The following is a 72,089-nucleotide window of genomic DNA, read 5'->3' on the forward strand; positions in this document are numbered from 1 at the left end:
CATATACACGGACAACCCCGCGTAATTATTCACACATAAAGCCCACAGCTTAACAATTTCACATTAGCACCTTAACCACTGGTACGCGGAATCGTGATTACACTTTAATTATGTAAAATTCATTGCTCTTTCTTTCCCTGGTAATGGCGCCAAAAACATGATGCCAAGACCATGGTTCACAACTCCGTGTAACTAACCAGCAAGTGCACTGGGTCGTCCAAGTAATACCTTACGTGAGTAAGGGTCGAATCCCACGGAGATTGTTGGTATGAAGCAAGCTATGGTCACCTTGCAAATCTCAGTTAGGCAGATATAAATTGATAATGGTGTTTTCGAATAATAATATAATAGAATAGGGATAGAAATACTTATGTAATTCATTGGTGAGAATTTCAGATAAGCGAATGGAGATGCTTTCGTTCCTCTGAACCTCTGCTTTCCTGCTATCTTCATCCAATCAGTCTTACTCCTTTCCATGGCTGGCTTTATGTGATACATCACCACTGTCAATGGCTACTTTCGGTCATCTCTCGGGAAAATGATCCAATGCCCTGTCACGGCACGGCTAATCGTCTGGAGGCATCACCCTTGTCAATGGCTTCATCTTATCCTCTCAGTGAAAATGGTCAACGCACCCTGTCACGGCACGGCTATTCATCTGTCGGTTCTCGATCATGCTGGAATAGGATTTACTATCCTTTTGCGTCTGTCACTAACGCCCTGCAATCGCGAGTTTGGAGCTCGTCACAGTCATTCATTCATTGAATCCTACTCGGAATACCACAGACAAGGTTTAGACTTTCCGGATTCTCTTGAATGCCGCCATCATTCTAGCTTACGCCACGAAGATTCTGATTAAGAGATCTAAGAGATACTCATTCAGTCGAAGGTAGAACGGAAGTGGTTGTCAGGCACGCGTTCATAGGGAATGATGATGATTGTCACGTTCATCACATTCAGATTGAAGTACGAATGAATATCTTAGAAGCGAAATAAGATGAATTGAATAGAAAACAGTAGTACTTTGCATTAATCTTTGAGGAACAGCAGAGCTCCACACCTTAATCTATGGAGTGTAGAAACTCTACCGTGAAAATACATAAGTGAAAGGTCCAGGCATGGCCGAGATGGCCAGCCCCCAAAACGTGATCAATAGATCAAAAGATAATCCAAAGATGTCTAATACAATAGTAAAAGGTCCTATTTATAATAAACTAGCTACTAGGGTTTACATGAGTAAGTAATTGATGCATAAATCCAATTCCGGGGCCCACTTGGTGTGTGCTTGGGCTGAGCTTTGAGTGTTACACGTGAAGAGGCCATTTGTGGAGTTGAACGCCATGTTTTGATCAATTTCTGGTGTTCAACTCTGGTTTTGGATCCTTTTCTGGCGCTAGACGCTAGATTTGGGCAGAAAGCTGGCGTTGAACGCCAGTTTACGTCGTCTATTCTTGGCCAAAGTATGGACTATTATATATTGCTGGAAAGCTCTAGAAGTCTACTTTCCAACGCAATTGGAAGCGTGCCATTTCGAGTTCTGTAACTCCAGAAAATCCACTTTGAGTGCAGAGAGGTCAGAATCCAACAGCATCAGCAGTCCTTCTTCAACCTCTGAATCTGATTTTTGCTCAAGTCCCTCAATTTCAGCCAGAAAATACCTGAAATCACAGAAAAACACACAAACTCATAGTAAAGTCCAGAAATGTGAATTTAACATAAAAACTAATGAAAACATCCCTAAAAGTAACTAGATCCTACTAAAAACATACTAAAAACAATGTCAAAAAGCGTATAAATTATCCGCTCATCACAACACCAAACTTAAATTGTTGTTTGTCCCCAAGCAACTGAAAATCAATTAGGATAAAAAGAAGAGAATATACTATAAATTCCATACTATCAATGAAACATAGCTTCAATCAAATGAGCGGGACTTATAGCTTTTTGCCTCTTGAATAGTTTTGGCATCTCACTTTATCCATTGAGGTTCAGAATGATTGGCATCTATAGGAACTCAGAGTTCAGATAGTGTTATTGATTCTCCTAGTTCAGTATGATGATTCTTGAACACAGCTTCTTTATGAGTCTTGGCCGTGGGCCTAAGCACTTTGTTTTCCAGTATTACCACCAGATACATAAATGCCACAGACACATAATTGGGTGAACCTTTTCAGATTGTGACTCAGCTTTGCTAAAGTCCCCAATTAGAGGTGTCCAGGGTTCTTAAGCACACTCTTTTTTGCTTAGAACCTTGACTTTAACCGTTCAGTCTCAAGTTTTCACTTGACACCTACACGCCACAAGCACATGGTTAGGGACAGCTTGGTTTAGCCGCTTAGACCAGGATTTTATTCAATTAGGCCCTCCTATCCACTGATGCTCAAAGCCTTGGGATCCTTTTTATTTGCCCTTGCCTTTTGGTTTTAAGGGTTATTGGCTTTTTCTGTTTGCTTTTTCTTCTTTTTTTTCTATATTTTTTTCGCCTATTTTTTTTTCTGCAAGCTTTGTTCTTTGCTGCTTTTTCTTGCTTCAAGAATCATTTTTATGATTTTTCAGATTATCAAATAACATGTCTCCTAGTCATCATTCTTTCAAGAGCCAACATATTTAACATTCTTAAACAACAACTTCAAAAGACATATGCACTGTTGAAGCATTCATTCAGAAAACAAGAAGTATTGTCACCACATCAATATAATTAAACTAAGTTCAAGGATAAATTCGAAACTCATGTACTTCTTGTTCTTTTGAATTAAAACATTTTTCATTTAAGAGAGGTGATGGATTCATAGGACATTCATAACTTTAAGACATAATTACTACTACTAATGATCATGTAATGAAGACACAAACATAGATAGGCATATAACATAGAAAACGAAAAAACAGAAGAAATAAGAACAAGGAATGAATCCACCTTAGTGATGGTGGCGTTTCCTTCTTGAGGAACCAATGATGTCCTTGAGCTCTTCTATGTCTCTTCCTTGTCTTTGTTGCTCCTCCCTCGTTGCTTTTTGATCTTCTCTTATTTCATGAAGCATGATGGAGTGCTCTTGATGTTCCACCCTTAGTTGTCCCATATTGGAACTCAATTCTCCTAGGGAGGTGTTGATTTGCTCCCAATAGTTTTGTGGAGGAAAGTGCATTTGAGGCATCTCCGGGATCTCATGGTGATGAGCTTCATACGCCTCTTGAGCTCCATGAGTGGGCTCTCTTGCTTGCTCCATCTTTTTCTTAGTGATGGGCTTGTCCTCTTTGATGAGGATATCTCCTTCTATGTCAATCCCAGCCGAATTGCATAGGTGGCAAATGAGGTGAGGAAAGGCTAACCTTGCCATGGTGGAGGACTTGTCAGCCACCTTGTAGAGTTCTTGAGGTATAATCTCATGAACTTCCACCTCTTCTCCAATCATGATGCTATGGATCATGATGGCCCGGTCTATAGTAACTTCAGACCGGTTGCTAGTGGGAATGATTGAGCATTGAATAAACTCCAACCATCCTCTAGCTACAGGCTTGAGGTCCAATCTTCTTAGTTGAACCGGCTTGCCTTTGGAGTCAACCTTCCATTGAGCTCCTTCTACACATATGTCCATAAGGACTTGGTCCAACCTTTGATTAAAGTTGACCCTTCTAGTGTAGGGGCGTTCATCTCCTTGCATCATGGGCAAGTTAAACGCCAACCTCACATTCTCCGGACTAAAATCTAAGTATTTCCCCCGAACCATTGTAACATAGTTCTTTGGATCCGGGTTCTTACTTTGATCATGGTTCTTGGTGATCCATGCATTGGCATAGAACTCTTGAACCATTAGGATGCCGACTTGTTGGATGGAATTTGTTAGAACTTCCCAACCTCTTCTTTGAATTTCATGTCGGATCTCCAGATACTCATTTCTTTTGAGTTTGAAAGGGACCTCGGGGATCACCTTCTTCTTGGCCACAACATCATAGAAGTGGTCTTGATGGGCTTTAGAGATGAACTTTTCCATCTCCCATGACTCGGATGTGGAAGCTTTTGTCTTCGCTTTCCCCTTTCTAGAGGATTCTCCGGTCTTAGGTGCCATCAATGGTAATGGAAAAACAAAAAGCTTATGCTTTTACCACACCAAACTTAGAATTTTGCTCGCCCTCGAGCAATAAAAGAAAGAATAGATGAAGAAGAAGAAGAAATGGAGGAGAGGGAGAGTGGGGAGTGTTTCGGCCAAGAAGGGTGTAGAGGGGTGTGTTGTGTGAATTTGATGAAGAATGGAGGGCTTTATATAGGGAAGGGGGGGAAGATTTCGGCCATATGGGTGGGTTTGGGTGGGAAATTGGTTTTGAATTTTTGAAGGTAGGTGGAGTTTATGAGGTAGGTTTATGGGAAAGAGTGGATGGATGTGAGTGGTGAAGAGGTGATGGGGAAGAGAGTTTGAGGTGATTGGTGGAGGGTTTTTTTTTTTTTGGGAAGAGTGTTTATGGGGTTGTGTGAAAGAAAGTGGTGAGAAGAAGTGAGTGGAGGTATGTGGGGATCCTGTGGGGTCCACAGATCCTGAGTGGATCCTGTGGGGTCTACAGATCCTGAGGTGTTCAAGGATTTACATCCCTGCACCCATTAGGCATGTAAAAATGCCTTTGCACACAACTCTGGGCGTTCAGCGCCAGGTTGGTGGCCATTTTGGGCGTTCAACGCCCATTTGTGTGCCATTTCTGGCGTTGAACGCTAGAACCATGCCTGTTCTGGCGTTCCGTGCCCAGAAGCTGCCTATTTTGGGCGTTCAGCGCCAGAACCATGCTCTGTTCTGGCGCTGAACGCCAGACAGATGCTCCTCCAGGGTGTGATTTTTCTTCTGCTGTTTTTGATTCCGTTTTCAATTTTTATCTTTATTTTGTGACTCCACATGATCATGAACCTACAAAGACATATAACTAAGAAAAATATAGTTAGATAAATAAAAATTGGGTTGCCTCCCAACAAGCGCTTCTTTAATGTCAATAGCTTGATAGTGGGCTCTCATGGAGCCTTACAGATGTGCAGAGCTTTGTTGAGACTCTCCAACACCAAACTTTGAGTTTGAATATGGGAGTTCAACACCAAACTTAGAGTTTGGTTGTGGCCTCCCAACACCAAACTTAGAGCTTGACTGTGAGGGCTCTGGTTGACTCTGCTTTGAGAAAAGCTTTTTCTGCTTCCTCTCCATAGTTGCAGAGGGAGATCCTTGAGTTTTAAACACAAGGGAGTTCTCATTCCATTGAAGGACTATTTTACCTCTGTCAACATCAATCACAGCTCTTGCTGTGGCCAGGAAAGGTCTTCCTAGGATGATGGATTCATCCTCTTCCTTTCCAGTATCCAGGACTATGAAATCAGCAGGGATGTAAAGGCCTTCAACATTTACTAACACGTCCTCTACTTGTCCATAAGCCTGTTTTCTTGAACTGTCTGCCATCTCTAATGAGATTTTAGCAGCTTGCACCCCATAGATTCTCAGTTTCTCTATTACAGAGAGGGGCATGAGGTTTATTCCTGAACCAAGGTCACATAGAGCCTTAAAGATCATGGTGCCTATGGTACAGGGTATTATGAACTTTCCAGGATCCTGTCTCTTCTGAGGCAATGTCAGTTGATCCAGATCGCTTAGTTCATTGATGAACAAGGGAGGTTCAACTTCCCAAGTATCAATGCCAAATAATTTGGCATTCAGCTTCATGATTGCACCAAGAAACTTGGCAGTTTGCTCTTCAGTAACATCCTCATTTTCTTCAGAAGAGGAATACTCATCAGAGCTCATGAAGGGCATAAGGAGGTTCAATGGAATCTCTATGGTCTCTAGATGAGCCTCAGAGTCCTTTTGTTCCTCAGAGGGAAGCTCCTTATTGATCACTGGACGTCCCAGGAGGTCTTCCTCCTTGGGATTCACGTCCTCCACTCCCCTTGTAGGTTCGGCCATGGTGCTTATGTCAATGGCCTTGCACTCTCCTTTTTGGGTTCTCTTCTGTATTGCTTGGGAGAGTACTGGGAGGGATTTCAGTGATCCTTTTACTCAGCTGGCCCACTTATGCTTCCAAATTTCTAATGGAAGATCTTGTTTTATTCATGAAACTTACAGTGGCCTTAGACAGATCAGAGACTAAGTTTGCCAGATTAGAAGTATTTTGTTCAGAGTTCTCTGTCTGTTGCTGAGTGGATGATGGAAAAGGCTTGCTGTTGCTAAACTTGTTTCTTCCACCATTATTAAAGCCTTGTTGAGGCTTTTGATCCTTCCATGAGAAATTTGGATGATTTCTCCATGATGAGTTATAGGTATTTCCATAAGGTTCACCTAAGTAATTCACCTCTGCTATTGCAGGGTTCTGAGGATCATAAGCTTCTTCTTCAAGAGAAGCCTCTTGAGTACTGTTGGATGCAGCTTGCATTCCATGCAGACTCTGAGAGATCATATTGACTTGCTGAGTCAATATTTTATTCTGAGCCAATATGGCATTCAGAGTATCAACTTCAAGAACTCCCTTCTTCATAGGCGTCCCATTACTCACAAGATTCCTTTCAGAAATGTACATGAACTGGTTATTAGCAACCATGTCAATGAGTTCTTGAGCTTCTGCAGGCATTTTCTTTAGGTGAATGGATCCACCTGTAGAAGTGTCCAGTGACATCTTTGATAGCTCAGATAAACCATCATAGAATATATCCAGGATGGTCCATTCTGAAAGCATGTCAGAAGGACACTTTTTGGTCAACTGTTTGTATCTTTCCCAAGCTTCATAGAGGGATTCACCTTCTTTCTGTCTGAAGGTTTGAACATCAGCTCTAAGCTTGCTCAGCTTTTGAGGAGGAAAGTACTTGGCTAAGAAAGCCGTGACCAGCTTATCCCAAGAGTTCAGGCTGTCTTTGGGTTGAGAATCCAACCATAATCTAGCTCTGTCTCTTACAGCAAAAGGGAAAAGCATGAGCCTGTATACTTCAGGATCTACTCCATTAGTCTTAACAGTATCACATATCTGCAAGAATTTAGTTAAGAACTGAAAAGGATCTTCAGATGGAAGTCCATGAAACTTGCAGTTCTGCTGCATCAGAGAAACTAATTGAGGTTTCAGCTCAAAGTTGTTTGCTCCAATGGCAGGAATGGAGATGCTTCTTCCATGTAAATTGGAATTAGGTGCAGTAAAGTCACCAAGCATCTTCCTTACATTATTATTATTTTCGGCTACCATCTCCTCTTCCTGTTCGAAAATTTCTGAAAGGTTATCTCTGGATTGTTGTATTTTAGCTTCTCTTAATTTTTTCTTCAGAGTCCTTTCAGGTTCTGGATCTGCTTCAACAAGAATATTCTTGTCCTTTCTCCTGCTCATATGACAAAGAAGAGGGCACAGAAAAATAATAATAATAATAGAGATCCTTTATACCACGGTAAAGGGATCCCTGTGTGAGTAGAAGAAGAGGGGGAGACAAAGAATGTAATATAATGGAAGAAACACAACTGTGAGGAGGGTTGAGATGTGAGATGAGATGTTAGTAGATGAATAAATAAATAGAATAAGATGAGAGAGAAGGAACTTTCGAAAATAATTTTTGAAAAAGAGTTAGTGATTTTTGAAAATAGTTTTTGAAAAATGTTAGTAATCTTCGAAAATTAAGATTTAAAAATTAAAATAATTAATAAATTAAAAAGAAATTTTGAAAAAGGGGGGAGATATTTTCGAAAATGAGAGAGAGAGAGAGTTAGTTAGGTAGTTTTGAAAAAGTTAAGAAACAAACAAAAAGTTAGTTAGTTAGTTGAAACAAATTTGAAAATCAATTTTGAAAAGATAAGAAGTTAGGAAGTTAGAGAAGATATTTTGAAATTAGATTTTTGAAAAAGATAAGATGAGAAGATATTTTTGAAAAGATATGATAGAAATTAGTTTTTGAAAAAGATTTGATTTTTTTAAAATCACAATTAATGACTTGATTCATAAGAAATCACAAGATATGATTCTAGAACTCAAAGTTTGAATCTTTCTTAACAAGCAAGTAACAAACTTGAAATTTTTGAATCAAAACATTAATTGTTATTGTTATTTTCGAAAATTTGGTATAAAAATAAGAAAAATATTTTTGAAAAATATTTTTGGAATTTTCGAAAATAACTAAGAATTTTGAAAAAGATTTGATTTTTGAAAAAGATTTTGAAAAAGATAAGATTTTCAAATTGAAAATTTGATTTGACTCATGAGAAACAATTTGATTTAAAAATTTTTGAAAAAGTCAATACAAATTTTCGAATTTGATGAGAGAAAAAGGGAAAGATATTTTTTTTTATTTTTTTAATTTTTATGATGAGAGAGAAAAACACTAAAAAGATGCAATGCATGAAATTTTTAGATCAAAACATGTGATGCATGCAAGAATGCTATGAATGTCAAGATGAACACCAAGAACACTATGAAGATCATGATGAACACCAAGAACATATTTTTGAAAAAATTTTTTATGCAAGGAAAACATGCAAGACACCAAACTTAGAATTCTTTAATGCTTAGACACTAAGAATTCAAAAATGCATATGAAAAATAATAAAAGACACAAAACAAAAAATCATCAAGATCAAACAAGAAGACTTACCAAGAACAACTTGAAGATCATGAAGAACACTATGAATGCATGAAATTTTCGAAAAATGCACGATGCATATGCAAGTGACACCAAACTTATAACATGACTCAAGACTCAAACAAGAAACACAAAAAATATTTTTGATTTTTATGATTTTCTAATTTTTTTTGGATTTTTTTTCGAAAATTATTTGTAAAAGAAAAAATAAGGATTCCAAAATTTTTAATATGAATTCCAGGAATCTTGCCATGTTAGTCTAAAGCTTCAGTCCAGGAATTAGACATGGCTCACTAGCCAGCCAAGCTTTCAATGAAAGCTCCAGTCCAAAACACTAGACATGGCCAATGACCAGCCAAGCTTCAGCATGTAATTCAGACATGACATGCCTGACATACCCTTCAGTCGTGTAACAGCTGAAGGTTGGAAACCTCAGTCCAAAAGAATTTAGACATGGCTTTACAGCCAGCCAGGCTTCACATGCTTCATGAAACACTAGAATTCATTCTTAAAAATTTTGAATAAATTTTTGAAAATATTTTTATTTTTTTTTTCGAAAACAAAAGAAAAATTTTTGAAAGATTTTTTTTTTGAAAAATTTTTGAAAACAAAACAAAAAGAAAATTACCTAATCTGAGCAACAGGATGAACCGTCAGTTGTCCATACTCGAACAATCCCCGGCAACGGCGCCAAAAACTTGGTACGCGGAATCGTGATTACACTTTAATTATGTAAAATTCATTGCTCTTTCTTTTCTCGGCAACGGCGCCAAAAACTTGGTACGCGAAATCGTGATTACACTTTAATTATGTAAAATTCATTGCTCTTTCTTTCCCTGGTAATGGCGCCAAAAACATGATGCCAAGACCATGGTTCACAACTCCGTGTAACTAACCAGCAAGTGCACTGGGTCGTCCAAGTAATACCTTACGTGAGTAAGGGTCGAATCCCACGGAGATTGTTGGTATGAAGCAAGCTATGGTCACCTTGCAAATCTCAGTTAGGCAGATATAAATTGATAATGGTGTTTTCGAATAATAATATAATAGAATAGGGATAGAAATACTTATGTAATTCATTGGTGAGAATTTCAGATAAGCGAATGGAGATGCTTTCGTTCCTCTGAACCTCTGCTTTCCTGCTATCTTCATCCAATCAGTCTTACTCCTTTCCATGGCTGGCTTTATGTGATACATCACCACTGTCAATGGCTACTTTCGGTCATCTCTCGGGAAAATGATCCAATGCCCTGTCACGGCACGGCTAATCGTCTGGAGGCATCACCCTTGTCAATGGCTTCATCTTATCCTCTCAGTGAAAATGGTCAACGCACCCTGTCACGGCACGGCTATTCATCTGTCGGTTCTCGATCATGCTGGAATAGGATTTACTATCCTTTTGCGTCTGTCACTAACGCCCTGCAATCGCGAGTTTGGAGCTCGTCACAGTCATTCATTCATTGAATCCTACTCGGAATACCACAGACAAGGTTTAGACTTTCCGGATTCTCTTGAATGCCGCCATCATTCTAGCTTACGCCACGAAGATTCTGATTAAGAGATCTAAGAGATACTCATTCAGTCGAAGGTAGAACGGATGTGGTTGTCAGGCACGCGTTCATAGGGAATGATGATGATTGTCATGTTCATCACATTCAGATTGAAGTACGAATGAATATCTTAGAAGCGAAATAAGATGAATTGAATAGAAAACAGTAGTACTTTGCATTAATCTTTGAGGAACAGCAGAGCTCCACACCTTAATCTATGGAGTGTAGAAACTCTACCGTGAAAATACATAAGTGAAAGGTCCAGGCATGGCCGAGATGGCCAGCCCCCAAAACGTGATCAATAGATCAAAAGATAACCCAAAGATGTCTAATACAATAGTAAAAGGTCCTATTTATAGTAAACTAGCTACTAGGGTTTACATGAGTAAGTAATTGATGTATAAATCCACTTCCGGGGCCCACTTGGTGTGTGCTTGGGCTGAGCTTTGAGTGTTACACGTGCAGAGGCCATTTGTGGAGTTGAACGCCATGTTTTGATCCATTTCTGGCATTCAACTCTAGTTTTGGATCCTTTTCTGGCGCTAGACGCCAGATTTGGGCAGAAAGCTAGCGTTGAACGCCAGATTACGTCGTCTATTATTGGCCAAAGTATGGACTATTATATATTTCTGGAAAGCCCTGGAAGTCTACTTTCCAACACAATTGGAAGCGCGCCATTTCGAGTTCTGTAGCTCCAGAGAATCCACTTTGAGTGCAGGGAGGTCAGAATCCAACAGCATCAGCAGTCCTTCTTCAACCTCTGAATCTGATTTTCGCTCAAGTCCCTCAATTTCAGCCAGAAAATATCTGAAATCACAGAAAAACACACAAACTCATAGTAAAGTCCAGAAATGTAAATTTAACATAAAAACTAATGAAAACATCCCTAAAAGTAACTAGATCCTACTAAAAGCATACTAAAAACAATGTCAAAAAGCGTATAAATTATCCGCTCATCAACCACTTATTTTTCGTCACCCTCTCGTGACCTTTTAATCATTTCATAAATCACATGTGTCGTGTTCTCTTTTCCCTTTCTTTCTTCTTCTTAACAAACCGAACTCAAATCATTTTTATTTAAAACCAACACCAACTTCAAAACCATTTCAGATTTAAACCTCTTTCAAAAGACTAAAAAGAATCATTTATTAAGTAAATATCACGGCAGAGTCTCGAGACTTTAGGGAGGACGACAATCAAACTCGTTCTTTAAAATTAATAAACTCCTTGAATCATAATTCCTTAAAATGTAGTTCTTTAATCAAACACAAAACATAAAGTCTTCTTTAATGAGTAAATATTCAATACATAATCTTTTCTAAACAAATCACATTCAAAACATAAAGTTTTTCCTTAATAAATCAAACCCAAACATAAATCTTTTCTTAATAAATCAAAAACCAAACAATAATGTAACACCCTAATTACCCTAATTACCCTAAGTCTTACCTCTAGCCATAAAGCAAAGGTTAATCAGAGGTTACGACAATCCTAAAGCTTATACATAAATATATAGATAGAGATCCTAAAGCTTATACTCAAAAGACTCCATAACAAGATAGAGATCCTCCGCTCTGTCACCACCAAAGCAACTCACCGAGGTGGGTGGCAACCTGCATATGAAAAATAACAACAGAATATGGTATGAGAACCGAAAGTTTTCAGTATGGTAACAGTGCCCAGTGATGTAAGATATAAGACTCCGGGATGCCAGAGGCAATCCTAGAACTTCATATCCATCACGAGATTCATCTTAAAGCATAACTAAAATATTAAAGCATAACTTAAAACCATAATGACAAAAGGGTAATCTAACTTAGGGGATTTTCTAATCTAACAGTTCTCCGCTGTCCCACAGCCTTCGCCAACCTATCCTCTATGCGATCCCATCGCCACCGCCTTCCAAACCTCCTCAATCCCAGTAGAATACACAATTAATACAATGCAAGTAAAACACAAGTATAGGTATATATGTCAAGTAATTCAATCAGAAAATTAGGCATGTTATACAATTAGGCAAGCAATACAAGTCGGCAAAGCAAGAAAACAGATAGAAGATGCACATTATGAATAACTGTCCTATAGGCTGTGATATCACATTGTCGGTTCAACTACCAACCCAACACATCTCCATGGAGATGTCGCCCTTCGGAATCATAATGGGAACCCCCGAGATATGGTGCTCGGAACACCGTCTAGGATTTTGTGCCTGCACACTCTAGTGATTCGAAGGGATGCGAGCAGGATATTGCCACGGACCTCACATCTCAACGCAAGCGGGACGAACCAAAATCCAAAGGGATGCGAGCAGGATATTGCCGCTACCTCGACAGGTGGGATCCAACCAAACCGTCCCTGCCAGGCGCATAGCGTCTCAACAATCTCAGTATAAAACAATGATTCAGTGGTTTTCAAAAATAATTTTTTTCAATATATCATGGATCCATCATTCCATTCCGAGTCCCAGACTCATCTCAACCACCATCAATTCAAAATTTCCACAATTCATAGTTAGTGATCATCAACACAATACTTCGCCTCCTCATTCAACCAAAACTATCCTCAGTACTCCAAAAACCTAAGTCTTTATTTTCTAAACTTTTTACAAGAAATATACCTAATTAAACTTACCTAAAGCATCCTCCATGTGTTGACACCTAAAAACAAGCTAAAAGATCTTAGATAAGTGCCACGGAAGTTTACAAGCTTGTCGGGAAGGTGAAACAGTTAAAAACAAGATTTTTATTGAAAAACAGGGCAGTGTGCGTACGCACAAGGGGGTGTGTGCACATGTCGAAGAGGATTTTCAAATGTGTGCGTACACATAGAGGTATACGTACGCACAGAAAGTAAAAATTTCAACTCTGTTCATCCGCACAAGATGTGCGAACGCCCTCAACAGAGTGCACCTTCCAACGTGTGTGTGCGCACATGGGTGTGCGTGCGCTCCCAGCAGCAGCCATATCCCCGTGTGTGCGTACGCACAAGGCTGTCCGTGCGCACAGTTTCAAAAATTCACAGGGTATGCGTGCGCACACAAATCAGAAATCACAAATTCTGCAGCATTCACAGAATTCAGATTTCAGACACCAACTTTCAACGGTCATATCTTTTTCTACAAAATTTGGATTTCCACAAAAAAATAAACCATTTTAAAGCTTTTTGAATTATCTTTAATTTGATATAAAAATCATTCAATTTTAAAAACCGTAGTTCAAGATATGATCCGTCGAATTTAGCCTAAAATCTATTTTTACCAAAAATTTCTAAACCTCAATTTTACGAAACTTTCAATACAAAATTGCTTATTCCACTTTCAAAAGAGTTCCAATGTACCTAAACTATATGCATATACTCTCAATTCATTCCTCAACCTATTAATATACAATTTTACCCACTTCCATCCAAAATTCCCCACTTTCAAGCCTCCAATTCTCAATTATTACAACTCAAAGCATCATTTTATTATTCTCCTTATTTATCAACATCAATACACTTCAAAAATTATTATCAATATCCAAATTCATCATTTTCAATCTGACATCATAAATTAACTTCAACATTCATCAAAATCATCACATATCAACATTCATTACCAACTAATTCAATCCTATCCTAAGGTCTACTAGCCTAAGTGTCCAGAAATATTATATATTACATAGAAAAATCGAAACCATACCTTGGCCGATTTTCAATATGTACAAAAATCCAAATTGCGTGCAATTCAAGCTTCCAACCACAACCAAGCTACCAATTCAACTCCAAGTTCCAAGTAAAAGCCAATAATCACAACTTCAAGCTATAAATACACATAATTCATAACCAATCAACCTAGGGTTTATCTTACTAAAAATTCACAAGGGTTCAAGACACTTTTACCTTGTCCAACAGTTTTGGAAGGAAAGTCTATAGTAATCAAGTGCTAGAGTGTACCTAAACACCCAAAATCACAAAATTTCACTCAATACAAAACCCAAAAACTCAAAATTCTTAGGGCAATAAACTGGGCAGAGCCTAGTAAAAAGCTTACCACAATACCTATCTAGAAGTGACGGTCTCGGTGAGAGCTTCACGTAGCCGCTAACGACACATAAATCGGAGCACCGTAGCTCCAGTTATGATCGAAAGAGTGATGAAGTGAATAGTAACTCTCCTCTCCCCTTTCACTCTTAACCTAGCAGCTGGAATTGGTGTTTATGAGAAGTGAATGTGCTGAATGGCCTTCACTTATAGGTATTTATATGTTGGACTTAGGCTCAGTTTGAGCTCGGTCCAACCCGTTAATATTTTTGGTCCGTTTGGCTCAATTTTGGGCCAAACTTTTAAAATTAGTGCTCGATTTTTAATTTTAATTATTTTCCTAACTTTTGCTACTGTTTTTACTGCTCTTACACAATACCAGACATATTTAGGGCGATACTGCCAATTAATTTACTAGTACGCATTTTTACGCAATTTTCTGAAGAAAATTACATTTTTCAACTTAGAAAAATCTACTGAGTCTGAATATCATATTTAAATTTTATAATTAATATTCTAAAATTTTGAACCTAATTCGGGCAATTAAATTATTATTATTATTTAACGTTAATTAATTGGTTAATTAATTCGCAGTTCTTACAAATATGATTTCTCAAGTCCAACCTTTTTCTAAATAAACAAAGTCTTAAGTTTAATAATAAAATTTCGATAGAATCTTCCCTAAAACTCGGACTTTGCCACCCTTTTCGGGTTCCAACCGAACCATTCTCAACCTCTTTTCAAACATTTTCAATAACTCAGACTAGTTACAATATCATAAATCATTTTTGATAAATCAATAAAACTCATTCCCAATATCTCAGATCGTTTCAAAGGCGAATTCATTTTCAATATCAAATTAACCTCAAACCAACAAAATTATTTTACATAGTATTTAATCAAACCAACTTTTCAACTCAATAATCAGAAACAGTCACAATTCAATCATCATCATAATAGCCTTAAATCAAGTACAAAAGTCAACTAAACATCTCCAATCAATCAATAAACCATTCAAACTAGCATTTATATTCATTTCAGGCAACTCAATTTAATTCATAAAACTTGCGAAATCATAAAAATATATTTTTCTTATTAATATCGACTTCAAACAATTCTTAGTAGTGAATTAAGTTTAAGAAATCACCCCTACCTCATTCACGATTTAATTACGTGACAAATTCCGTTTCCTCTTGGCCTATACCCTTAGCAGTCACAACTACAGCCCATTCCACCGTCGCAGCAACGGCGGCAACCCCAAACGCGACATGCAACAACCAGGAATCAATCCTTCATTACCAAAACCTCAGAATTTTCACCAAAAATATAACATAACGCATATACACTAGCTATGAGGGTTTTGAAACAGAAAGGCTTACTGTAACAAAGGGAAAACACAGAAACAGAGCGACAGTGGATCTCGGCAGTGGCAGCAGCATTTCCCGGCGACAGAGGCGTGGTGGCGTAGCTGGTTCCCCCTTCGAAGCCCCCCAACAGTGATGCGATGGATCTGACAATGATGGGATTCTCGGCGGCAGCAGGAGCTTCTGATGGCGATGACGTCTGGTTTACGAATGACAGCGACGACGAAGCGCCAACGGCGATGGCGACGGCTTCTTCCTCCCGCTCACGCTCCTCCTCTCTGCCTCGGACTCGATGGTGGCAACGTGCGGAAGGCAGCTTCCTCTCTTGCACGGTTTACTCAACTGCGTCCCCTTCTCTCCTCTTCGTCAGTGGAAGCGGCGGCAGCTTCGCAGTCTACAGCAGCGTCAACGGTGGTGGCGAGACCCACGGCGCCAGCGCTGTCTTGCTCTGCTTCTCTCTTCTCCCACAGCTCTGATTCTCCCTCTCTTCCCTTCTCAGCTCTCCGTCACTCTCTTTTTTCTTCCTCTAATTTCTCTTCTTTTCTTTTCCATTTTGTTTGTTGAAGTTGTATTGTATGTAGAGGTTGGCGGTGGTGAGTGAGTTATGAGGGAGGGTGAGCGTGGCTAATTGAAGAATGAACAGGTGGTAGGGGTTATACATGTAGGTGAATTGGGTAAAAGGGTTAGGGTTTCAATATGGGATTAGGGTTTTGTGTATGAAATTCGGGATTTTTGGTAATTTAGTAATTTTAATAAAATTAAAGAGTAATATAGTAACCGAAAACTAGTTCCAAATCCAATAATAATATCTATAAAATTATCATTTAATCATCAATTTACAAATTATTTTCAACTCAATACTCTAATTCAATATTTGGAGATAATCAAATTAATTTCTTTTAAATTATAAAATAGAGCTAAAAATCTAATTATTCAAATTAAAGTATAAAAATTTTTTATTATCATTCAATTACTAAAGCTTTAAATCATATATAAGAAATTGCTTAATTGATATATAAAATCTCTTAAAAATATAATCTCAATTATATATAATAAATTATAAATAAATTTCTTATTTAACTTTTAAAAATCTGAGGTCTTACCGCTACGAATAGGACCATCAATTTTTGTGTATGGTTCTGTTACTGAGAATTTACCACCATGAGCTGAAGTGTTTGTGTTCTTGGGTTGTTGTAGGTTATCAATTGCTGCCTCCAGATGAGCAAAACGGGCATCAGTTGCAGTCTTTTTTGGTTCAAAACATCAATTAAGCGAGAAAGCTCATTAGTTATTGTATCCACTTTTATATGTAGGCTTTTTTTTTGAAGTAAAGGAGCTCAACACAACAAAATAGAGCAAAAAGGGACAAATAACTAAACAGAAGACAAGAATCAATCTATAGTCATCTTCAGCATTGCCATCAACAACCATTTGGATCAACTCTACTCGACTCTTTGTAGCTTATAAGCGACCTATTGATAACTTCCACAACTCCTGTTTCTTGACTCCTGAAGATTCTGTCGTTCATTTCCATCCATATTTGCCAAACGATAGCAAAAAACCCAATTAGCCACCCAGAAGATTCCTCCTTCCTTACAGTTACTCATGTCCAGCTTTCAAAGTGTTGTTTAATTGTCCCTGGAACAACCCACAATCTACCATAGTCGAACAACCATGCACACCACACCTGTCAAGTAAACTGACAACGAAGAAACAAGTGGCGAAAGTCCTCAACATCTTTTTTACATAAAACACACACGCTATCATGCTAATCAATAATGCCTAACCTACGTAATCTCTCTTTAGCATTGACTCTACCAACTAGCACAAACTAGGTAAATAACTCAATACGTGGAGGTACTAAACCTCTCCAAATGGAACTAGTGAAACTATAACTCGTAATGTCCTCCAGAAGTATTTTTGCCTACAAAACCTACACAAAGGAGTTAGTAGAATAAACGCCTGATTTATCAAATTTCCACACCAGTTGGTCCTCTCTCTCAGTTATTAACTTGATTGCTTGTAGAACTTCATGAAGTTGGTTAACTAGTTCTAACTCGCATTGGAATAGTTCCCTTCTCCACTGAAAGTTTCATATACATTCTACCCCATCCCAAAATTCACAATCCCCTAAAACAGATCCGTTATGATTTGAAACCGAAAAAAGCCTTGGAAAAGTGTTCTTCAATACACTAGTTGGCAACCAATTGTCCTTCCAAAATCTGACTTGTCTACCGTTACCTACCTCCAAAGATAAACCCTTGATCATCTCCCTCACCTCCTACTCCTTGATCTGCAACTGACAAATATCTTATAGTATTAACTGTAGCACCCACTAGCAGAATAATTATAAAAACTTCTCAAATAGTTTTAACTTATAAGAATAAAGTATGTTAAACCAGTATCTTAACAACTACTAGGTGAGTACTAAGTAAACAAATTCAGCAACAAGAGTATATGACCAAATAGAAAGGGAAAAACAAGTAAGAATAGAAATGGGTATAACCAAGAATTTATGATCAAATAGAAAGGAAAAAACAGATAAGAAGCAAACGTACCATCGACTTCTAAGCCACACCTGAAACCGGCAAAGAAATTGGTGTTATTGCTAGAAGGGAAGAAGAAGAAGCATTCTCAAAATTAGGAATTAAGAGTCATACCAGTCATAATGTCAACATTGTGCCTTTCTTTGTCTTATAAGTTTCAATCACATAATCCCTCAATTGAGAATTGGCTCTCTTTTGTGTGTAGCTCTTTTCACTCTTCTCATTTTCATTACTTTGTGTCACATAGTCTGAATTTTCATCCCATTTCTCTTTTCCTTCACCTATATCTATGGGTAAAATGACTCCAATAGCCATTGGTATTGCAACATTAATCAAACAATAAAATAATCATAAAATACATATGTGGATACGAAAATTAGTTATTATATTATATATATATAAAAGATATTATTTATACTCACAAATATTTTGACAAATCTATCTATAAAATAAAAAACTCAAAATATATTCATAAAAAATAAATTCTAATTGATAAAACTTTTTTAAATTCTAAAAAATTATTTAAAATTTTCAAATTACTCCTTCAAATATAATGTAACTTAACTCCAAATTGTCAATTAGAACTATAATAATAATCCTACCTCATCCGATTCCAAATCTCCAAACCTTACTGCCACCAACTTATCGGCACCGGATTCAATGATTCCAAAACATTTGGACCATTAAATGGTCCCATAACAAAACATGTTTTTTAAGTTTTTTAATAACTGCTAAATAGTTTTTTTCTAATTTTAATTATAAATTAATTCCATATATTTTATTTAATTATAAAAACTATTTTTTATTTTATAAATTATTATTTTATCATTTATCTATTATGTTTATTAACAATTAAAAATAAAAACAATAACGAATTAGATCTTCCATTGATCGTAATAACTTTTTGGCAATCCTAATCGATTAAAAGTTTATCTTTGATCCGTTACATCCGTCGAGGGTTGTGAAATCGTGTTTCTTAGAAAATCAATCGATTGGATTAACAAAACAATCGATTGAATTTCAGGTTTCCCATAACTCAATCGATTGGACTTTAGGTTATCACAAAATAATCGATCGAAAGTTGCAAGGCAGTATGGTTTGCCCAAAAATCAATCGATTGGTCATATTACCCAATCGGTTGAACTCATCAAAGCAATCCGAGTTTAATTAATTTAATCCATTGGTTATGAGAATTCAATCGATTGGTTATGTTTTGAAGTTTGTACGTGACTAATGGCATATTCCAATTCAATCGATTGGTATGAGAATTCAATCGATTGAAATGTGACGTAAATAATTTTTATCTGCATCCAATCGATTAAAATTTGAAACGTGTTATATATTAATCGTGGTAACCATGCGTATTCAGCCTCCCTTCCCCTTTTAAACATAAGAACACCATTTTTGCTAGCCTCTCTTCTCTCTCTAAATCCAAAAAACTTCTCTCTTCTTCTTCTCCAATCTCACCAACATCCAATCTAAACTACATACATATTATTAATGATAAAGTTGAGCAAGAACTGCTTTCTGAAGCTGAGACTGCATGGACACAGCGTGAATGATCAATACAACATGTGCTTTTTCCGTCCATGAGACTCTTTCTAAAACCACCTGTCTCTATGGCTACAGATGGAACCTTTGTTCGGGTAATGTACATACTTTTTTTATTTAATAATTCAATAAATGATATCTATTGATCATCGTTAGCATTTACACCATGCAAATTTCATCCTCCATAGGTCACTACCGCAAGAAGTATTTCCTTTTTTCATTTTAAAGAGCCACATGATGATAATTTTTATTAACTGAACAACATATTTGTTTAGTGTTAATAATTTTGTTTTGTATTTTTAATGATAAATTCATATTTTAGAATTGAAAATATAACGTTATAATTGTTGTTGTGTGGCCTAATTTTCTTATCGGTTGAATGAGTCAATAATTAATTATTGATAGATGATATCTGTGATATGAAGAAACATACAATTTAATCTTAGAAAAGAAATTTGACTACTGCCATTATCTATTTCGTTTATTGATATTTTGTGTCTTTAAACTTTATGCAGGTAGCTTCATTGGAGGAACTGTACAAGATTTTTGAAAGATGCTAGGCAACCATATGAATTATTGCTCTCTGTGATATCCTCTTTAATATTGTGCTCTTGTGAATATGTAAATATAGTATTCAGGAGCTCGTTTCAAAGATTTTCTTGGTCTGGTGATTCTAAATCATGTTTCTTGTAAAGTACTTTCGAATGTAAAAAGCATTTTGAGAACAATTGAATTGGATGTGTTCTTGTGTATTACTTTCGTGTCATTGCAGCCAGCCATCCAAAAACGAACGATTTTGATATCCTGCTTTGTGGTCATTCTTCGAGCAGCCAATCCTAATGTTGGATAAATACTTTCGATTTTGTTATACAGCTAACGTTTACTATTGAATTTTGTTGATATATATAAGGATTGACCAAGGATTCCTTTATTTGAAGTAAGGAACTTTTTTAGAATGTAAAATGTAAATATAATATCCCATCACACACCGTGTAATGTACAAAAATCGATTGCCTTTGCTGAATGTGTCTCATATTAATATACTCAGATTTTTAGATTATTCCCAAATCCCGATCAGTAACTTACTTCTATCAAGTATCGTGGATCAACAACATAATAGGTTGTAATCTGAAAGTAATAAGACCAATCGATTGGGTAATAAGACCAATCGATTGATTTTTGGGCAAACCATACTCCCTTGCAACTTTCAATCGATTGTTTTGTGATAACCTGAAGTTCAATCGATTGATTTTTTAAGAAACACAATTTCACAACCCTCGACGAATGTAACGGATCGAAGATGAACTTTTAATCGATTGGGATTGCCAAAAAATTATTATGATCAATGAAATATCTAATTCGTTATTGTTTTTTTTATTGTTAATAAACATAATAGATGAATGATAAAATAATAATTTATAAAATAAAAAATAATTTTTATAATTAAATAAAATATATGAGATTAATTTATAATTAAAATAAAAAAAAACTATTTAACAATTATTAAAAAATTTAAAAAATATGTTTTATTATGAGATCATTTAATAATCCAAAGGTTCTGGACCATCTAATCGTTTGCCCAACTTATCCCACGCTTGAAGTTACCACAATTAGAGTTAGTTATGTTAAACTAAATTGTTAGAAATGGTAGTTTGAAAAATATAAGTGGTGTTTTAATATAGATTCGGTCATTTGGATAATTTTACCAACTAGAGTTTATTTTTTATATATGAATATAATATTTATTATTTCATTTTTTAAAAATAAATTTATTAATATTTTAAAACATTTATACATAAAAATAGTAGCTTATTCACTAATTTATTAAAGAAATTACTATCCCGTAATTAGTATACTTCAAGACGATATAGATGTAACTGTACAAAGTTGGACACTGAGTCATTGAATAATTATTCATTACAACTTTATCTTCGCCGTACAACTTTTGTATTTACGTCTACATGGAGTGATCAGCTATCACTAATTTCATAATACCACGTCAAAAATGTTTCATATTAAAATAGTAAAAAATATCAAAATTCTATACTAGATTTCGTATGCAATCAATTGAAATTGTAGGGTTCTCGTTATGTGTGGAGTATTTAAATTGCAACGCTTATATATAAATATAATATTTTTTAAATAAAATAATTTTTAACAAAAAAATATTTAATTTTTTAATAATTAAATAATAATTTAATCGTGCTGTCAAATATCTTTTTTTCCGAAGGGTTAGAAATAATTTGTCATTTTTTAATAAAAAATAATATGTTAAATTAGGGCCTTAGGGGTTAATTTGTATGCTGCAAAAAAAAAAAAAAAAATTAACTAAAGACAATCTGGTACGTTTATTCCACAATGAATATCGCCCAAGTTATATTAGCTTGAGGTTTAGTAAAATTCATTATGGCTCTTGTCTGTTTATCCATCATATAAAAGTGTTTAGGAAAGGAGGTAGGTTAGATTTTACGCAGAGTCAAGTAAAGTAAGTGTAATTTGCCTAATATTATTTGGTAAGAGACATTTTATCATGTAACATATATACCTGATGTACTTTTACTATGATAAAAGTTGGAAATGATTTTACTCTGATATTATTTATTAAGTCAAACACTTATAATTAAGCTAAAAATTATAGTAATCAGTAATAATATAATGCAACCTTATTTTCATATAGTTTATCAAAACTAAGCACAAGAATTGTACTAATATCAGTGAACATTGAAATAAATTTTTAAAAACTTTTAAATTGGATATCTTTGTTTCTAAAATTTTTTATTATTATAGAAGTTTTTGAGACAAATTAATCAGTTTGTAAGGGGATTAATTTGTTTTACAATAATTTTTTGTAATAAAAAATTTATTAAAAATTTATTTATTCAATATATATATATTAAAACTTTTATTAAAAGTAGTGACAGATGAACCAATGTGTTTTTCAATAAAAATAACTTTAAAAATTTATAAAATAATAAAAAATTATTGAAAATTAATATTTGATCTAAAATTTGTTAAAGGCTCATTTAAATATTTATTATATACATAATTAAAGACATTAAAAGGAAAGAATAATGGGATGCCCATAAAATATTAAAAGGCTAGTTAAATAGAACCAGTAAATTCAATAATAAAATTAAATAACACATCTTAAACTTTCTGCACAGCTAATCAAAATATCCAAATTTAATTTACTCATTTTTAGGAGTACTTGTAAAATATAACTTATCATAGGTGTTGAATTTTGTTTTCCAAATTTATTATTCACTTTTCTATATAAACATAGTATTCCTTTAAAGATGTAAAAAATGAACTTAAGAAACAATATTAAAAATATATTTATATTTCTAAGTTAAAATTTCAAAAAGAACTTATATACAAAAACATACTAAAAAGATAATAATAATAACTAATTTGGATTCGTCTAATAATTAAAAGATTTTTAATTAGTTTTAATGCAAACTTAACTTTTATCTTAGTTATTTTGGCAGAATTTTAAAAAATTTTAATGGGTATAAATTTTACTGTAAATCTAAAATATAATTATGTAATTATAGAAGTGGACTCAGTTGCTACAATAAGGTTTATTCTTTATGATGATATTAATTTGTATTTTTTTCAAGCTTTTATTTTGATAATTAAGAAGAGATATAATAGACTAATTAACTAAAAAATATAACATCAATTCTAATAAGCAAATTTTTGTGCAGATGAAATGACTAATTATAGTCATAATTTACTTTTTAACTGTCATGTATTATTTAATTTACTTTCTTGTTTTCTCTCTTTGTTTTCATACTGATTCTATCGATATCTCATTCTCAAAATTGTTGTCCTTTAGTTTATTTTTTCTTAGACTTTAAACCCGTTGTTAATAAAAAAAAAAATTATTAGTCTATTTAAACAAATATTGAGAATTCAAATCATGCATTGTAATTCATTAGCTAGTAACAAATTGTTAAATAAGACTCAAATTTTCGGCGAATTAATCTTTAGTCTGTCAAATTCAAAAATATCATGAAAAATAAATAAATAATACCTTATTACAATTTTCTTTACATAATTCTCACGCATTATTATTCCTATTTTAGAAGTGAATGATGATATATTAATTAACGTGCAAGTATAATATAAACAGAAAAAATCACAAAAACAAAACTAACGAAATTTTAAGCAAGACATGTTCAAAAACCTAATTATCAATTTTATTATTATTATTTTTAAGTTAGAAATTTATAAGTCCAACTAAAAAAAAGCACTGAAGCACTCTAATACAAAAGTGTGTTGGATAAGAATGACGGGGCAATATTCGGCGTATAATAATGTGCAATAAATTTTAATTTGTTGGGTTCGAGTAATGAGTAACGTAAGGACCCTGTTCCGAACTTATGACTTATGAGGCACTCGTTAAGGTATCGGACAACAAGAGTGTAACTAATATTACAAAGCTAACCATCAATCAAATCCAAAAATTAAAAATAAAAATAAATAAAAAGGGTGCAAAAAAATAAATAATTGGCAATAATCATCAGTCATGTTCCTGACAGACAGCTGAGGAATATCCCAATAGCAACTAGCAGATGCAGATGCAGATGCAGAGTTTGCAAACCATTTCTTCATTTCTTTGCAATTTTTGCATTTGCATCATTCTCTCTTTCTTTCTTTAACTGCATTGGAGAAAATTTTGAGAAAATTCCAATGCATCTATTGTATTTGCTTAAGCTCAAAACCTACCACTGACTTCTTCTACTTCACATCCCTTTTCTTCTTCTTCTTCTCAATTCTCATCCACCACCGCTGAAAGTTCAGATTTACACTCACATTTGCCATACCCAGAAAGCATTCGCTGTTTTTCATATAAAAAGTTTACTTTTTTGAGAACTGGGTAGATTTGGGTTCTTTGTTTTGTGTGTTACCCATAGTCAAAGATCTGAGGTTTTTGGGTTTGGTCTCTTTGTGTAAAAGGGGTGACTCATGTTAAGGGATTTCAGAGATCTGGGAGGATTTGTGGTTTTGACCTTGTGAATCTGAGTCCGTACAGATAGGTAAGAGTTAGAAAGACTATGTTTGAATGCTTGTATTACTTAGAATGCTTATGCTTATGTAATAATATCTACTAACACAAGTTGGTTTATGATGTAAGTGTTGAATATTCTATTTCCTTTTTTAGCCTAATTGTGTTGTTGTCAAGCATTATGATGCTTGCTCACATTGCTTTTTAGTTAAATGGTATCCATCAATTAAGATTCCAGGTCTATATATGCATGATGTTACCTATTAATTAACGAAAAAAAATTGAATGTTGATGCGATTTGTTTAATGTTTCTTTCTTATCCAAATTTTGTTTGTTTGTTTTGTTACTATATTGTAGGCATCAAGGCTTTTTCTAAGAAATGGGTTCTGATCTGAAAGTTGAATTGTCCAAGAAAACTCCAATTTTTGGTATTAAGGTTTGGGAAGTAATTGGAATTGCGGTTGGATTATTCATTATAGTGATCCTTTGTGTGCTCTCATTTTGCCTTAGTTCAAGGAAGAAGTCTAAAAAGGATAGAGATAACAAGGTTCCTGTTAGTCAAATACCCACCGTGTCGAAGGAAATCAAGGAGGTGAGGGTTGAGCAAGTGCCGGCGAATGGATTCGTCCCGCGAGATGGAATACTCCTCACTATTCATGATAAGTCCAGTGACAGAGAATCAGACAAAGTTATGGTTCACTTGGGTGTGGGGAAAATGAAGCATGGGGATAGTGGCAGCCACTCAGATTCATTTCATCACTTGGAGAAAGATGGATATGGATCACAGTCAGGGGAAGAAGGCAGCTCCGGCACGTTTAAAGCAGCATACAATCCGTCTTCTTCGTATCCTATTACAGCCCCTTCGCCTCTGTCTGGCCTTCCAGAATTCTCTCACTTGGGTTGGGGTCACTGGTTTACATTGAGGGATCTTGAACTTGCCACAAACCGGTTTTCGAAGGAGAATGTCCTTGGTGAAGGTGGCTATGGAGTTGTTTATAGGGGACAGTTGATAAATGGGACTTCAGTGGCAGTTAAGAGGATACTCAATAACATGTGAGTTCCATGACAATGTTGATGACTTCAAATCAACATTAATGTTTTTTCCCTCTTTTATTCATGATAGATTGATAGTTCTGCCAAACTTATTTTCCTTTTTCCTTTTTTGGTCAGTGGTCAAGCAGAGAAAGAATTTAGGGTTGAAGTTGAAGCTATTGGCCATGTTCGACATAAAAATTTAGTTCGTCTTTTGGGGTATTGCATTGAGGGGACTCACAGGTACCCCGGCTTGTTCAATTATAGTATAGTCTTAGAATTACATTAAAAGGACCATGATTACATTCAATTTTTTGAATTATACCTCTGGTTGGTATATTTTCAGGATATTAGTGTACGAGTATGTTAACAATGGAAACTTAGAGCAATGGCTTCATGGAGCAATGCGTCATCATGGATATCTTACCTGGGAAGCGCGTATCAAGATTCTTCTGGGCACGGCTAAAGCGTCAGTCATTGCATCTATGTTTCTTCAGGCTAAGTTTAGTTTTTGGTTTTCCTAGTCCTAATTTGTAGCAATATACTTGTTTTCAGGCTTGCTTATTTGCATGAAGCAATTGAACCGAAGGTTGTACACCGAGATATCAAGTCGAGCAACATATTAATTGATGACGACTTCAATGCCAAGGTTTCTGATTTTGGCCTGGCCAAGTTACTGGGTGCTGGGAAGAGTCATGTTACAACAAGAGTTATGGGAACCTTTGGGTCAGTATTGTGAGCTTTTTAGAGCAATGTCTTCTTCTTTTCTGTGCTTAACTTCTTATACTTTCAGAATAGGAACATTGAAACTTATACAATCCTCTTTCCATTTGATGCAAAAAATTGGCAGATATGTGGCTCCTGAATATGCAAATACTGGCCTTTTAAATGAGAAGAGTGATGTTTATAGTTTTGGTGTTGTGCTGCTCGAAGCAATTACCGGAAGAGATCCAGTCGACTATGGCCGTCCACCACAGGAAGTGAGTAAATTTTCTATTTATCATCACCATCTTTAAATTGTTTCCAACTCAGCATATGTTTTGTCACTTTATTCCAGCTAGTCAGCTACCTTATCATTTGGGAATGCATCATGTTGTATTGAAGCATTTCGGATGTACATGCTGTTTTGATGGTCTAATGCATGACCGATTTAGAAATATCTGTAGTTATTTTATATAACACCATCAAAGCAAGTCATTGGGATATTATGGTTCACTTTTCAGTAATTAACTACAAAAGCAAGAGAATTTAATATTCACTTAGTAACTTAAAGTACATGTATAACAATAACGTTCTCGGTCCTTGACAGCTCTAGTAATTGTGTATAGTTTTCTTTCCTTTTCCACATTCACTCCAATTGCTAGTACTACTAAGCATCCTTCCTCCGAAAGCAAAATTATGATTGTGCTCTTCCAAGCTTCCAATCCTGGCAAACACGGAGGCGGCACTTGTTTAAATATTGATGAATCATTTCCATATTTCTTATGCATTATTCTGTTTTTTTGGGTATCAGTACAAACATTGTTCCGGTGCTATTTGGTTAATGTTGAATGCATATGACTAGTGGTTCGATCTGGGAACAGGAGTCATGAGCCTGGATGGGGAAATTCATATCCTAATTCATTCATTCCTCTGTTATTATAATATTATTGTTATGTGTGTTCTTAGTTGCATGTTATTCATGCAAGTTCTGATCAATAGTTTTGACTGGTGGCATTTTACATACCATGAACCGCAATGTCCTCAGGTTAATCTGGTTGACTGGTTGAAGATGATGGTTGGAAACAGACGATCGGAAGAAGTAGTAGACCCGAACATTGAGGTGAAGCCATCAACCAGAGCTTTGAAACGGGCTCTCTTAACAGCTTTAAGATGTGTTGATCCAGATCATGTCAAAAGACCCAAGATGGGCCAAGTCGTACGAATGCTCGAGTCAGAGGAATACCCTTTACCCAGAGAGGTTTGCTTTTATCCATTTTTCTCAGGCTTCTATTTTCTTGCATGCATACTCAGTCACTAATTCTTCAAGTTTCGTTTTTCTGTAAAAGATTCTTTCTGTTTTTACACAAGCTTAACAAAATTTTGAATACAATCTGCGGATATGATTGTTTAATTATCTTGAAATTTTCGCTGTGAAAGGATCTTGTATCAATAAATTATTAGCATACTCCAGAACCGTGATGTTTGATCATACCACATACCATACTTAATGCTCGAAGCAAATTTATTGGCCCTTCTCATTACTTCTACCAGATTCCATGTTGATTCTGGTTTGGCCCTACTTCAAGTTCTCAGTTCCTAGTTGAACTCGTAAAAGGCCGCATGCACTTAAACGATGAGTGATTTTAGACTGACATTTGTTTTAATCATTTGTGTGGATCCTCAGGATCGAAGGCAGCGAAGAAATTGTGGAAATAACTCGGAAATCGAATCCCAGAAGGATCATTCGGACACAGACAGGAGCGAGATTCAGGGTTCTGTATCAGAGAGTGGAGGGTAACATTAAGACATGGCCACAAGAATGAGATTCTTTTTGAGGATCAATTGTATTGTATAAAGAAAAAGGTGGGGATGGGGATAAATTTTTTCAAAAAGAACTTTAGCCGCTTAGATTCTTGGATTTTGGTTCAGCAGGGGGTTAAGGTTTTTAAATGTTTTTTCCATTTTTTTCTTTTTTATGTGGTAGAGGGAATGAGGGATTAGATATCATTTGTGTATGAATGTCACGACTGAAGACCCAAAATATTGGGATGTGTACAGAATCTTAAGATTTGTTTTCATAAATCTGTAGACCTTGTCATTGGGGACAGTAAAAATAAGTTGTTTATGTGGTTTTTATCTTGAAGATTTAAATATGCTTAAATGGACAGGTTGCTATTCTGTTTCATGACCAGGTTTCGGTAGATTCGATACCTTAAACAATGAAGTTAGGCGTTAAGTATTTTATGAACCAAGGTTTTAACCAAGTCTCAGGCGCTTCTTCTCTTTCATGCACAGGCGGGCACTTCCTCCTCTTTCGGTTTTGTTGTCATAATCTTTTTTCTTTTGCATTTTTTGTTATTAATATTGTCGTCATCATTTTCTTTTTGCGTGCTTTTCATCATCTTTTTCTTTTGCGTGCTTTATTATTAGGTCAATGCTATGGTGTATTTGAAATTGTGCCTAACTTACTAAAAAAGGCAAATAGATAATATTTAATAAATTTTAAATATTTTACTTTTTGTTTTAAACATTTTACTTTTTACTTTTAAAAGTAAGTTAGGCAATTTAGACACCTAATAAAAGACACCATAAAACTCACCTTATTATTATTGTTGTCATCTTATTTTTTTGTGTGTTTTTTTTTATAACGTAGTTGTTATTGGTGCTGCTACCTGATTTATTTTTTTTTTCTTCCTCATCTTCCTTTATTAATCATTATTTTTGTCTTCATTTTTTTCTATAAATATTCAAAAAATTAGAGCAAAAAAATTTTAATGTAAATATTGGTCTACAACACATAAATTTTAGTATATAATACATAAATTTTTAAAGGATTACATATTTAAAATATTGACACCAAATCAATAAAATATACACAATACATAAATTTTAATGTATAACACAAAAATCTTAATACATAAGATAAAAAATTTAATGTGCAGCACACATTTTTTAAAAACTATATATTTAAAATATTGACTCATTTAACTAACAAAATACATTTGCAGCAAAATTTGTATGCTATATCAATAAATTTATATTATATGTAAAATTTTTTGTACTATATTTCAACAAAAATGTCTGCACTACAAAAAGCGCAGAAAAGGAGAAGTGTTGAAATAATATACACGTATTTTTTTTTGCTCGACTTACACCAACTTAATAAACTTGATTACAAAAATACTTGTACATGCAACTATACTCTACTTAAAACACTTATGTCTTTAAAAAGACAACTTGCCATTAATTTTTTGGCCTTTTTTTATGTATTAAGATACCATCTTAAATATTAATAAATATACTATTTAGATGGGTTAATACTCAAATTTGTCTCTGAAAAATCACGCGTTCTCCATTTTCGTCCCTAAATGATTTTTTTAATCAAATTAGTCCCTGAATGAATTTTTTTAAATCACGTTCATCCCTCCGTTAACCTCTTAATGCTGCCGTTAAGAATCTGCTGACCTGGAACTTGAGGTGGCAGCACAACCTACCAAACGACGTCGTTTTGCACTCTAAGAGTATGCAAGTTGTGAAATGCCACCGTTTTGAAAGTAGAGAGTGAAACGTTTTGCCCTTTGTCTCCTGAGGAAGTCCTCAGTTGTTCTTCTTCACTATCACCATGACTCTCTGTTTCTCTGACCCATAAACTACCATCACAAAGACGAAGAAGACCGTCCCGTTGTCCGCAACCATTAGAGTAGTTGTAGAGCATTGTTCGTGCCTCAGTTCTGGAGCTTGGTGGAAATCTTGAAGACAACGACACAACGTTGTTCCTGCGTTCGACGTGAGAGGTAAAGTTTTTGTATTTTGTAAAAAAAATTGGTAACACTATGTGAACCCTTAGTTTCCCCATTGTATAATTGAGTCATGGTGAAGAAGCTATTAGTGCATAGGATTTTGGGTTTCATCCCGGGATTTGGTTTATGATCGGTTATATAGGTAACAATGCCAAGACTCTGTTTTTGTGATTTCAAAAAACAATACCTGTTGTTTGTGTTAATGAAGTAATGGTTACCGGTTTAGTTGTTGTGTTGGTGATGAGTTAGTGATATGCATGTTCTATGTTAATTTTCGATATGGTTTGGAAGCATTAATAGTCTTAGATGGCTTGCTACATTAATTTTTTTCTTAATATTGTTGTTTGCTATTATGGAGATGGAGGCTCCTCCGATGACATTCGTATTTCATCATGGTGAAAATTTTAAAAAATGATGAGAAAGGAAGTAGAATCTACGAACCAAATAATACAGAAGTTTTGATTGGGGGTTGATGGGGATACTCTTGATGTGTTTTTGGTTAAAGGATACTATAAAGAACTGGGATACGCTGGGGGGACATATGTTGGTGGAAAGTTCCTTAGCTGTCGCTTGAGGGTGGGCTGAGAAAGTTGGAGACTGATAAAGATCTACTAAAAATGTGCAAGACTTGTAGAAGGAATCACAATATCATGAATATATTCTTTAAATATGGAGTTTCAGAGCCACACGTGGTGGAATGCATGAGTGAGGATGATGAAATGATTTTGCAAAAGAATGCCTCTTTATTGAAGTTGCCCCGCACACAGCCTGCAATGCAAGCTACCAAAATTGCATCCCAGGCCAGAAAGAGCCACTCACAATCATCGAAGACTAACACTCTCCTTCCACTTCCAAAAATAAAGCCAAAGTCAGTCCCACCTCTTCTTGACCCAATCCTCGTACCAAAAAAATGGACTATGTGCAGCCTAATACAAGGTCCTCCCAGCCCACACAGAATCCAATTGATAAGCCCAATTCTCAGCCCACCAAAAAGTACAGTTCTCAGCCCACATAAAAGCCCAAATCCCAGCCCAATTACCAACCAAAAAGTTTTTCCCAACCTGCAAAACCTTGCACTGATCCTTTGAAAGCTGTTGTTAAACCAAGAAGTGGCCATCAACCTTCAAAGAAGTCACATGCTCAAAATAAGAACAAAGAACCTCTGCAATTCACAAGGTCTGGTCGAGTTGTTAAGCCATCACCAATACAGGATGATAGCGACTCTCATGACTCATATGAGAGTACTAAGGACAGTCTATATAAACCCACTAAAGGCTTGGGAGATATCAGTGACATTGACAGTCACAGTGATGACTTCAATAGTAGAGGGCCAACGAAAACTGATTTCAGTGAGAAGCACAGACCAGCTTCATCTAGAAGGGCTGAAAAGGTTATTGACACTGATGACTCTAGCTATGAAGATATTGAAGAGGATGAGTTATCTGATTCTGGTAAGTCATGATTAATGTAGTTTATATTTACTCATGTTATTTTATATCACACATGTAGATTGGAGTACTGAACTTTATTATACTTGGATTGACAGACTCAGAAGAGGAAACCAAAATTGAAGGTGAATCTGATTGTGACTCCTGACACTAGAAAGATATGGATAAGGTGTTGGACTCTGATGAAGAGGAAGCTACTGTGTATCCACCATACAATGAAAAGGCAAAGTTTGGAAACCTCAAACTTGAGGTAAGCTTGATTTTTAAGTCGAAGCACCACTTTATGAATGCAACTAGGGATTACACCATACAATGGGGGAGAAATATCAATTTTACTAAAAATGACAACATCAGAGTCAGGGCTATGTGCAAGACAGAGGGATGTCCTTATGTTGTGTATTGTGCTTGTAACAAGCAAAATGGGGTATGGCAGATTAAGACATTAGTGGATGAATACACATGTGCTAGGAAGAGAAAGAACAGGGCTACAACACAGGAGTGCACGTTGGGTAAGCTGGTTCCTAAGCTTAGGAAGTACCCAACTATAAAGCATAAAGAGGTTTATGACTGATTTGTGAGGAAGTGCAACCTTAAGCTAAATAGTACTTGCATTACTAGGGCCTTAAAGTCAGCAAGAAAAGTAGTGAAAGGAGATGAAGTTGCACAATATGCACTTATTTAGGATTATGCTAACCAACTGTAGACCACCAACCCAGGTTCAACAGTCCAAGTTGGTGTCATTTCCATGTCTGAGAGACCTCCACTGTTTCGAAGATTTTATGTATTTCTCGATGAGTGTAAGAAAGGATTTAAGGCCGAGTGTAGACTATTGATTGGTTTGGACGGAGCCTTTCTGAAGACCTTGCATGGAGGACAGTTGCTGACTGCTTGTGGCCAAGATGCCAACAATCACGTGTTCGTGATTGCTTATGCAATTGTGGATGTCGAAAACAGAGACAACTGGCAATGGTTTCTTGAACTGCTACACAGGGACCTTGGTGACTACAAAAAAATGGATGGGCCTTATCTCAGATATACAGAAGGTAAAGACCAATTTGATCCATGAAAAGATTTTAAAGGACCAATTTGATTTATTGAAATATCTTGTGAGGACATATTTGATTTAATGAAATATCTTGTGAGGACTAATTTAATGCAATATCTTTTTGCTGTAAACTGTTTTTTCATGGATTAATCCCAGCCATGCAGGAAGTAATGCCAAGAGTTCACCACCGATTTTGCATGTGGCATCTCTGGAGAAATTTCTCGAAGCAGTAGGGGAGTATACAACTGAAGGAGTTGGTGTGAAAATATGCTAGATCAAAGATTGTGAGTGATTTTGATAGAAACATGAAAAGAATCAAGGTGATAAACGAACAGGCATGGGCTTATTTGGATAAGTGGCTGAAAGAAGCATGGACTAAAGCTCATTTTCGTGAGGAGCCAAAAATGGACACTATTTGTAAAATACTTGTAAGTCATTTAATGCAAGGACAAAGCATGACAGGGTGAAGCCTATCCTCACATTGGCAGAGAAAGTCAGGAGGATCATAATGAAGACCATCATCAATAATATGCAGAAATTGGCAAACTACCAGGAAATTCTGCCCCCAGTGTAACAAAGCAAACTTGAGGCTATGACAAAGCTTTCTCAGCATTGGTTCCCACAATGGAGTGGTGATCAGAATGAGAAGCTATACGAGGTTCAAGGCTGCCAAGTACAATGGTTGTGGACTTAGGAAAGCATACTTACACATGTAGATTCTGGCAACTGACAGGTATATTTTCTTAATCTTTATGTAAATGTACTATATTAATAATGCAACTTGGTCTGAAAATATAAATGCATGCACATGTATGCCTTGTATGCATGCCATATCAGCCATACAAGATAAGAATGATAAGAGGGTTGAGGAGTACTACCATGAGTGGTTAACCATGGAATCATACAGAAAAACATATGCTTTTCATGTTAACCCAATCAAGGGTCAGGACTTATGGGAAAAAACAGATTCACCTGCACCAGTCCCACCTCCAATAAAGCCCAAACTAGGTAAACCCTAAAGTATAGAAGAAAAGACAAAGATGAAGGAGGCTCTAGTTCCAAGACAAGAATGAAGAGAAAATATAACCCCATACGATGCATGTTTTGTGGTGAAGTTGGACACAACAAAAGAACATGCAAACTGAAGAAACAAGCTGATGCTGAAGAAGCAAGGTTAATGTAACTGTAGCTTACATGTGTTGATCCTAACATAGAAGCACCAAATGAACTCCCAAATGATGTTGCTCATGTTGTCCCAATTGACCCTGTTCCAATGTCTGTTTCTCCACCATCATTACAATCGAATGCAGCACCACAGATAGTAGTGAACCAATCGAAAGGAATCCCAGTCACCCAAGAGACACAACTATCACCATCCACAGAAGCTGTAGCGGTTTGATTAGTTACTTTATTTTCACTTTCATATACCTGAATATGTGGTTGTCTATTAATGGATTTATTCCATGTGTCATGTAGGCTAAAGTGAGAGGAGGACCACCCAAGCTTCAGGTCTCCAAGGGAAGAGGAAAAAGGGTTGTCCCTCCCTAACATGCTGCAACAACTGCAACAATTTCAATTTCTGCTGGAACAATCAAAGGATATAGTGCTACGACAACCCAAAAGCTTGCAAGTCTCATGACCTTTGTGCCGACTCCGGGGTTCAAACGTCCAAGGAAGAAAGATAATGCTATCTGAAGACCATCATTGGAACATATGCTTTTTTTTTGTGTATAAGGCTATAGATTAAGACAGTTATCATGGTGATAAACATTATCTTGTTCACTGTTTTGTAAGGCCTTTATTTTGGATATAGCCCTTTACTTGATAAACACTATCTTGTTCGCTTTTAAGAACTTTACTATCTTTTGTGGTGACAAACACAATGTTAGCAACTTTATATTAAGACTTTATATTAAGAAATTTTAGAAACTTTATTATCTTCTTATGTCTCTGATTTGCTCTTTACTTCTTTATATATGATAGTGTAAGTGATGCATAAATATATTTCCTTCACATGTGTACTCAAAATTCAAGTTGTCATTTATAAACTCACTGTTAGTTTACAATAGCTTAACCATGATAATTGGAAACAAAAAATCCAGCAAAGTAAAGTCAGCAACCTAAATCACACCACCATATCACATTCACTGTCTCCTAGTTGTACATATATGACATGCAAAGTAAAATTCCTACTAAGATGACCATTATCAGACCAGTGAAAATGAAACACATTAACATTTTGAGTACTCTGATTTCTGCTTCTAAACTACCTATCTCCATGCTAATTTAACCTTCCAATCTTCATAATCAATCTCCAGTTCTACATCAGTTTCTGGGACTTCCTTTGGACCTTCTGCAGCAACTACATGTTCATTTTCCTCAACCCATTCAAAAAAATTGTAGTGGCTCCCTTTCTGAAAACATTGAATAAAATTGTTAATCTCACATAAAGAGTGAAAGCCAAGATGATTCTATTATTCATAAAAATTAAACTCACCTGATATCTTGGACAAGTATGAAACAACTTATCTGGATTTTGTGATGTCTTAGATTTCTTAACCGTAAAAATAGGTTTCATCATCGTTTTTCCTTCTTCTTCACATGGACGAGCTCGAAGCATAGCTACCATGTGAGTGCGACGGCAACCCGCCACCGGGACCTCCACTTCTGCTCTCCATCATGGCGCCAAAATCGAATTTCTCCTTCCTCAACAGCTGTTGGATCTACAATAACACTCAAGCAATGCATTCATGTTCTTGGGAAGAAGGAAATTAGGGTTTATTTATTTGAGAATTAGGGACGAAATTGATATATAATCCTAAACATATCTCGTCAGCAACACACACACACCATGCCAGGTGTTATTCGTATTGCCACCTCACATTCCAGGTCAGCAGATTCTTAACGACAGTGTGAAGAGGTTAATGGAAGGACGAACGTGATTTAAAAAAAATTCATTCAGGGACTAATTTGATTAAAAAAATCATTTAGGGACGAAATTGAGAACATGTGATCTTTCAAGGACGAGTTTGAGTATTAAACCTATTTAGATGTATTAAAGTATGAATTGAAATACGTAAGTAATAAATAAAAATGGAGGAAATTACTTTGTAACGTAGTATAAAATGACTCACTGTAGTATTCAATTAATAGCAGAGTCCATGGGGATTCAATAAACGGCGACTTAGATTATGTTTTCTTTTTTAGAAGAGGGATTCTTCAGGAGTAGATGACAAAAATGAAGCATAGGAAGTCAACCATAATGATGATTAGAGCATCTCAAAAGTTATTTTTAGTTCAATTTTATTTTAAATTTTACAAAATGGCACATTAATATTTTTAGAATTGTATGTTATAAATGGTGATTTGAGACTAAATAAGAGATTCATCACTTATATCTTTAATTTCAATTCATTTTAACTTTATATAAAGTAAGAAAATTTAACTAATTTTTAACAAAAGGGAAATCACTTGTATAAAATGAGATCAGATTCATTTCATTAATCGAAATTTAAAACCAATTCATTTTATATACATAAGTACATATCATATTTAAAACTCCAAAAATACTCCATTAGAATTTTTGTAACACTCTAAGTCCATTGGTGCTTCTAAGTGCTATGCAGCTATCAGTCCCCTAATCTCACAAGTTTGAAGAAAGGTTACATAAAAAAGAAAACACAAACTTAATGGCAAAACATAGGTATGATGAAATCATGAGCATATTAATTAAACACTGCTGTGGCTTCTCCCACTTTAATAGTCGACGACAATCTATTCATAAGGTTGGTCTTTGTGCACGTCTCACATGCGACTTTGCTGTCCGAAGTAGAATAGAATAGTTGTGGATATAAGAGTAGATATGAAATTTCACCTACAAGAACATTGTTAGACAACATGGCGGTTAAAAGAAGAGAAAAGGAAACTCATGTCAATAATGTTCATAAAAGCATAAACAGATTTTATTTTTACGAATAAAACAACATGCACAGAAGAGAAGATATGATTCACATTCAGGCAATCAAAGAAATATTGCAGGACTTAATTTATCTGTCTCACTTGTAATTGTAATTGTAAATTCAAACATAACAAACTACTGCAAATTTGCTTTAATAAACAAAATATATGTTGTTCCGAGGGTTGCTGAAACATTGGTTTGGGCCTAGACGTGAGATCCAGACTCTTTCTGAGGCAGCGTCCGACTTGTACTAGTGTCGGGTGCTACCGTCCGAGTTCCTCATCAAGAGGTAGGGTGGTACCTGCAAGAGACTCCAATGTTCAAGTTAGCAAGGGCTTTTAGCAGGTTTTGAGTATATTAGAATGTACCTTATACCTGAGGAGTATCATGATATTTATAGTAGAATGTTAACCACTTTTGTTGGAGTAATTTCACCTTTATTAGTGGATTAATCATTTCCTTTATCTTGAGAGTCTAAATAAATCTATCTTTTAGGAAAGATAGAGATAGTGAGAGAGATTTTTGGAGGCAATTATTTGTTTAGGCAAGTAGAGTTGGACTTGTATTTTTCTTTGCTTGAAAAATATTTTTGCATGGACTTTGAATCTAAAAAGAAAAATACAAGTCTGGCTCCTTTGTGATGTCTGACCTCTTCAAAAAAATTGGGTATAGGTTGAAGACTTTCTTTATGGATTAGGTTCTTTATCTTCGTTGGACCTGATCTTATTTGTTAGACCAAAGTATGAACATATGTGAATAATCAACAGATAAAAAACTAATCACCGACAGTGTTATTTATACACTTAAATTATTGTCTAGTTGAGACAGTAACTTCAAGTAAAAATAAAATAGATGAGACATATAAAGAAGAATGGAAACTACAATCTGAAGTAATAAATTTAGTGTACGAAAATGATACAGTACAATTATAGTTTCTATTCAAGAAGGACTAAAGCAGAAAAATTGCCAAATTCAAAATGACATGAAAGAAGTACATAACAAAGCAGGAGATGAAGTGTATATGTGAAGACAACATTAATATTATTGAGTATTGAGTAATTGACATACAACAAACCTTGAATTTAACCGTTTAAGAGGGTCTCAAACTAATAACGACCTTGGGGATTTGCTTAAAACTCCTTTGTGATAGCGGATTAAAGGTCATTACTCCTTAGTCCTTGGGAAAGAAAAAACAAAAATAATAATGTAATGCCACGTGTAAGGCGAAGGGAAGGCTTAGCTTGACCGTTGGATGAAACTGAGTGGAGGACAGTTGGTATTGAATCCGAGTGATAGTCACTTGGGGAGTTAGTGAAACAACCATTATTCATCCTATTACTATAATACCCACTCTTATTACATCCTTACTACTTTGGGTTTATTTGATAAATAATTTATTAATATTTTTATAAGTATTTATAATATCCGATTTTGAGCAACCAAGTATTTTTAATAATCAAATCATTACTAACAATACTTATTCATCTAACACTACTCTGAAGACCATGACTCTGGTGTACAAGGCAACAAGCTTTCTACACGTAAAAATATTAGAGCAACCTATTATAATGACAAATGTAAGTGGAACAATTTCTGCCTCTTTGTCAAGATAACACGACGATGATGGTGATTAGAAAGCGTTTTTTAGAAAGTGAGTTTTCATATTATTCTTATTATAAGATTTTATCATAGAGGAATAAAATGTATTCTTAATATTAACATGTTAAATTTTAGAACAATTCAATTTATATGATGTATTTATTTGCAGTTAATGATATTACACTACAACAAAACAGCATTTTGGTGACGGTTTTTTTAATGCTTAGCGACGGTTTTAACTGTCACTAAATAATTTTTGCGACGGAAAAAAAAGCGTCATAGATTTGACCGTTGCCAGCAGACATAGTGACGGTTTTGGACCACTGTTGGTAAGGAGTGTCACTAAATTGTTTTTGACAGTTTTTAAAATATAAAACAGTCACTAATTTGTAACACTTGTAAATGTGTTTTTTATATTGTATTTTCACGACGTTTTGAAACTGTCATTAAATTACTAAATTCTGTGACAGTTTTTTCTTATATTTTTGTGACTATTACAATATTTAGTGACAATTTAAAACCCTCACTAAGTTACTTGTTCTTATAATGGTTTTTAGGTATATTTAGTGACTATTTAAACTGTCACTAAGTTACTAATTCCTGTGACAATTTTTTCTGTATTTAATGACTGTTTTAAACTGTCATAATCTCTCCAATATCAAAGCTTTTTTTTATTAATTATTACAAAAATTATTTCTATTATAAATAATAATTTATATGTATATAAACCCTACAACATCAAAAATTTCCTTCTTAATAAAACTTCCTACACCAAAATATTTATACAATTATAGATCTAATTCATTGTTCATTTGATTCATAATTCATATATCTATAAAGAGTAAAAACTACCATACACAATAAAGTATCGACCCTATAACATAATTCATATATCTAAGTGCTAAACAAATATATGATATTCAATTCTTGAAGGTCCACTTGTAGTAGCAGATTGCATAAACTCTCGTGCAAGAGCTTCTCAAATTCAACTTCAACTTCAGTGGTTCTTCCTCTATGAAAAATACCTCTGACAAAGTAAGATCGTCACAGAAATACTAGATTTACAAGATGGGAACAAAAATATCTAAGGGGAATAATGGAAAACAACTAACTTACTGATGTTGCTCAACTGGTTCAAAATGAAATGGATCAGAGTCAGTCTCCACTTGTTCAGCCTTCCATGGAAGGTTTTCCTTGTGAACATATTGGTTATGCAAATCTAAGTACACTCTAATCATCTTGAACACTTTCTCTTCTATGTTTATTGGCTATGAACATTTTTATAAAGGAGAAAAATTGCATCAAATCACTGTGAAAAGAATAAAATCAGAAAAATACCAAACATAAGAATCATAGTACAGATTATGATACAAATATGACATTACCATTCACTGTGTTTCTTTTAGGGAAAACATTACTAATAAAAGCAAGGTCTTTTTCAGCAGCATGTACTGAATTTGAATCCACATTCCATCAGTATTCGTATCGCCACTGGCTTTCCCTTCTTTTGAAACCTCTCCAGACATCTGGTGTGCAGAGTTTGCATCATCGAGCCAGAAAGCAACACCAGATAAATTGCACATGTTTGGATTCAGTCTCAGCAACAAAATAGCAAACCATTTAAAACAATGTACAATGAACAATAGCATACCAAAATCAATCAAGGAAGGATAATTGATGGTCATCCACCACACTTTATAGCCTATGATTTTTCTACCATGAACAGATTATTTGGACCAAATAAGATTAATGTATTCCATATACATACACAGCACTGCTGTAAATATACAACAAGACTCTTAATGTTTCTCCTTTTATTTTCTTTTAGCTTAAACTATATCATCCCTACATAATCAAATACTTATGGCAATAAATATTATATCAAGGTTTCATCGAACTGCTGTACTTTGGATGGGAGGAAAAATTGTTCCAATATATGATTATAAATAGGCAATTTTACCTAGAAATCCTTCAGAGGAAAAAAATTGTTAATTGTAGACTCTTATTATATCATCTAGCATCGATTAATTCCTTGCCTTTCGACTTCATGTATCTGTCAATTAAGTCAGCGAGAGCTCTTATCAACAATTTTGGGTTATATATTATACCCACTTTGAAATCACGTAGGGAGTCAACAACAATCTGCAAAATAAGAATTGTTTGAGGATCCCAAAAAAAAGTAAGTTGCATTAAAAAGATTATAGGTTGTATTATCCACTCAATTTTGCCTCGAGCAAAATTGGTATACATACCACATCAAATATTCCTTGGGCATTCAATCGGTCAACATCAACTGGAACTGAACTATTTCTTGGCACCAAAATGGAAATGACATACTAACTCGGTTGCATAAAATTATTAATGGTAGAAAAAATCTTGTCATCACATTATGCATATTGTATTGTGAATTTTAGTTATCAATTTTCAAAGTATCTGAATTTTTATTTGAAGTAAGATTCCACACACATCAAATAACATCATTTTGCTTCAAAAGAAGCAAAACACCCAAGAAAAAATATTTTTCTCAAGCTTTTCCAGGCATGCATCATGTTGAACACGTGATAATAAAAACCAATACTAAACAAATATATCTATAGTAGCAGTTAGTAAGTACCAAAGCGAAAGTCCTAACTCATACATTTTTATGTAAAGTTTCTTTGAAATTTCAATAATAATTGCATCAACAATAAGGGGAGAGTAAACTAAATATGACAATTCATTTTATAATAGCAATCATCATATGGAGCGATAAGGGTTTATTAACAGTATACCACTTGGCACTTACAACAGGGTAAAAAGCATGCATTCAAATAAAATGATATTGGCACTCTTTAGTGAATTAATCAAAGCCTTATTTTAAACCAAAATCAAAATAAAGATATCTATTTGGCACCAACTAGCTTCAATTGTGAAGGAATTCCCACTCACAGAATTCTATATTTATATAAAAATAAAAATAAAAATGAGTAGAATTTTGGAAAAGAATGCATATATTGCTATAAAATTTCAATAAAACAAAAGACCGTAGCTTGAATTTCATGCATTGGAACAAATTCACGCCACTAATAGCACTATTGCTGAACTTCCATACCAAAGCACAGAAACTTATTACCCATTTTGTCTTATTGCTCAGCAATCAAGCACAGTCGGACTACCTTAATAGCTTGTTTCTTCCAAAAGAGAAACAAATGCTCTCCTTGCAAATTGAAAGCAATCTTATCGAGCCTAAATTCCTAAAATACAAACTATATGGAAGGCTCATTAGACTAAACATTAATAAGCAAAGAAAACATATATAATTACAAGATCAAGAAGTACCTTGAGGCAAGACCTTGACGAAATAATCTCTCCAATTCCCAATAAGACCTAAAAAAACTTGTTGATCAATGATCATCTAGTAGGAGAACTAAACTGTGTAAAGAAGAAAGATATGTTTATTCTAACAAAATTATAGATTAATCCACATAATCATGCAATGTCTCCAACAAAATTAAAAGATTATGTAATGGCACTTCATGAAGAGGAAATAGCATACTTTTTATAAACTACTTCTAAGAATCTTACCAACGAGGGGCAGATTAAAGTGAAAAAGGAACCATGGAATACACAATGCAGTCTATATTACTTAACTGCTCTAATACAGTTGCATTAGGTGAAGGAAAGACCTATTGAAAAGATATCAAGACAAATGGAAGTTATAATTATAAATTGCTCATAAATTATTAAATCAATAGCATAATTAATTTCCTAAAAAAACTTAATAAAAATGAATAAAGTTGCACTTTGTCAAATATATACTTTTTCTCTTTCATAACAGAAGAACAATTCTAATAAAAATAGCACCAAAACAGATTTACGTTATGGAGCAAATTTTTTCCCTTACTTGACATGTAGAAGACACATTTTATTTTTGAAGGAAGTACTAGAGTGGAAAAGCTATCCTACCCACAAAATGAGAAAACTTTAGTATACAAGAAATATAAGATATATAGTTTTACAATATTACATACTAGATCAACCAACCAATCACAATTTTGTAGTATGTCAGTTAGTGAGAATGACAGAGAAAAAAATTAGTTTGGAAGCTACAACTTCACTAGATTTTATATTAGGAAAACATTAAAGTAATAAAGTGATGACTAATTATGAAATTTATACCACGTACTCTTGTTTATTTCAAACTCAACTAACATGTAAGTTAATATTTTCGATGCCTTTATTGACATGTTTACAACATCAACATACATTCCACATCATTACAACTTAAAAAACATCCTTCCTACATTGATATTACTTTCAACAAAAGTCCAGATATTTAAGTTGGACAATGTAATCAACATGTTGTAATTTAAGAAGATCACTAACCAGTTCATGATATCATCAAGGCACAAAAACATCGAAGAAATCAAGAGAAGAAATAAGAAAGACAGCATTCAAAGAAATATAATTGAAGTATTTTATCGAACATGTTGAGTGCGGAAAAATAAATAAGAGAATTCAAAGAAAAATAGCAAATATGAACATCATGATATAATCATTATGATAAATTACAACAAAATAGAGCACTAATAACAAACAATTGCAACAACTTCAGCATAACAAACATTAAGAAACAACAACGAAATTGTAGGGGAAAAAGTATAATAGAAGAACAATTGAATACTCACTATCAGTGTTTAGTATTGAGGTTGGAAGAGAAGAAAAAGTCGCTGGACGGAGAATTAGGGTTCGCACTCGGAGAAAAAGGGAAACGAAAGGGTGACGCGAGGACAGCGAATGGTGAACGATGAATGCAAATCACGATGGTGAACGGTGAATGATGAGAGAAAAAATGTCGGTAAAGAATTTCACAAAAATGTTGTGTTGCAAGTATACTTCTAAACCAACAAATTATCCTCGGTCAATGTTTAAATTGTTTGTCACTTAAGCAAACCCAATAAAATTAACCGATGTATTTAAACCTCGAGTTGTCTCTCAAGAAATTGCAGGAAAGTGTACTTACTATTGGTTATGGGAAAATATATTTTTGGGGTTTTTAAAATAAGAGACAAGAAAGTAAAAATGGCAAGAAAATTAAGTAATAACTACGAAGTCCTATCCTTATTACCATTATCAATTGTGATGGTAAATGTGAATTGCCTTCACTTAGTTAACCTCTAACCAATGGAGGAAGGTCAAGTGCATACGATCAACTTGAGTTCACAAGTTCTGGTCAACTCATAGTGAGAGACTAGATTTAGTGAAGTTCAAGCTAACCGGAAATCTTCGATTACCATTCAACAAAAGAATTTTGATAACTCAAGAGTCTCTAATTGATCAATCCAAGTTAAGAACATAAAAATCTATTTTAAAATCCAACCAAGCATTTTATCGAATACTTGGAAGGCATAAAATAAAAACATAGAAAACTAACAAGACATAGCAAAATCTAAGACTAACAATTGCAAAAGGAAACAATAACAACAATTTAAAGAAAGCAATCATAAACATGGAAACATCAATTGCATTAATATGGATTAAAGGAAACAAGAAGAATTCATAAACTAAATTGGCAACATAAAGAAATCAACGAGAGAAATAGATAAACTAAAGTATTAGAACAAATAAAAGTAGAAGAGAAACTAAATTAAGTAAGGTAGAAATCTAAATTTGAGAAGGAACAAAACTAAAAACCCTAAAACTGAGAGAGAGAGAGAGAGAGAGAGAGAGAGAGAGAGAGAGAGAGAGAGAGAGAGAGAGAGATTCATCTTCTCTCTCTAGAAAACTACATCTACAACCTAAAATTGTGTGAATGAACGAAAAGTGAATGATCCCCCCTTCCAACTCCACTCTGCAGCCTCTAATCTGTATTTTCAGGCCTGAAACTGGGTCAAAAGCAGCCCAGAATTCGTCCCCAGTGAATTTTGTTTAATGCAGCACGTGACGCTCGTCACGCGTACGTGTCAGCCATATGTACGCATCGCTGAACAAATTCCTGGTCACGCCTACGCGTCGCTTGCCTGCTTCACTGGTCACGCGTACGTGTCGCCCATGCGCACGCGTCGCTACCAGCTTCTGAAATACTCAATTTCTTGTGTTCCTTCCACTTTTGCATTCTTCCTTTCCATCCTCTAAGCCATTCCAGCCCTATAAACCCTGAAAACATGTAACAAATATATCACGGCATCGAATGGTAATAAGAGAGGATTAAAAATCAGCAATTTTAAAGTCAAAGAAGCATGTTTTCAATCATAGCACAAAATTAGAAAGGATTTGTAAAACCATGCAATTTATATGAATAAGTGTATGAATAATTGATAAAATTCACTCAATTCAGTACAAAATAAATCGTAAAATAGTGACTCATCAGTGAACGCGAACCGCGATGGTGAGACGATAAACGACGAACTGTAGCATGGTGAAGGTTGTTGCGTTACTTTCTTGTTTTTCGATTCTTCTCATCTCATCTGAAATGATAGTGAAATAGTGAATACATTTTTAAAAAAATAGAAAGTTAAAAAAAAGAATGAGAGAGATATAGACTAAATACTAACTATTTAAAAATTAAGCGCATAAGCGTCATAATGTTAATGATTAGAGACCCTTAAAATAACGGTCATAAATAAAGTGTAGCTATATGTTCAATTTGGTATAGTGTTAGTATTAGTATCTATAGTGTAGTCACGAATATTTAAATCAAATGATTTAACTATTTGGAAAAAAAGTAGGAATTACAGTCAACTGAATTTAAGAATGAGTTAACTAAATTTAAATCAAATGATTTAACTATTTTTAACTATTAGTATCTTCGTGTTATATCTAAAGTTGCTGTAAATACAGAAAAATATTTTTTTAATGCTATATTTTTTTCTTTTTCTTTATTTCCTGATTTTTTTCTTTCTTTTAGTTGAATAAATGTAAGTTCATCATCTTCCAAGTAATTTTGCAGCATTATGTATTTTTTTCTTCTTTGTTTGATTTTTTTGTTTTTATTCTTGTTAAGAGAGTAAAATAAGAAGAAACTTGAGAAGGTAAAATAAAAAGAAAAAGATGAATAAGAAAAAAAAGAAGAAGATGGTGATGATGATGAAAACAAGAAGAAGAAGCAGCATAAGTTGAGGAGGAGGAAGAGGAAGAGGAAGAGTTTTGAATTATGCAGAATTTATCAACACACATACATCGAAAATTCTTAAACAATACACTCAAATATCTTCGTGTTACACCCAAATATCTTCGTATTACACTCAAATTTACTGCAAATAAAAAAAATTATTTTCTCTAATGCTGCATTTTTTTCTTCTTCTTTTTTTCCCTTATTTCTTTCTTTCTTTTAGTTGAATAAATGTAAGTTTATCCTCTTCCAAATAATTTTGTACCATTATGTGTTTTTTCTTCTTCTTTGTTTGATTTTTTTGTTTTATTCTTGTTAAGAGAGTAAAACAAGAAAAAAGATGAATAAAAAAAAAGAAGATGATGATAATGATGTTGAAAAAGAAGAAGAAGCAGCAGCAGAAGATGAGGAGGAGGAAGAAGAGTTTTGAATTATGAAGAACTTATTAGCACATATACACTGAAAATTCTTAAACAATACACTAAAAGATCTTCGTGTTACACTCAAATTTGCTGCAAATACAAAAAAAATATTTTCTTTAATACAAAACTTTTACATTACATTCGATTCAAACCATCAACGATGAACAACAATTTTTACAAACAAAAACATTATTCACCTACAGAATCATAAACTACTAACGAAAATATTAACTAGAATCGAACCACACCTCATTTACTTGATTGGATTCAAAACAATAATCAATTTCGTTTTGGTTCAATTGACAATCTAAACTTGAATTATTCATTAGAGTAAAGTACTAAATTAGTCCCCAATGTTTAAGCGTAATCCTGTTTTGGTCCTTAAGGTTTAAAGTATCCTATTTGAATCCAAAAAATTTTTATTTAGCTTCAATGGTGTCCCACCGTGAGGTCAAAGTTAAATAAATAACAAAATGTCCTACATAACAGCATTACAAGAACAAGGTCAATAATCTGGAGAACAAATACAAACTCCAGAGGCACAAAATCAACCGTTGATGCATCAATACATTTATTTATTATTTTTTTATAATTTAAATTAAATATTTTCTATAGAACTAAGGAGAATGATAAATAAATGTATTGATGCATCCACGGTTGATTTTGTACCTCTGGAACTTGTACTTGTTCTCCAAATTATCGACCTTGTTCTTGTACTGCTGTCATGTAGAACATTTCATTAATTATTTAACTTTGACTTCACGATATGACTATATTGAAGCTAAATGAAACTTTTTTGGATTTAAATAGGACACTTTAAACCTTAAGGACCAAAACAGGATTACACCCAAACTGATGATGGAGAAGAAAGAGGAAAAGGAAGGAGGAGATGAAATTTCAATAAAAAAAAAAAAGGAGGAGGAAGAGGAGGAGGTGGAAGAGGTGGTGTTGGTGATGACGATAACAAAAGAGAAAAATAACAAAGAACAAGAAGAACGTGCAGTAACAACATGAAAAAAACGTGCACTCATGAATATAAATAACTTGTATAGACTTATATCGAAAAATGACTTGTACGTAGAGAATAATACTTTAAGAATTATTTAGTTGATGATTTAAAATTTGAATTGTGTAATAATAGATTAAATCGGTTGTGCTGAACTACTAAATATACTATACGAAATTACCAATTTATTTTTCATTATATTAGAATAGTTTGGTATTTTAAATATAGATTTAATAATTAGATAGTAGAAAATTATATAATATATTATTAAATATAATCTTTAATATTAATCTAATATAACTATTATTTCATGCTACCAATTTCGTTATCAACAGCAAACTAAATAATTAAATATTATTAATTAATATTATCGATGACTTAGACATCAATATAATTATTATAATTTTGGGTAAAATATATTTTTTGTCTCTGAAGTTTAATAAAAATTTTAAAAATATCCCTAAGTTTTATTTTATTTCAATTTTGTCTCAAAAGTTTTCGATTTGCATAAGATATATCCATAACGGTTAATTTTTTAAAAAATTTAAGACCGATTCAATAATAATTTCATAAGAACAACCCCTCAACACAAATAAATTAAGCATAATTTTTATATATTTTTAAAACTTTTACCAAACTTTAGAGAAAAAAAATATACTTTATCCTATAATATTTTAAAATAATTTTGGCATCATTTTTTTATCGCATGCGCGTTACTAATATTGTTTATTATAATTTTTTTTTATAGTCCATCTTACTCAATTCCTTACATTAACTCTAGAGATAAAAGATGCTTTAAACTTATATAAACCAGGATAAATAGTCAAATTTGTCTCTAAATAATTACTTGTTTATTAAATTAGTTTTCAAATTTTTTTAATCAAATTAATTTTTTAAAGTTTTAAATTAATTGTGTTAATTTTTTTAGTATTTTTTTGGTTGACGGTGTTAAAATTTGTTAATGTAGCACGTTAACCTGTAACATAACACAGTAGCCTTAATTAACTATTAGCATAATAAGTTTATGAAATTAGATTAAATCAAAATTTAATTGAGGAGAGAACTAGAGACATTGAAATTTTTTGATTCGGAGTTGATTTGATCTAATTTCATAAATTTATTATGTTAACCGTCAATTAGAACTACTAAGTATATATTGTGGTATTATTTAATGTATCACATCAACAAATTTTGATATAGTTAGTAATGGAAGTGACGAAAAAACTACAACAACTAATTGAAAAACTTTGAAAGACGAATTTAATTAAAAATTTATTTCAAAAATTAATTTAAAAAATAAATTAAATAATTTTTTAGAGACTAATTTGACTATTTATCTTTATAAATTATCCAAAGTTCATGTTTTTGAAAAAGGTGTGAAACTTATATAATGAACTTGTATGTAATATAGGTTGCATATTTATCAAAGTTAGATATTCTTAATCTCTTGAGCTAGATTATGACATGATGATTGAAAGCCACTTAATTCTACGAATTTATTCATTAATATGTAGTTCTCGCACGTGTGTTTTTCTTTCTATGTCCCCCCCCCCCCCCCCCCCAAAACAAGTATTTTTAGTAAACAAACCTTATTGCATATGAAAAAAAAATCTCACATACAAGGATGCCAAATTGATTTAAGTAGTTGATGTTATTTCGGTCAGCAACTTGTAAGAATCTTTTACGTGCTCAAAATTCAAACAAATGAACAGTTTAAAAGCATGTTTCGTTCTTAATTCATTTGCTAATTTACTACTACATTTTACTTTGGATGCATACATGCTTGCTTGGGCTCCCTTTTATATGAAAAAAAAACTAATAGTTTAATATTTTTTTATCAATATTAATACTAATATTTTGAATCAATACTTTATTTTTATATTATTAGAACTGAATGGTTTAAAATTTAATTTTTAATATCTAAAAAATAAATATTAAAAGATCATTAAAATTTATTATTTTTTGCTATTATTTTTAGTTATTTATCAATCCAAATTTTTTAGTTTAGCAATCTAACAACATGTTTTAACCCATACTTTTAAATATTAATAACTAATTAATAGATAAAAACAATAAATTCTAATAACCTGCTAATAGTTTTTTATTTAAAATTGACAAAGATAATAAATTTTGTTGGTCATATAAAATTACTAAAAAAAACACAAACATTTGTGTCTAAGTCCATGATTATTATTATTTGAGAGTGGAATCTTTTAGGGTTAGTTGGGGTTTAAAAGAGGCAATTGATTAAAACCAACAGGCAGTGAGAAAAGACGAGAGAAAAAGTATTTTTGCACAAATACAAAATTATTTCTAAAAACCGATTATCACACAGATTTGTTAACGATTGAATGAGCTCAAATTTAAACAACGTTCAAGACTCATGTTTTCCATTTTCACCTTTCGGACCGTCATGACAAGGTCTTTTGTTGGTGGAGATATAGGTAGCATAGGGTAGCTCTGTTTTGTGGTATTTTGGGTGCAGAAATGTTTGGTAACAAAAAAAATTAGCCAAAAACAGCTATAACTTGTCTTATTTAGCTTTCATTAATTGTTGCAATAAATCAAATAAGTTCTGACTATTTTTTTTTGTTCCCTAGCATTACTGTTTTGATGGTATTCCATATCCATATATATTTTGCATTACTAACCAAATTAATTGTCTGAGTCTCTGCGATCAGCTTGAACAGGCAGTAAAATAGAACCAGGGAATGCACATACGTAATAATCATATCGCAGCGATACAAATTAAATACTAGGCTTATCAATTAATTAATTAAACTAACTCAATCGTTATCTACGAAATAAAATTAAAAACTTTTTAACAAAAGAGACAAGAGCTTGAGACATTGCATGCTTCTAATAGGATCTCAGATATTACACCACAATATAGTATGCATAGAAAGTCTACAATATAATTATCCTGTAACGACATTCAGGCATACACCAGCCATATAAAAACCAGACAAAAAACTAACATGACTCTGGAAATCAGACTAGACCAAAACATAAACCACACACATCCTAAATTAAAAGCTTAAAAATAAAGTTCCGTACCATACTCTAGCTAATATTAGAAGTCTAAAATACTAGAACAAAGACAGTGTTAAGATGTAGTGTTTGGTTTGTATTTTTATTTTTTGATTTTATGTTCAAGTGTTATCTGTTTTTATCATTTTGTAAAAAAAAGAGTGAAATAACAAAATTATAAAAACAGAAAAACACTGAAAATAAAAACAAAAAAAAGTTCGTCAAACCAAACAAACCCTAACCTTCTGCTTCTCTATATATGGGGTGGCGGCGGAATCCTAAGACGAAAAGCAGGAGGAGGGTTAGTGATGGTGGGTAGTGTTGTTGGAGTGCAGCCCCCAGGGAAAGTGCAAAACCCATTAGGACCAAACCCAACACCAGTAAAAGTATAACCATTAGGGCTTGGTAAAATGGCACCCATGCCTCCAACGAAGTTCTGAGGCTGATCCATATTCTCATCATCCTTCTTCATTATTCCCTTGTCACCTTTGAGTTTTCTTCCTCCTTCAACTTCTGAAGCAAGCGCCACCACCATGATAATGGCCAAAATCACCGCCATCAACTTGGTCACTCTCTGACCCATTCTTTTTTTTTTTAATTATTGTAAAGCACTGATGGTTTTTCTTCTGTTTTGTACGGAGAGTGATTGTTATATGAGATGTAGAGAGAGCATGGGAGTGTTAGACATGCATTCCTCCCATTTTATAGGACTACAACTCTCTTTAGGCCTTTGTCTTCAATGCTGTGGTCCTGCTTAACATTTTAAGTGGCATGTTAAGTTTGAAATTATTTAACAGAAATGTTGTTTTATACAACCAACTAGAGTCCAACTTGGAGATACCATAAAAAAATTATGAGTAATTACTCAAATCAATTTCAAGAATTTTAAAAATAGATAATTTAGTTTCTAAAAAAAATTAATATACAGATTAATTTTTAATTTTTTTTTATTCAGACATAACAGTCTTTTGCCTATTTTATTTTTATTACATGTCAACATTTATTATTATTAGCTTAAATTTGTGCATTTGAATGATGACACTAACATATTGATACACTCTTTTTGTTGGAAACAGATAAGGTAAATAATGATGCTTTAAAATATAAATTAAAATATTTTCACTCAAATCAGTCGCCAAGAATTTTAAAAGCGGATATTTTACTCCAAAAAAAATTAATACACAAAAACATTCTCAAGATTTTATTCTGGTGGATAAATCAGTCCCTAATTCCTTTTTCGACAGAGTAATTATCCAAATCAGTTTCCAAAAATTTTAAAAGCGAACATTTTAGTTTCAAAAAAAATTAATACACAGATCAATTCCTAATATTTTTTTCGTCCGACATAACAATCTCCCTCCATAAACATAAAATAACATAAAATAAAATTATTATTATTATTATTATTATTATTATTATTATTATTATTATTATTTATTATACAATAATATTGTACCATAATTGTTTACATTTTTGGACAAAAAAATTGATAAATTTATTCATTAGATTTTTATGTATGTATTTATAATATAAAAATAATTTTTGCATAAAAAATATAAAAAGTATATATAGTCATTCAATAATAATAATAATGCAATTATTAGAGATTATTTTACAAAAAAATTTAAGGTTGAGATAATTTAATATTTTTGTATTTAATATAATCAAAAGATGTCCTATTTTAAAAAATATGTTTATATTAACAGAAAATATTTTAATTTGAATTTCAAAACATAATTATTCACCTCATTTATTTTCAACGAAAATAGTATATTAATATGTTAGTGTCAACTAAGCTAATAATAATAAAGCTTGAGATATAGGAAAAGTAAAATGGATGAAGGACTCTTATGCTTGACAAAAAAAAAACGTTGGGGATTGATTTGTGTATTAATTTTCTTTTGGAACTAAAATGTCTATTTTTAAAATTTTTGGGGACTAATTTGGATAATTTCTCTGCCAAAAAATAGATTGGGAACTGATTTGTTTGTCAGAGTAAAATATTGGGATTAATCTGTGTATTAATTTTTTTTTAAAGACTAAAATATCCGTTTTTAAAATCTTTGGGCACTGATTTAGGTAATTACTCTTTTTTTTTATACAAACGTACTTTTTAGAATAGGGCATCTTTTAATTATATTAAATAAAAAATATTAAATATTTTTAACTTTGAATTTCTTGTAAAATAATTTTTAATAATTTTATTATTACTATTATTATTATTATTGAGTGAATATACATAAAAATCTAATGACTAAATTTATTATCGTTTTTGTCCAAAAAATATAAAAAATTATGGTACAGTATAATTGTGTAATTAATAATAACAATAATAATAATAATAATTGTATTTTACTTTTTTTATGAATGGGATACTGTTATATTTGACAGAAAAAACGTTGAAAATTAATTTGTGTATTAATTTTTTTGGACTAAAATATCTGTTTTTAAAATTTTTAGAGACTGATTTGGGTAATTATTTTGCTGAAAAATGAACTGGAGATTGATTTGTCTACAAGAATAAAACTTTGAGAATATTTTTCTGTATTAATTTTTTTCGAAACTAAAATGTCTATTTTTATAATATTTGAATATTGATTTGGATAATTAGTCAAAAATTATTATTTATAATTTATTAGACATGGGTGTTGAAATATGTAAATCATTGTTTAAAGAATAAGTGTAAAATTTATATGTTATTATTGATTTCATATTTATGAATATAATGTCAACAAGAATGTCGTTATAGTAGTAAAAACAAGGTTTGTGTTAAGTAACAATTTTTTCTATCAAGGTATCACTCGCTATCATGTACACGGACATAAAGATATGAAGTTTAATGGGAAATTCGTGTTTGAAGAATTACTACGAGCTAGTAGTACATTGAAGTCCATGATTCCAGCCAGGCACAGGTGTCAAGTTATATAACATAATAAATAAACTAAGTTCCTTTCTTGTCCTTAGTTCAGGGAGCACATTGGGGCGCTTCGCTTGAGGGTAATATTGTTATTGTAGCTTAAGTCAAAATAATATACTGTGTAGCACAAGGGCCGTACCATAAGTAATTACTAAGTTTTTATGAAGATTTACTATTACCGTTGGGGAATTTATGAACGGCTCAACTAACCAAAGATGATGTTCATAGCAGAAGGTACGGTTCTATAAAAAAATCTGAGACTTGGACAGAGAAATTAATTGGGTTTGCGACTTCTTGTGCCTAGTCTTGCACTCTTTTTTAACCCTACCCATAAGTTTCCAAAACAATTAAGTAGTTATGGAAAACAGCTCAGCAGTAACTAGAAATTTACTGCCCTTCTCACTGTAAATTGAATAATCACGCGCTCTTGATGGACAAAAGCACATTGTGGATGTGAATAACTGAATCTTTATATATAGAACGATTGTTTTACAGTTGCTGTTGTAACTGGAATATTTGGACTTTATGCATAAGATATGAATTTGGACATTAGATATCTGTAAAGACTTTGATGCAGTAAAAGAGTTCATAATCAATCTTTAGGAGCTCTTTCTAAGAATGTCAGTGGTACCTACAAATTACGAGGCTTGGAAAGCTTGATTTTCAAATAAGAGAGAGATTTTTGCATTGTGACTTTTTTTATTTTCGTTGTTTTTATACAATAGACACATACACATTCACACATTAATTTTACTTTTTTAACTTATTCAGAATTTGAAGTTTTGAACTCTTGTACAGTTCTTTGTAGGTAGTAGATTATGTCACGCATAGGAATGATAATACATAGGATAGAGTATGAGTTTAGATCCAATTCTAATTCTACGTATGGGTTGAGAATATTTTAATTTTAATTTTATTCGTTCTTAACTTGTAGACATCCAATCTTATATGCGAATTACCAAAAAGATGCAACATTATTATATAATTTGATAATAATTTAAAATAGAGCTGACTTTTATGTAAGAAAAATGTATTAAATTATCAATTAATGATTTTCTTTTAGTAACTAAAAATCTTTTGTATTTAATTGAGAAGTCTTTGGTTTAACATTCATTTAAAATATATTTTTATATAAGTATATAACATATACATATATAAGGTACAGGTTGGTCAAGTAGAGTTGAGGTTCGATCTACACAAAAATCATACCCACACTACTTTACCGGTTGCGAATCGGATTGACAATTCTATACGACCAGATTGGGTCGAGTTGAGTATCTGTAGGTAGGGTGCATGTTGCCACTCCTACCCCACTGGTTCCAGTCTCGGCTGAGCATTGAGACTTTGTAACTAGCTTATGTCCAAGTTGGGATGAGTACTGGCGGGACAGGTTAGGCCTCTTGCCCTCTTGGCAAGGGCCTACGTTAGATTTTTCTACTAAAACATTGGGCTGCGTGTATTTTGTGCTAATGGTTTTGGGCCATTTTTTAAAACTATTTTTAATAGGGGATTGCTCAAATACATATTAAAACTGGGAGTACAAGTCCAAAAAAAAAAACACTCAGTATATATATTAAAAGCATACAGATATATACAGAAAAAGAGAAACCATGATGTGGATTTTTCTTCTGCTTTCTTTTTTTTTTTCTTCTTGCAATGAATGACTTCTGTATTCTATGCACTCTTTTAATATGAATGGGAGTGTTCACTTTTTTTTAATAATATAATAATATTTTATTTTTGTATTTTAAAAACAAGGTTCTTAATTTAGACCAAATGCCAAATTATCTTGTTAGAAAACAAAGACAAATTTATACTACATGTTACATTATATATAATTTGATTAGAAAACGTTTGATGGTTATCACTTTTTTGAGATATGAATTATAGCAATCTTCTTTTTTTTTTTTTTTAAGTGTGACTCTTACTAGGTTAATATCCATTGAAATATAACAAGTGAACTTAGCTTTGTTTATTTTCTTAAATTACTATGTCTCTTTATTATGAATGCAAGTGATTATTTTAATATAAAAGTTTAAAATGAAAACGACCTTAAAAATAAGAAATAAAAACAAAAAATAATTTTACAAATTAATCAATCCCTTATATTTTCTCAAGTCTTTTGTAATTCTGGGATGTATTTCAATTTAATTTATGTATAATTAATTGTGTTAGTAGAAGTGTTTAACTAACTTATTATGTTTGACAAGTATTGCTCAAAAATCTTGGTCCCGGCGGGGCTCGAACCCGCGACCTTCGGCTCATAAGACCAACGCTCTAACCAACTGATTATATCATTTTATTGGACGTATGCTGCCAAATAATTACTTTTGTCAATAAAAAATGAAAATTTACCAAACCTTATACTTATATACTTACATACACACACTAGTTCTATTTGCACGGGAATAAACCCTTTTTATTTACATTCATGTGCTTACATATAAATGTTAATTTATAAAGTATTTCACAGTAATAACATCATAAAGACTCAGAATCTATGATGATTATTTACAAAATTTATCATGTCTTGTATATGTGTGTGGTGATCCAGTGTATCTTTAAAGATTTGAGATTATTCTAATGTTCTTGTATTATATCTGTTTCACTTAATTTTACACTACATACAACACAGTTATGTATTGACAGACAAAAATAATAATATCTTTTAGCTTTCATTAGATGTATTTAAAAGAAAATAAAAGATTTTTCACTCTTAAAAAATAAAAAAATGCAACTACCCAATTATTACTAATGAATGTTTAGTTTATAATATGTGAATTTTGCTATCTTGATTTAAATTTCATTGGAATTTTTTTTATTAATTTTTTTATTTTAGAGAAATATAATCCCTTTTAATGACGAAATTGATAACTCTTATAATATCTTTATTATCAGAATGTCACGCTTTTGACTGTGCTATTCTAATAACGAGGATATTACGACGATTTCCATATATTTAATAATAAAATAAGAGTTTTTAACTTGAAATCGTACATATCGCTTTTTTTTTTTTTAAAACCGAAAATACCTTGTTTTTTTTTAAAAAACACACATATACAAATCACAACACTTTACATATATATATATATACACAAGACTTCTTATACAATTAACTATAAATATTATATATGTACATATCATTACAATCACGATTTCTATCCCTCTTATAAAAATATGAGAATAAAAGCGATGAGAAAAACTATAACTATATATATAACCAGATGCGTAGAAGAAAACCTCATAAACTACTTCGTCCGTCTCACAAAAAAGAGTAAGTCTATAGAGGTGCGAATCTAACCATACGGTCTCACAAAAAAATTTAGAATTGTCAAAAGATGATACGCGTAAGGAAAATAATGAATTTCAACCGCAGTAATCATCGTTCGTCTTATGGACATTTTCAAAAATCAACAATTACTTATCAAAAATCTAAATTCATATTTTTATTATAAAAATTTTAAAAATTACTTAAACGGTATAAATAATTAACTTATTCTAAACATAAGTTCATTAAATCTATATTATTAAATCGATTTAATTTTTCATATTTTACTAAACATACATCAGTGAATCATGGACCATAAAATGTGTTGGCTACTTGGCTATTATATTTAAAATATAATACAAGTATAGTAAGACAATATTTTCTCTCAATTTAACTACTGTTATTTATTATAAAATCATTCATTTACGGTGAGAGCGATATGTATTGTGTTTAACTTTTCATAAACACCAAGTAGTAATATATAAGTATATCCATTAACCTTTCGCAAATAGCATGTCTTAATTATTATATCTATGATATATAATTAGACAACGTCATTTAAGTGTCTTTTTTTTAGCTTTTTTTTATTAAATTAATTGTTTATTTTTTAATTTAAATAATTTATTAAATAGTTTATATTTATTATATTTTTAATTATTTTTCAAAAAGAAATTATTAGCAAATATCATAATATGAAAAAGGAAAATGTGTTCTATTTTGAGTCACATATTGCTCTTACTGTTATGTTCTTTTATAGTGAATTGCCCTTTTAAATATACATTTATGCAAGCACGCAATTGATGACTCGAATAGTCGAATTTTTTAAGGATTTGAGTTCGGTTAAACCTATTTAAACTTTATACATGTACTAAAAAGAATATTATATAGTTGTCAAAATCGAATCGATTAAGTTATTAGTTTAATCGATAAGTCATTGATTAAATTGGTAAAATTGATTTCATGTAAATAAAAAATATAAATAATTAAAAATTTAAAATTAAAATTTGAAATACATATCTTTACTAATATTTTAAGAATAATCACACCTCAACAAATTATAATCAATAAGTTATAATTCGGTTATTATTAAATAATTATTTAAAATTTTACTATTTTTTATAATAAAAATTTTTTAATTTTATTTTTACATTAAAATAACTACTTTTTATTTTAATAACTAACTAATTAGTTTATATTTATTATATTATTATATACTATCTGTATTTATTAAAAAAATATTATTAATAAATATCATATAATTATAAAAAAAATAATTATATTATAATTAATAAAAATATTTAATATTTTTTATTTATGCATATTTAACAGTATTTATATTATATTAATAATTATAAATAATAAAAATATAATTAATTTAAATATAAATAAGTATAAAATTAAAATAATATCTAACAAAATTATTGTAACGTTTTTATTACATAATTAATATTAGTATTTACAATAATAACGAACAACGTAATTTAGTGATAAAGGGAATATACATCAATAAAGAGAATTTGAGTTCCAACCACATCTTTATCGATTTTAGAATTTTCACCCGAACAGTTTGATTGGATTAATTTTTATCGATTTTCATTTATTTTTGTCGGTTTTGATCGATTCTCACCAGTTTTATACTTTAAACAGCCTTGACATTAGACCGAATCGATTGACGGTCTGATTTATTAATTTTCCGATTGAATCGGCCTGTCTAATCTCGCATTAGAATAATAAAAAAATCAATTAATTTATAATTCTTTCAGAGGTAGTGAAATGAATTTCCACCAATATATATACAACTCTCCATGACTCCATCTCCCAAAATTGATACACAAAAAATATTGAGATTAAGAATAATCAACATCGAGTGTTCGATCGACAGATTATGATGACTAATAAGTTAATAATAATGACAAATCTTTTTTCAATTTTCTTTCTGGTTTCAGGTTAATATGATTCCTTTATATCTTTATTATTCCTAGAACTATCAAATATTATTCTATGTCAAGATTATTGAATGTGTGACAAAAAAAAAAATTATTGAATGTGTTCTTTTAACTTTTTGCATGCAGCTATCTCTATAACGGTGACTGAACGCGTAAGGATTTGTGGAGAAAATTGGTTGATGAAAACTAATTGCAACAATGATGACTTTTGCCGCAACAAATGTTTTGGACTTCATCCGGGGCCCATGTCATGGTGGCGTTGTATAGATTCCTTCAATTGTGTATGTCAATACTATTGTTGATTATTTAGTACATTTTACCAGAATTGCACGTTTCTATTACAAAATAATAATAGACGGAAATGAGATTTGAACAATTCTCATTTTAGTTGTGTTGGTATTGCTGATATTGTATCGAATGAATGGAAATAATTTCTATTGAAACTTAGCTTTGTGATTTTTGTTATTGTGTTAGTTTAATGTCTTACATGATGTTTAGTTAAAGTTTAATGTACAATATAAAATATAATCGTCTAATTATTTTGTATTCTCGATAATTATTTATAAAATAGCTGTAAAAAATAGTTATGGTTCTTAATGTGATATTTTATATTTAAATATATGTGTAAAATTATTTTATATTATTTTGTGAGTTGGTTGATTATTGCTGCAGCACATTTGATATCTTATTATAACGGTTAATATATATATAGTGTTTATGAAATTTTTTGTAACAATTATCTCGGCTTTATTAAATAGTAATCAATTTAATTTTAAAAAGTTTAACTTTCATATTTTGATACGACTATTTACTAATTACTAATTACTAATTATTATATATAAAATTAAATTAAGAACATTTAAAAATAATACAAATATAACATGTTAAAACATTAAAAAAATTCGAAATGAAATTGAATTGAAATTAGATTATTAGAACCAAGTTGTAATCTAACTTAGAAAGTATAAAAACTACATGAATAAAAAAGAAGATTATGAAAATTACGTGAATGTAAGCTTTTAGTACAAGACATCAAGCTTAACAAGTCAAAGGAAAATCAATGAAACCAGCTCATAAGATAGTGAGCAATCTAAAACATACATGAATTTGAATCAAATTCTACAAGTTTTATTATGCCACCTATGTATACAACTAAGCATAAGTTAAAAAGATTATTTTATTGAAAAAAATTGTCTATATAAAGATATATATGTTTATGTAATGATCACCCCTCCATGAATAAAAATGCTTAGTGTTTGTTCTAAAAATTCTCTCTTATATTCTTATGATTGTTAGTTAATTTGAGAGATGAAAAATATGGTAGTGTCATTTATGTGAGGTGGTGATCTTGGGGCTAATTAAATGTGGGTATTATACTTACATTTAGTACTAGAGCTGGTTAATCCAATGTCTAGTGTTTGAGAGTTTGTAAAATGTGGGAGAGTTCTCACATAGTTGTTCATTCATAGAGTCGGTATAACAAACACTTTTAATATTGTGTAGTCCAGTCTCAAGTTAAATAAAAAACTTGATTATAGTTATTGAGAGACTTTGATGTTTACCCATTTGAAGGCCCAGAACCTGTAGAATTTCATTGAACTGAATTTGCAAGAAGGAGTAGATGCTACCCAACAGAAGAGAGATCAATTGGTGCTATCTCAAATTTATCAAGGAGTAGATTATATGGTGTTTGGAAAAATAGCAAATGCCAAAAGTACAAAAGAAGCATGGAAGACGTTGAAGCTGTCATACAAAGGCATAGATAAAGTTCAGAAAACAAAGCTACAGTCTTTGAGAAAAAAAATATGAAAGGTACGAGATGCCTAGCTCAGAAACTGTTAGAGCAATATTTTACTCGTGTTATAGATCTTGTCAATAATATGAGAGTCTATGGAGAATATATATTCTCGATTGTAAAGTGGTGGAGAAAATTCTTTGCACCATGCCGATGAAGTATGACCATGTGGTGATTATGATACTAGAGTCACATGATATGAATACCATGATGATTACAGAGTTGCAAGGAACCATGGAAAGCCAAAACAGAAGAATATTCGAAAAGTCAGAAAAATCAATCGAAAAAGTCCTGAAAAGTCGGGTGAATTTAAACAATGTTGTAGAATCAAATCGTACACAAGAAGGACGAGGTCGTTGTCACGACCCAAAATGAGTCATCATCGGCACTCAGGAAAATAGTTCCCTAGCAAGCCTAACCGACTCAAATATAAGTTGAATAAAAATGGGGTGAGTTTTGCAACTCAGTGACTAGACAATACATCTATAATCGACATGAGACCATATAAACATTATTATCAACGTAATTTTAATTAAAAAATAGTAGTTAATAATAATAAGTGAATCAATAAGGGAATTCTCATACATAAATTAAATCAAAAGTCCACACTTGGACGGCTCCACCTCTATGGGTAGCTCTTTCCTCTTGTATGTTCGTACGGAATAACAAATCTAACTGTGGCCTACACGTTAGCCTAACAACCCTCCCGCTAGCTAAGGTCTGAGCCAGATGCATCTAGGTTAACGTCATAACCGCTGTTAACTACGATTTTCTAATACGAGCCTCCCAAACTAATTCAAAACATATAATTTCAAATAACAATCAAGCACACGTTGTAGAAAATCAGCATAAAAATATTGATGATAATTCGGGTACTCAAATTTTATTTTTTACAAGTAATTCATGTGCTGAAGATGAAAATATATGGTACTTGGATAATGCCTGCAGTAATCATATGTCTGGTAGAAAAGAATTATTTTCTTCATTAGATAATTTAGTTAAACTATTATTGAAGTTTGGTAATAGTACAAAAATTCCTATTGAGGGAAAAGGGCGAATGCCAATTAGATTGAAGGATGGTTCTTTGAGTTATATTTATGATATTTTTTATACTCCTGAATTTGATTACAATTTTCTGAGTATGGAGCAGTTATCTGGAAAGCGATATAAGATGATAACATATCATGGATATTGCATTGTGTTTGACAACAATAGAAAGTTCATAGATAAAGCAAAGATGACTTCAAATAGAATGTTTCCATTGAAAATTCAATATATTAATCTCTCTTGTATGAGTTTTGTAATACTTGATGATAGCTTGTTGTGGCATATGTGGTTTGGACATTTTTATTTTCCTGCCCTAAACTACTTATCAAGAAAAATACTTGTTTCGGGTCTACCACAAGTTCATATTCCTAATTGTATTTGTGAGATTTGTCAACTGGAAAGGAAGCACAGAGATCCATTCTTTACAGGAAAGTAATGAAGAGCCAGAAGAATACTTAAAATTGTGCATTCAGATATTTGTTCTATTGAAGTTCCAAGTAATGGTGGTAGCAGGTACTTTCTCACTTTTATTGATGATTTTAGTAGATATACATGGGTATACTTTCTAAAAAAAACACCAGAAGTATGTGATATCTTTAAGAGATTCAAGGTGTTTTTGTCAAAAAATAAAGTGGTTGTAAAATCAAAATTCTCAGAACAAACAGAGGGACAAAATATCTTGCGTGTTCATATTACTTTAAACAACATGGAATTCAACACCAACTAATAATCAGATATACTCCTCAACAAAATGGAGTTGCTGAAAGAAAGAATAGAACCATCATGGATATGGTTAGATGCATGCTCAAGTCAAAAGAAATACCTAAAGAATTTTTGGCAGAAGCAGTCGCAACAACAGTTCATATTTTAAACAGGTGTCCAATGAAGAGTGTTCGAGATAAAACTCCAGAGGAGGCTTGGAGTGGAAAGTAGCCTTCCATTCATCATTTTAGAGTCTTTGGGTGTATCTCTTATGCCCACGTACCAGAACAATTAAGGAAGAAGTTAGATGACAAAGGCGAGAAGTGTATCTTTATTGGCTATAGCACAGACTCAAAAGCATACAAGTTGTACAATCTAAAAACAAAGAAAGTGATCATTAGCAGAGACGTGACATTTGATGAGAAAAACATGTAGGACTGGGACACAAAGACAGAAAAGCAGCCGATTGTAATTCCAAATACGTGTGTTAAAGTAGAAGAAAGACAACCTGACATAACTGAACAAACAAAAATATCTAGAAGATCGCAAAGAGAGTGGAGACTACCTGCTAGATTAGTAGATTGTGAAATTCGCAATGACAATGACCCGTCCAATGAAGAAATCATAAATTTTGCTTTGTTTTCAGATTGTGAGCCGTTGAACTTTGAAGAAGCCTCTAAAGACAACAATTGAAAGAAAACAATGGATGAGGAGATTTATACTATTGAGAAGAATGACACATGGGAGCTAACAGATTTACCAACTGTTGGGAATAAGGAGTATGACCACAATCCAATCAATCATGTGTCAAATAATTTGTTATTGTTATTATATTAAAATGTTAATATAATAAGGTCCTTGATTAAATTTAGAGATTTATCATTGTGATAGTGATCATAATATTGAGAGATAAATCTTTTATAATTTAATCTAAATTCTTCTTGGACATAGGATTATTAAAAAGGACATTAATAATCTGGAAAGATCAATATATATATAATGGTCTTCATTGGATGAAGATTAAAAGATCTCATTAATAAAACACAAGGATTTTATTCTCATCTCATCACTTTCCTCTACTCTTGGCATACATATATATAGTATGAGATTTGTTACTGATTTTAAATTTGAATCTCAATTCAAATTTAAATCATATCTTGAAATTCTAAATCTGAATCCTTCAAATTTATGAATCATATCATAACTCAATTTGAAAATAGAATCAGTTAGGATCTCATCCAAATTTAAAAATAGAATAACTAATTATTCTCAAATTTTATTTAATATTCTCAATTATCATACTATTATTATATTCTTGGTGCTAGCAAAGAATATAATAATATTCTATTTGAATTAATATAATTATTTATTTGATCAAATCAAACTAATAATTAAATAATTCTATAGCAAAAATTAGAACACTCGTTAGTGTGTGACCCATAGGTTCAATACTAAGCGGGTAGTAAATTAGTCATACTAAATTTACTAATCAAGGTTGGCGTCTAGCAACACTCCTCAACGACCCGATAGTTTGAAGTAATCTATTTTTACTAAGAACCTCAGAAGAACAAAGTATAATTCCTTCCATCTTTCCAACTCTTAGTTAACCCTTAGAGTATGGTTTAATTGTCAAACTCTAACTTGTTACTATTATTATAATAAACTGTGAATGACCTAAGAAACTCATTTCTTCATTCATTCAATCCCCTTGGCCAAGGTTTTATTCATCTTAGTCATTATAATCATAGAGCTCAAACTCTTTACCGAGAGTTGATGGATTCCTTATTGACTAATCATTAATTTTACAACTATTTAAATCATACCCAATGTCCATTCAACTAGCACCCCAGGGTATTAGGTGTCCGGAATCAAAGTATAATAAATACATTATTAATTACTATGACAGTCGCAGGTCAAAGGAAACTCTATTACCATGTTCATCTTGAGAATATCTTATTGACAAATATGCGGTAATTATAACCATTAGGAATTGTCATAGTGAGTCAGTTCAATGGCCATATCTCTATATGCACTATATGCACTATATATATATATATATATAAGATCTATTAATCTTCATCCAATGAAGACCATTATATATATATATATATATATATATATATATATATATATATATATATATATATATATATATATATATATATATTGATCTTTCCGGATTATTAATGTTCTTTTTAATAATCCTATGACCAAGAACAATTTAGATTAAATTATAAAAGATTTATCTCTCAATATTATGATCACTATCACAATGATAAATCTCTAAATTTAATCAAGGACCTTATTATATTAACGTTTTAATATAATAACAATAACAAATTGTTTGACACATGATTGATTGGATTGTGGTCATACTCCTTATTCCCAACACCAGTAGATAAGAAGCCAATTGGAGTAAGTGGGTTTACAAAACTAATTCAAACCCAACGATAAAATTGATTGTTTCAAAGAAAGATTAGTTACAAAGGGATACAAACAAAAGTCAGGTATTGATTATTTTGAAATATTTGCTCCTATTGCTAGATTAGAAACTATTCGTATGATTATTTCACTCTCAACTCAAAATAAGTGGAAGATATATCAAATGGATGTTAAGTTTACATTTCTAAATGGCACTTTAGAAAAAGAAATGTATGTTGAGCAGCCTGCAGGATATGAAGTTCTTAGAGAAGAAGATAAAGTTTACAGGTTGAAGAAAGTTTTGTACGGGTTAAAGCAAGCACCAAGAGCATGATGCAAGAAGATTGATTCTTATTTCACTCAGAATAGTTTCAAAAGATGTCCATTTGAGCATACATTTTATATCAAGATTGTTGAACCTGGAGGTATCTTGATAGTGTGTCTTTATGTTGACGATTTAACTTTTACTGGTAATAATTTGAAGATAATTGCAGAATTCAGGGAGACTATGATAAGGCACTTTGAAATGACGGATATAGGTTTTATGTCTTATTTTCTTGGCATCAAAGTTCTTCAAAAAGATGATGGAATTTTTATTTCCTAAAAGAAATATGCAAATGATATTTTGAAAAAATTTTAGATGGAGCACTCAAAACCAGTTTCTACTCCAGTCGAAGAGAAGTTCAAGTTGCTGAGAGAAGATAAAAGAAGAGTAGTAAATCCTACTTATTACAAAAGCTTGATTAGAAATTTGAGGTAGTTAACTACAACTAGACTAGATATTGTGTTTAGAGTTAGTTTGCTTAGCAAATTTATGGAGGAACCTTGTACCAACCATTTGCAAACTACAAAATAGATTCTTTGATATATTAAAAGTACTTTAAATGATGGTATTTATTATGAAAATATTAATGAAATGAATTTTGTTGGTTACACTGATTATGATTGGACTGGAGATATAGAAATAAGAAAAAGTACTTGGGGATTTGCATTTCATCTTGGTTTTGGTGTAATTTCATGGTCATTGAAAAAATAACCAGTAGTAGCATTCTCTACAGTAAAAGCAGAATATATAGCAGCAGCAAGTTGTGCAACGCAAGTAATTTGGCTAAGAAAAATTCTTGAGGAATTGAACGAGAAACAAAGTACTCCAGCATCGATATTTTGTAATAACAAGTCAGCTATTGCACTTTGCGAAAATTCAGTATTCTATGGGAGATTAAAGCATATTGATATACGGTTTCACAAAATTAGAGAATTGGTGAATGAGAAAGAAGTTGTGATTGAATTCTGTCCAACTGAAGAATAAGTTGCAGATATATTTATAAAAGTATTGAAGATTGAATTATTTTACAAGTTGAAAAAGATGTTTAGAATGATAAATTCTAAAGCTTGATTTAAGGGAGGCAATGTTAGCTAATTAAATCAAGAACATTTAAGAATAGTACAAATACAACATATTAAAACATTAAAAAAATTTGAAATCAAATTGAATTGAAATTGGAACCAAGTTGCAACCTAACTTAGAAGGCTATAGAAACTACATGAATGACAAAGAAGATTATAAAAACTATATAAATGCAAGTTTTTAATGCAGGACATCAAGTTTGACAAGTCAAAGGAAGATTAATGAAGCTAACTCAGAGGATAGTGAGCAATCTAAAAATACATGCAATTTGAAGCAAATTTTACAAGTTTTACTGTCCCACTTATGTATACAACTAAGTATTAGTTGTTAAAAAAATTATTATTTTATTAAAAAATTTTGTCTATATAAAGGCATATATATTTATGTAATGATCATCCCTTCATAAATAAAAATGCTTAATATTTATTCTAAAAATTTTCTTTTATATTCTTATAATTGTTAATAAATTTGAGAAATAAAAAATATAATAACATTATTTATGTGAGTTAATAATTTTGGGACTAATTAATTGTGGATATTATACTTTATATATATATATATATATATAATCAATTGGGCAATGTACTGAAATAAATAAATTGAGTGAATCCTTTACCTATATACATGATTTGAAAACTGCATGTGCAAATTGATTATTATGTAATCCGTGGGAGCCAACCACGGTTTTAAATTTATACATAAACCGTGGCTATCTAACATGGTTTACGTTTGAAGAAGATGGATCATAAACCGTGGCAAGCTACCACGGTTTACTAAGGGAGACAAATATACATAAAACCTTATAAGCAGCAACAGTTTATGAAGGACTTTCAATAGGCATAAACCTTTGTTAGCTGCAACTGTTTATGAGGAGAGAAACTCTATATATATGTGAGTGACATTCAAGCTGCTCAAGAGATCATTGTCACCATGACAAGTGAGAAAGAGAGTTTTCTTGTCTTAGTACATTGCTCTGGAAAAATCTAAAGAAGCAAAAAATATGGTATAAAGTTCACTGACAGAGAACTATTGAGTGTATTCACAGTTTATGCTTTGAGTAATATAAAATTATGTGACAAATGAATAATATTAAATTAATTAATTTTTTTGCAATATAATTTAAAAAATTAATAAATGTCAAATCAAATACTCTATATAATTAAATATCAAATTCAATAGTCTACATAATTAATAGTTTAGATAGTTTAGGAAATTAATATACTAATGTTTTTAAACGAACTTTCTTGCGTCTTATATATATGCCAATTAAATAAATTGGCCAATATTCAAAACAAATATTATTGTAGTAGACAAAATTAATAATTTAATTTAGTTTCAAAGTAAATATTTATGTACTCAAATATCAAATATAATACTCTACATAATCAATATTTTAGAAAAATAGTACTATATCTTTAATTTACTTATCTAATCTATATTCTCAGTAATTCTTCTGTCTTTTTAATTTATTCTAAATCTTTTACGTATAAAAATAGTACTATGTCTCTTTTTTTATCAATTTAATGTAAAAAAAATATTTTTTTATCCCATAAATATTTTGTTAACTTATTTTTTCTTTTTAAATTGCTTTGTAATAATTTTTTTTATTTTCTAAAATATTGATTATGTAGAGTATTATATTTGATATTTGAGTACATAAATATTTACTTTGAAACTAAATTAAATTATTAATTTTGTCTACTACAATAATATTTGTTTTGAATATTGGCCAGTTTATTTAATTGGCATATATATAAGACGCAAGAAAGTTCGTTTAAAAACATTAGTATATTAATTTCCTAAACTATCTAAACTATTAATTATGTAGACTATTGAATTTGATATTTAATTATATAGAGTATTTGATTTGACATTTATTAATTTTTTAAATTATATTACAAAAAAAAAATTAATTAATTTAATATTATTCGTTTGTCACACAATTTTATATTACTCAAAGCATAAACTGTGAATACACTCAATGGTTCTCTGTCAGTGAACTTCACACCATATTTTTTGCTTCTTTGGATTTTTCCAGAGCAATGCGCTAAGACAAGAAAACTCTCTTCCTCACTTGTCATGGTGACAATGATCTCTTGAACAGCTTGAATGTCACACATATATAGAGTTTCTCTCCTCATAAACCGTGATAGCTAACAAAGGTTTATGCCTATTGAAAGTTCTTCATAAACACTACTTACAAAGTTTTATGTATATTTGTCTCCCTTAGTAAACCGTGGTAGCTTGCCACGGTTTATGATCCATCTTTTTCAAACATAAACCATGTCAGGTAGCCACCGTTTATGTATAAACTTAAAACCGTGGTTGGCTCCCACAGATTACATAATAATCAATTTGCACATGCACGTAACCAGTTTCCAAATCATGTATATAGATAAAGGATTCACTCAATTTATTTATTTCAGTACCCTAATCAATTAGATATCTTAATGAATACAATGTTAGTGATGATCTCCAAAAATTTATTCAAAATGAGAAGGAGACTTCGATAAGGTTACCTAATATCTCCTTTCCTCTTCATGTTAGTGGGTAAAGTTGTGAACAACATTGGAAAGCTTTATAAATTGCTAATAAAGTGCTGCTGTCTCAATTGGAATTTGTGGATGATTCATTATTGTTCTTCTCGGTCGATGAGAAAGTAATATTAAATCACAAGAATATACTAAATTTCATAAAATCAATATCAAATAATTTACTGGGCAATTTACGAAAATAAAATATTTGATTTTTAAAATTACAGAAATGCAACTTTTGTAGTTTGGATATAAAAATATAATTTTTTACAAATCTATGTAAACTGTAAAAGGGGCGTCATGGATTTGAAATCCACGTAAATCGTTGGAGGGATTCTACGGTTTACGTTGATGAAGCATTTGAAAAAAAATGTGTAGGGCTTCTACGATTTCTGTGAGGATGCAAAACATGCATAAACCGTAAAAGGGATACAATGGTTTATGCACGCACCGAGTTCTACTATATATACCAACCTAGAGTGAATGGTGTGATAGTAGAATGTCATTTTTATTTCAGTAATTTGTCCTTTTATTTGTTTTAGGCTTAAAAAATTGAAAAGATTCTAAAATAATAGTCCAAAATTGGGAGTACATTTGAGCTTAGTTAAAAGAAAAAGTTGAGTATATTAAGTGCATATTTGGGCGTCATTATTTTGAAGACGGACTCGAGTTGAAGACGGTGAGGCAGCGCATTATTGACTCTCCTCCTCGTGAGGTTGATATGCCATCTTCTGCCGTAGCTCCCGAGGTGATTCCAGCTCCTGATGCTGAAGAGATCCTTCTGACCCTTCCGACCTCTGTAGCTGAGCTGACCCGACCCCTGTTCCTGTCGATGACCCAGGTCATCTTCTCGGTCCCCAGTGATTTAAGCTATTTTAAGGCCCGACTTGTGGGTCCTTTTTATGAACTCTTTTTATATTTGTTTGTATACTTTGCTTGTAGTTCTTTGACATTTGGTCATTTTTATAGGGCCTTTAACAATTTTTTTTCTGGTCCTTTTTGGACAGGACCTTTAACAAAGTAATCATTTTATTGTTTATGTGATAACGCTGCATTTATTTGAAAACTTTTGTTGAATGATTCAAGGCCTTTACATGGTTTTGTAAAAAACCTTTGTTTCGATCCTTGGACGGAAAGTTTTAACTATGTGAAGTTTTTTAAGCTTTTAAGTTCTGAGAAAACCTTTTTATGAAAAACTTTTATCATTGATTCCCTAAGGAATTTTCGCATCTTTTTCCATTACTTTGACCTCGCACGCTCAATTTTGTTTTGCCAATGGAATCATTTTTAAAACTTAGGTTATTTTTGAGATGCATTTTGATCTGCTCGAGCTATCCGACTTAAAAGTCATTAGCTATCTTACTTCTGAGCTTGTCATTATCAACTTTTATAACCTCTTTACACTGACTTGTACCTCGTTGCTTTATCTTGCCGACCATGTAGGTCGGTAAATGAGTTTTTGCACTTTTTCGAGCTTAAGTCAATGCGTAATTGTAGTAATGATAAATGGAAAATTTTAAAGAGAAAAATAAAGAGATAGAGAAAAGAGATATTATTACTAATGAAATGTGGTTTCATAAGGGTGCTTTTGCTACCAAGGGTTTGAAATTTCTTCCCCTTAGCCCTCGCGGTGATGCCTCATTAAAATCCTTTTCAGAAAAACCTTTTCTGGAAAAAACCATGAAGTTGGGAAAAAGAGTACACCAGGGAGCGAGGTTCGCATCTAGCTATAATATCTCTTCATATTGCAAGCGTGCCATGACCTTGGGAGCTCAGATCCTCCTAGACACTTTATAATAGCCCTTTCCGAGAACCTCAACTATCTTGTAGGGTCCTTTCCAGTTAGTAGTAAGTTTTCCTTCTCCCGACTTATTCACTCCGATGTCATTTCGGATGAGGACTAAGTCGTCTAAGGCGAAGCTTCTTTAAATGACCTTTTGGTTATAACTTGTCGCCATCCTTTGTTTTAACGCTGCTTCTCTTATCTGGGCTTGTTCTAGGACTTCATGGAGCAATTCGAGCTCCTCTTTGTGTGCTTGGATGTTTCCGACCTTATCGTAAAATCTTATCCTTAGGCTTTGCTCACTGACCTTGATGCGTGAGCATCTTCTCTATCTTTTCCTAGTGAATTTGCATTCAAATTGTTGAGTTTAATTAAGAATTAATTATCTTTTAGCCACTATGATTGCTACTTTTAATCCAAGTTAGGTGCCAAGATAAACTCCACACATCAAATGCATGCTACATAGGTGGCGCCTAACTTGGAGTTTCTTAAGTTAGGCGCCAGACACAACCTTCACACTCGAACCAATTTGGCCAGCATGAAGTTAGGCACCACAATCCACCAAGTTAGGCTCCAGGTCAAGCAAGTCGTGTCCAATCCTTGCTGCCTCCTCCAAGTTAGGCGCCACACTAATGATTCACAATGGTCCCCATGCTCCTCAAGGAAAGCTATGAAGAGTTCTTTAATTCTAATTCGAACTTTTATTTTATTTATAAATAAGAAAAGATATTATTTAGTTTTAGAAAATATATTTTACATTAATTAGGATTAGATATAAAAGGGAAAAGAATAAGCCCTTCGGGCTTATCTCTTCTCTCTTACCTCATTCTGCACTTTACAGTTTTACAGAATCCTTGTTTTCTCTCTGAACCATGAGCAACTAAACCTCCACTGTTAAGGTTATGAGCTCTGTTTATTCTATGGATTAATACTATTACTTTTCTATTTTAATTTATGTATTGATTTCAATTTCAAGAATTGTTTTCGTTCTTTATCTTATGAATCTGGGTTGAACGGAAGTATGACCCTTGTTCTAATTGAGTTCTTGTAAAACTTGGAAAAGCTCTTTGCTTAAACAACAACTTGAAAATAATTTCTCCTAAATTTCTAATTATCTGGACTTAACGGGATACATGGCATATTATCCTCTTATATTTGGGTAATTAGGATTTCTGTGGCATATAAACTAGAATTGAACTTAACCCTCTAATTGGAATCAAGTGACCAAGGAATTGGCGGTTGATGAAGGTTAGAGGAGACTAAAAAGGTCTAAGGAATTAGGGTTTAGTCACATATAGTTTTCCATGAATTGAATCTTGCATGATTAAAATAGTTGGTAAGAAAAGTTAATCCGAAAAATAAATATCTCTGAAGCCTTAACTGTTTTACTCATATATTTCACAACCCGTTTACTACTTGCTTTCTGATATTCTTAATTTACTGTTAATACTTTTGAATTCTCAAAACACTCTTTTCTGTTTGTCTAACTAAGTAAATTACTCGATCATTGCTACTTAGTCCATCAATCCTCGTGGGATCGACCCTCATTCACTTGAGGTACTACTTGGTACGACCCGGTGCACTTGTCGGTTAGTTTGTGGGTCATAAATTCCGCACCAGATCTCTATGGGGATCATGGCTTCGATGCCGTAAGCAAGTCGGAAAGGTGTTTCACCAGTAGTTGAATGAGATGTGGTTTGGTAGGCCCATAATACCTGAGGAAGCTCTTCAGCCCAAGCTTCCTTTGCTTCTTGAAGCCTTTTATTTAACCTTGTCAATATAACTTTGTTGGCTGCCTCAACTTGCCCATTTGCTTGGAGATGTTCTACTAAAGTGAATTGGTGTTTTATCTTCATACTGGCCACCGGGATCCTGTATGTAGAGTCGGTAAATTGAGTACCATTATCCGTGGTGATGGAGTGGGGGACTCCAAACATAGTAATGATATTCTTGTAAAGAAACTTCCGACTTCTCTGTGCCGTGATGGTGGCTAAAGGTTCTGCTTCAATCTATTTTGTGAAGTAATCTATCCCACTATAAAGTATTTTACTTGTCCAGACACTTGTGGCAAAGGCCCGAGTAGGTCCAGTCCCTACTTTGCAAAGGGCCATGGAGAAGTTACAATAATGAGTTCTTTTGGGGGAGCGACGTGAAAATTTGCATGCATCTGGCATGATTGACACTTCCTTACAAAGTCGGCAGTGTCTTTTTGCAAGGTCGGCCAAAAGAATCTAGCACGGATGATCTTTCTGGCTAAAGATCTCGCTCCCAGATGGTTTCCACAAATGCCACCATGTACTTCATGCAGGACTTCTTCCGTTTTTGAAGTCGGAACGCACTTCAACAATGGCGTAGATATCCCTCTTTTGTAAAGAACATTTCTCACCAAGGTGTAGTTCTGTGTTTCCCTCTGGATCTTCTTGGCCTCTTTTTGTTCTTTCGGTAGGATGTCGAATTTTAAGTATTCGAACAGAGGAGTCATCCATTCGAGGTCCAATCCGGAAACTTCTAAGATGTTTTGC

The 72,089-nt window shown here is 32.5% G+C and overlaps 1 protein-coding gene and 1 non-coding gene across 2 annotated transcripts; both read left to right on the forward strand.

The window, feature by feature from the left end:
• The first annotated feature begins 6,690 nt into the window (after nucleotides 1-6,690).
• On the forward strand, nucleotides 6,691-6,798 carry LOC148544135 (small nucleolar RNA R71). The gene has a single exon (XR_015900678.1). It is a non-coding gene; the product is annotated as a small nucleolar RNA R71 (small nucleolar RNA).
• Nucleotides 6,799-23,946: 17,148 nt separating this feature from the next.
• Nucleotides 23,947-28,484, forward strand: LOC107618321 (putative receptor-like protein kinase At5g18500). The gene is made up of 8 exons (XM_016320348.3): nucleotides 23,947-24,645; nucleotides 24,972-25,667; nucleotides 25,785-25,889; nucleotides 25,993-26,115; nucleotides 26,202-26,372; nucleotides 26,497-26,626; nucleotides 27,394-27,606; nucleotides 28,033-28,484. The coding sequence occupies exons 2-8, from the start codon at nucleotides 24,994-24,996 to the stop codon at nucleotides 28,144-28,146; spliced, it is 1,530 nt and encodes a 509-aa protein (XP_016175834.1). The 5' UTR covers nucleotides 23,947-24,645; nucleotides 24,972-24,993; the 3' UTR covers nucleotides 28,147-28,484.
• The last annotated feature ends 43,605 nt before the right edge of the window (nucleotides 28,485-72,089 follow it).

This window comes from Arachis ipaensis, chromosome B9 (assembly GCF_059453495.1).
Source record: "Arachis ipaensis isolate K30076 ecotype BB chromosome B9, ASM5945349v1, whole genome shotgun sequence".
NCBI classification, from domain to species: Eukaryota; Viridiplantae; Streptophyta; class Magnoliopsida; order Fabales; family Fabaceae; genus Arachis; species Arachis ipaensis.

Bases quoted from the DNA above. Each gene is read 5' to 3' on its own strand.
- LOC107618321 (XM_016320348.3), top strand. From the start codon at position 24,994: ATGGGTTCTGATCTGAAAGTTGAATTGTCCAAGAAAACTCCAATTTTT. The intron at 26,116-26,201 runs GTCAGTCATTGC...ACTTGTTTTCAG, and splicing joins CTTCTGGGCACGGCTAAAGC to GCTTGCTTATTTGCATGAAG. The intron at 27,607-28,032 runs GTTTGCTTTTAT...GTGGATCCTCAG, and splicing joins AATACCCTTTACCCAGAGAG to GATCGAAGGCAGCGAAGAAA.